At 58.8% G+C, this 68,141-nt stretch overlaps 3 protein-coding genes across 6 annotated transcripts; 1 reads left to right on the forward strand and 2 right to left on the reverse strand.

Moving 5' to 3' along the window:
* The first annotated feature begins 3,461 nt into the window (after nt 1-3,461).
* Nucleotides 3,462-27,319, forward strand: IL11RA (interleukin 11 receptor subunit alpha). Of its 4 annotated transcripts, none has more exons than XM_068423178.1 (13): nt 3,462-3,548; nt 21,831-21,930; nt 22,262-22,322; nt 22,441-22,607; nt 22,788-22,902; nt 23,932-23,964; nt 24,353-24,516; nt 24,657-24,820; nt 24,936-25,077; nt 25,537-25,632; nt 25,843-25,942; nt 26,572-26,654; nt 26,754-27,319. In XM_068423178.1, exons 2-13 carry the CDS (start codon nt 21,831-21,833, stop codon nt 26,771-26,773), a joined length of 1,245 nt encoding a protein of 414 aa, XP_068279279.1. In that variant the 5' UTR covers nt 3,462-3,548; the 3' UTR covers nt 26,774-27,319. The 4 variants fall into 4 exon arrangements, with proteins under 4 accessions (XP_068279279.1, XP_068279277.1, XP_068279278.1 ...); XM_068423176.1 differs by lacking the exon at nt 3,462-3,548 and adding an exon at nt 6,742-6,816; XM_068423177.1 differs by lacking the exon at nt 3,462-3,548 and adding an exon at nt 6,742-6,816 and having other exon boundaries at nt 26,757-27,319.
* Nucleotides 27,320-39,101: 11,782 nt separating this feature from the next.
* CCL19 (C-C motif chemokine ligand 19) lies at nt 39,102-52,105 on the reverse strand. Its single transcript, XM_068422111.1, has 4 exons — nt 52,048-52,105; nt 50,770-50,893; nt 50,315-50,411; nt 39,102-39,209 (listed from the first exon to the last, which is right to left on the reverse strand). The coding sequence occupies exons 1-4, from the start codon at nt 52,103-52,105 to the stop codon at nt 39,102-39,104; spliced, it is 387 nt and encodes a 128-aa protein (XP_068278212.1).
* A 9,773-nt stretch (nt 52,106-61,878) lies between these two features.
* LOC137676878 (C-C motif chemokine 21a-like) lies at nt 61,879-62,927 on the reverse strand. Its single transcript, XM_068423970.1, has 3 exons — nt 62,861-62,927; nt 62,169-62,289; nt 61,879-62,050 (listed from the first exon to the last, which is right to left on the reverse strand). The coding sequence occupies exons 1-3, from the start codon at nt 62,925-62,927 to the stop codon at nt 61,879-61,881; spliced, it is 360 nt and encodes a 119-aa protein (XP_068280071.1).
* Between the last annotated feature and the right edge of the window lie 5,214 nt (nt 62,928-68,141).

Below are 68,141 nucleotides of genomic sequence, written 5' to 3' on the forward strand. Positions count from 1 at the left end.
AGGCACCTGCACCTCTGGAACAGTCACCCATGCCTCTGGGGTGTTAGGGACAGTCACTGGGGCACTGGGGCATGTGCACGCCCTGTAATTACCCCAGCCCCATCCATGCCGAGGCTGCAGGGTCACAGGCCATCCTCAGACAGGCACCGGGGCAGGAGAGGCTCCATGCCACTGGCCAGCCCTGGGCAGTGCCCTCTGCACAGAAACCGGGGGAGGACATGGCAGCCTCCAGCTGTGCTCGTCTCCAGTCCCCGCAAGGCTCCTCTGTCCGTGCGTCTGCTCCACTTGCGCCATCCAGGCAGCGATCCAGCAAGCGTTAATGCATCCAGCAAGGCTGAGGACCGGTGTCCCTGTCTCTTGGCACATCGTCGTGACACGGCACCGGCACATCCGCATGACGCATCTCGCTTCGAGTTTGGTCCCATCCCAGCTCTTGAGCTTCCGATCCCAAACTTCCCGATCTCTTCACCCGGTCCACAAAGGGGGAGCCCAGTTCATGAATGTGGCTGCTTCTGCCCAGCAAAGAGCTCAGGGCTTCTTTGAGCAGATACTGGCAGCGAGTCAGGCAAAGCCGTGGACTGGGAAGGAGAGGAATGTACAGTCCGTATGGCCTTGGTTCAGCAGGTCCTGCGTGGGTTTGTGATAGTGTAATATAAACCCCAGCCATCTGCTCATGTGTCCCGAGTCTTGACCTGCCTGGACAAGAGCCGGCAGCTCCCTCTCTGGCCTGTTCTCTGCTCAGAGGAGAGGGAAGAGTGACCCCACAGTTCCCAAATTCAGTCATTCTGGGGTGCTGAGAGGGGTACCAGCTGCTGGACAGGATGCTGCAGCCAGGCTGGGAGATGTCCTTTCATAAACTCTCATGCCACAGTAGAATGGAGGAGCCAGGAGGTACGTGGAGGTTGTGATCCTCGTCTGAGCCCGAGGATGGAGCAGGGGAAGAACCACAATGTCATAGCTGCAGAGCGTGCCAGTTTCACTCACCCTGTGCTAGGGAGGTATAGAGGAGTCCTGCCCCGAGGACTCCAGAGAGCCTGCAGCCCCACCAAGCACCCTGCTCACCCAGCAGACCCCACATTGCCCCTGCCAAACCTGCCCCTTCTTCACCCAACATTGCAGCTCGCTGGCTCTGCTCAGAGCTGGTGGCCTGGCATGCCCCAGAGACCCACCGTGTCCCTTATGCCAGCGCCCTGGTGGGGTGTCTGTCAGCTCCAACCCTCCGCACAGAGACCCCTCCAAATCAAGCCCTGCTCTCGGCTTCCCAACCTCAAGGGTGGCCCCAGCCCCGCAGAGCTGGGGGATTCCCCAGATCCACGTCTTGGCTCTGCTCTCCAGCCGCTGCAGCGGCGGAGAAAGCAGCGTGTGGCTCCTCGCCAGCGCTGGCGCCAAGCAGCTCGGCTCCCGGCGCCCAGCGAGCACCACGCAGCGCTGGGGAAAGCTCAGGGTCTGCTCCCAGGGGAGGACCCCCGGCCAAACGCTTGCTGCAGCCTGCCCAGCTCTGCTCCGTCCAGAGGGGCTGGTCCTGCACGATGCTCGGCGTCCCTCAGCTCACACGGACTGCAGAGTGCGAAGTGGCGTGGGGAGGCGGGAAAGGGAAAGTGAGAAGCTGCATGGAGAAAACCTCCCTCTGCTCACGACCAGCTCCTCCTACATCCCCAGGCTCCCAAAGTCCACGTGAGACACTAGCTGAGGGCAGATGTGAGCAGGCTGGGGGGACCGGACCCCTCCTGCAAAGCACCTGAGAGGCCACATGAGCTGACTCTGGGAGGGACATCCCCAGCCCTGGCACAGCCCCAGCTCTTGTAGCTCAGGCAGGATGGATCTGGCCACATGCGGCTGGCGAGGCGGCAGCCCAGGCCACGAGCAGATGTGCCGCGCTGGGCTATTTCTCAGGCGATGTGGGCACCAAGCCTCAACCACAGTGGAGCGCAACACCCGCAGTGCAGCCAGGAGCTGGCGTGGGCTCCGGGCCAGACACGCTCACCCCACACACGGCCTCCATCTCTCCCAAAGTCCGTTATTGTAGGGTTGCACAGGAGGGCTGGGACGAAGGGAAACACCAGTGTGTTACTGCAGGGTTATGCGGGAGGTGGAATGACTCAAGGGCGTGTTATTGTGGGGTTGCAGAGATAGCCCGGGACAGCAGCAAGTAGCTGGTTGTTATTGTGGGGTTGCAGAGGTGTGCCAGGGCACGAGCAAGGATCAGTTTGTTATTGCAGGGTTGCAGAGGGGGGCTGCGACCCCTTTTATTCCTGCTGGGGTGCAGAGAGGTGTGCTGTTGCAGGATTGCCAGAGCAGCGCTGCGTGGGTGCTGCACACACCCAGGGCACGTGGCCCTTATCTCCGTACAGGCGCAGTGCCCAGGCAGAAGGAAGCACTGGGTGCGTCCCAGGGCTCTGACGGCATCACCGGGGTCTCCAGCGTGTCACAGGGGGACCCCAGACCACGCTTGGCCCCAGGTGCCAGGGGAGGAGAAAGTTTCCAATGGGTATTCACCAGCTGGCTTGCCATTGCGGAGTTTCAAGGTGCTTTTTTCCTCTTGAAAACCTTCACTGTGATAAAATTGCAAAACAAACCCATTTCCAAGGGAAAGCAGGCCGGGTGATGGAGGGGTGCTGCAAAAGGGTCACGCAAACATTCACTGAAAGCTGTGAGGAGGAATGAGGTTTTTCTTCAGCTTGGGGACACAAGCCTTGGGGCTAGGTTTCACCCTACGCATTCCCCATCAAAAAAAAACCACTATAAAAATACACCCCAAAGCAATGCCCCTCCCAGCGGCAAGGGAAACTGAGTCACGGGCAGGACCTGCCTGCCTCGACTCCTCCGGGATGCTGGCAGAGGGGCAGGCAGGGTCGGCGAGGGCAGGTGCTGGCCCCCGAGGGCACCGGGGAGGGCCGTGCAGCCTGGAGGGGGTGTCCCTGCGCCCTGGGGGGACCCCGGTGCTCCGGGGAGCATCGTGCACCAGTGAATCCCGGGGGAATCCCGAGCCCAGAGCGCCGGGTGGAGAGGGATGGCGAGACCCGGGGGGGATGCCGCATCCCGGGGGAGGAAACCGTGAACCCCGGGGGGGACCACGCATCCCGGGGCGGGACCGCGCATCCCGGGAGGGGGAACTGAGCACCCCGGTGGGGACCTTGCACCCCGGGGGGGACCGTGAACGCCGGGGGAACCGCACATTCTGGAGGAGGAGACCGTGCATCCCGGGGGGGACGGTGAACCCCGGGAGGACCGCGCAGTCCGGGGGAGGAGACTGTGCATCCCGGGGGGGAACCGCGCACCCAGGGGGCCCGTGTGGAGCGGCGGCGGGGCCGGGCCGGGTCCGGGGGGCGGCTCGCAGGCAGGAAGCGTCCCGGGGCGGCGGCGGCAGATTGGCAGCGCCCTGCTCCAATGGAGCGGCGGCGGCGGCCCCGGCGGCTTCGCACCACCCGCGCTACCGGCCCCAGCCAGCCCGGCGCGGGCGCCCCGCCGCCGGCCCCGCTCCCGCTCCCGGTCCCGGCCCCGCTCCGCCCGAGCGCCATGGACACATAGCCACGGCACCACGCAGGAAGGTAGGAAACCCTCCCCGTGCCCCGCCGCCTCCGCTCCCCGCGGGGAGCGGCTCGCCGCCGCCCCGACGCCGCGGTGAGGGGCGCGCAGCTGCGGGCGGGCTGCCGGCGCCGCGCAGGCAGGCGGCTCCCCCGGCTGTTTGCTGCTCGTGGCGGGGGGGGGTGTGTGTGTGTGTCCTCGCAAAGTGACTTTGCACGGACTTGCCCTCCCGCTTCCCCGCTGCCTGCCTGGGGGTACCCGGTGCTGCCCCCCCTTCTCTGCCCGGCGCGTCTCCGCCTTGCCCGGAGATGCTCGGGGAATGGACGGAGTGCCCGGGGTGGGAACCGTGAGCCCCTTCCTCCGCGAATTTTGAGCCTCCCCCCTCTCCCGGCGGGAGTTTTCTGGAGAAAGGCTGGAATAACACCAGGCAAAGCGCCTCCCTGGCAAGGCCCCCTCTTCTCCTGGGGGGTCCGGGGAAGGAAAAGCTGCTCCCAATTATGAGAGGTGCGGAAAGAGGCGCTTTCCCATGCGCCGGCACTGGCAGGGCTCTCTGCCTGTCTTGTCCCTCCTTGCCCCGGGACACCATCCCAATCCCTTCTCTGTCCTCTGCCAGCCCTGCGGGTGCCCAGCCCCGGGCTGTGCCCACTGCCACCCTCGCAGGCTAGCTGTGTCACCCCACAGGTCCCCTCCGAGCTCTGGCTCCCAGCTGGCTCTAGGCATCAAAGGGGAATGCAGGGCTGAGCTTGGCTGGGACATCACTCTCGGCAAACCCAGACCCTGCTGTGACAGGGCCAGGGGATGCCTTGGGAATCTCGTTTTCCTTGTGCCTGGTCTCCATGGGGAGAAACCTGCAGCTGCAGCAACTCGTGAACATGTTGCCATGCCCAAACCGGTGTTGGATCGACCGGCGTTGGTGGCGTAGCCGGTGCCGAGCTGCCCAGGGCTGGCTGAGCGCCTCGAGTGCCGGGAGGTGCCTGCTCCTCGCAGGCTGCAGCCACGTCTGGCCGCCGCGTTTGCAGGAGGAGGTGGGGTGTTTGCGCTCTGCCTCTGTTTGTAGGAGGGCAGATCACGCCGTGGTTACGCACAGGGCTGCACGGAGCCCACAGCATCCCAGCCTGGCGCGGGGCAGAGGAGCCTCACGGGGAGCTGCGAGCTGGTGGAGGTTGAGCCAGTGGGGCTCCTGGGGCATGGATGGGGACAGAACACAGCCACAACGTCCCCCCAGCATCCACGCACCCTCTACTCTACCGACGTGGCCCTTTTTTGGGAGAGTGAAAGGAGCCACATCTCCTCTCTGGAGACCTGCAAACTGACCTTGGCAGCTGAAGTGGGACAGACGTTATGTGCAGGGCTGCATGTCACTGGCGGTGGGTGGACAGGGGATGTGGGGTGCAGTAGGATGGTGGGGAGGGGTCACTGGGCCAAAACCCTGGGGGATGTAGCTGAAGGCAGAGGAAGCTGGGAGAAGAGCAGCTCCAGTTTTGCCCTGCCTCCTGTTCCATGAACTTCAGTCTTTTGGGAACCTCGCAGGGAGGGGAAAACTTGATTATGTCTGATAAGCCACTTTTTCCCCATCCCAGAGAGCTGTCCCCGCAGCGGGGGGAGGAGGATGCTTGGCTGAGTGTGGGCCCTGTTTGTGAAGTATGAATGAATGACTCACGGCACGGCGAGTCTCCTCGCCGTCTTCATCGTGGCAGCAGCAGCAGTTCCCTTTTGCAGCTGCTGGGTTATCAGAAGCCATCCTGCTGGGTGGGGACCCGGGCAGCCCACACCTGCATCCCCTAGCCTGCAGGTACCCTGCCTCCCCTGCCCTTCTCCCCCAGCTCACCTGGACCATCCTGAGTGGGGAAACCCCCATGGATGGTGATGGCGCGCAGCACCCTCACCTGCCATGAACTAGCCGAACACTCGGTTCAAACCCTCTCTTTCTGCTCCGCTCTTGTTCAGAGGCGACTCCAGGCTCTTCCTGCTCACGCAGGGCTCAACCTCCCTTCGGTTTCCTGCCGAATGCGTTCCTGGAGAGCTTATTCCCCTGTGGGTTTGTGCCAACATTGTGCTTTTAGTTCAAGACCTCTTCTCCCTCTCCGGTGTTTACCCTGCTATATTTATAGCTTCCTCGTTAGGTTAAACAAGCTGAAGGATTCTTGCCTCTTCTTCTCCCACGGGTTTGGCTCTGAAGGAAAACCCCTCGTGAGATGCTTCCCACAGGAGGGGGCAGGTGCCGGCTTGTGGCTCTGCTTTTCTCCCTTCGGAGAATTTAGGCACCTCTCCCAGCTTGTTTCCCCTCTTCTTGTTCAGGCGTGGGAGAGGGTGGCTTTGCCCCTGCCAAAGGTGTAGCCAAGGATGAAGTTTAGATCGGACGGGAGCTCTTCCCTACGGGCAGTGCTCTGGGACCTCGCTGGCATTTGGGATGCTGATACAAAGCCAGCATCAGGAATTAGCCCTGGGATATCTGGGGTGACTCGCTGGGATAGTTAGAGAGCTTTTGGTTTTTCTAAGTGTTCCTGTGGTTCCGACAGCATTGCATGTGTGAAAATCACCAAATCTCTCCGCTCAGGGATGTAGTGACCTTGCAGCCTGAATTCTTACCAGCAAACCTCTCTGCACCTCCCGATGATGGTAGTCTCTTCCCTTCCAGGCTGTGAAGGTGGGGAAGGGTGCAGACGCCTTGCAGTTGTGGTTGAGTCGTCTTCTCCAACAGCCAGATTCCCATGGACCATTTCCATGGAAAAAGGAAAATTCCTCTGGAAATTAGAAGCAGGTTTGTGGTGTCAGGGATCAGTGTGTTAATAGGAATTATCTCTCAAGTCTGGCTGCTTCCCAAGTCTCTGAGTCACCCTGGCATGGCGGTGGGACTGGGTGAGCTTCAGGCTCCTTTGGATGGTCACAGCACCCACAGCCCCTGGAGCATGTGCCGGGCTCTCTGGTACAGGCAGAGGGCTGGGCTGAAAGGTGCGATTCTTCCTTCTCTCCAGTGGTATGAGATGTGGAAAGAACACTTGGGAAACATCTCTTCCTCCTCTGGTGTTTGGGGTGGCGGAGGTCCAGGAGAAGAGGGACAAGAAGTCTGTCAAGACCTGATTCACCTCTGTCCTGCTGGGACTGTGCGCTGTGGTCACATCTGACCAGTGACCCTGGGCTCGCTCCGGTGGGAACTGATCCTTGCTGAAAAAGCTTACGAGGGATTTTGGAAGGGTCTGACCACGGGAAGGTCATATCCGCCGTTGCCCTGCTCGTACATGTTTCCTGAAGATGCTTTTAGAGAGGACAAGCAGGCTGGAGGGACCTCAGGTGAGACCTGGCATGGTCAGATGTGGGGCTGGCGGGTGCAGGTAGCAATGGCCAGGGGAGCACAGGTAAGACCGTTCATCGACCAGGGGAGGGGAGGATGCTGAAACCGTTTTGGAAATCAACCCGGGGCTCCCTAGAGGCGGCTCGGCTCTGGTCACCTCCTCTCAATACGGAGATGGCTGAAATAGAAACAGCCTAATAAAAATGGTTACGGACCCGCAGAGATTGCCTTATAGGGAGAGGTGGAAAAGTTTAGGGCTCCTTCATCTAATGAAATCCTGATGGTGGAAAGAAGGTCATTTGGACATCTTCTGGTTTACCCCACCTCCTAAAGTGAAAACGGGATGCCGAGCCTTGTTGAAAAGCTGCCGCAGGAGACGCATCGAGGGGAAGAAGGGATGGGAGAAGCTGCCAGCTTTGGGGGAGCATCATCTCTGCGGCAGCTTGGGGAGGGTCTTCTGACTTCGTGAGAGGGACTGCGCCTGAGTCCTCTTGCACCTTGGGGACCCCCGAAGAGGGCTTGGGGATGCTGCCTACCATCCTGCCGGCAGCCCTAAGGGGTGCGGATGTCCCTGCAGGAGACCACGTGGGAGGCAGTGGGGCTGGCACGACATCCCTGGAGCACGTCCCCGCGGGCTGGTGCGGCAATGCCCGTCCAGCTGTTTCCTTCACCTTCCTGTGCTTTCACTGGCCCCTTCCTTTGGGACCAAAAACCTTGCACGCCTCATCCTGGCCAGACCGATAGCCGCAGCTGGAGCCAGGGACCTTGCCAGCCCCTCTTTGATGAAGGTCAGCATGGGCATCAGTGCCTCTTGAGTTCAATAACACTGTGAAAGGCGTGATTCAGCCCTCGCCTTCCTACAAAAGTAGCTAGGAAAAACCAAAAAGTGCTGTCATGGGGGGTGTCCGTCGCAGGCCGGCCCAGCGCCATACCGGTGTTGCGACAGAGCTCCCAACAGCTGTGCTGCAACAGCCCCGCAAAGGTCCCCAGGGACGGCTGGGCCGCGGTGGCCCAGCTTGGCTTTGCGAAAGCCGCTGTCACGCAGGGTGCCCGGGCCAGCTGGCATCTCCCCAGACTTTCTTGCAAGGCCAGGGCCAGCCCCCAGCCCCTGGGGAGGTCTGCAGGAGCCTTTCCTTTGCTTTCCATGAGTTTTGCCCCAGGCCTCGAGGCTTAGGAGGAGCTGGTGGACCCGACCAGCTATTGCTCCATCCTTCTCTTGCAAGGGCCAACACGCAACCCCAGGGGGTTCCTTGGTGCTTTGGCTGCTTTTGATTTTTTTAGCTCCTGCAAGACTCCCGGGGGGGCTGTTTTGTAGCTCCTCTGAGGCTGGTCCACCCCATCCTGGCTTTGAGTTTTGCAGCTTTATGGCTGGAGGGTGGCTGCACCCGGGGAAGCATCCCCTTTTCCCTCGGCGTCCCTGATCCTGCACCGGGCTCTGTTCCTGCTCTCCAGCCAGGGCTGTGCCCGGGGTCCTTGTACCCCCAGCACCCAAAAAACAGTTCGAAGCCTTGGGCTCTCTGGCGGCCGTGTCTCTGCCTGCTGCACATCCCCATCCTTCCTTCCCAGCTGGAGGCTGCAGGTATGTGCTGGGCTCTCTGGCAGCTCCAACAGTTGAGCAGTTTGCCCCGGAGATGCCTCGGAAAGCTCTGCTCGGCTGGTGAGGTGCTGAGGTTGGGACTTAGAGTGGTCCAGGAGGAGGATGCTGAGATACCTGGTCTCGGATGGAGTGGTGACGGTGCTCATGCTGCGCCTAGGATGGGTTAAAGATGTAAGTGAGGCAGAGTCTGTGTGGAGGGTCGTCTTGGTTTTCAGCCCGGGGGTGCAGCTGGAAGAGCAAGACGAGTGCCAGGGCAGCGTGTCCTGCTGCGTCCCCCGCCGATGTCCCCATGAGAAGTGTTCCCAGCAGGGTGGTTAATGGTGAGGAGGTCCAGCCATGCACGGAGGATTTTCTTCCTCCAGTGCCTGAAAAGCTCCTTGAGGGCTCTTCTTCACTTATTTTCCCCATTTACAAAGGGTGGAGGGAGCGTGCAGCAGCGTCTGACCTTCCTGGGGCACGCAGGGGACCTCAGCAGCACTGCCGGCAACGTGGCCACCGTGTCTCCATCGGCAGCGGCGCTTCGGGGATGGCAGCGAACGCCTCTCCACCAACCCTCACCGCAACCAGAGGAGGGTGGAGCGGAGCCGGAGGCAGCGTTTGCGGCCAGCTCTATGAATTTCCAATTACCAACTCGCCTTGCCACCGCGCGAGAGGTTCTTGCACCTAATTTTTGGTGAAACGATCCATTTTTCTCAGTAATTTAATAGCGTGGGCAGGCTGCTTGCTGACAGAGAGCCAGCAGCCGACACCGAGGAGCCTATGTGCCGGGCTGCCGGCCGTAACCACCTTCCCCGGGCGACTCAGGAATGCTGACCTAATAGAAAAGACATTTAAAGAGGAGTTTTGGAGAGCGGCTCGGCTCGGATTCGGCTCGTATGCACGGCTGCTGGCTACAGTGGGGTCCCTCCGTGCCCCGGCAGGTCCTGGGGACCGGCACGGGCATAGGTGACATCCCCCATGGGAGCCAGGCACCGGGGCACGAGCCCTCCCGGCTGCCCACCGGCACAGCAGCTGCTTTATTTGCTGGGAAAAAGGCTGTTTTGGGGGGGGCCGTCGCAAGTTGGGAGCTGAGGCTGGGTTCAGCGCCCGGCTGCGGCTCTCCCAGGGCTGGAAAAGCCGTGGCGTTTCGCTCTGACATTTTCCAAATGAGTTGTTTTGATTTTTTTTTTTTTTTTAAATTTTATTTTGTTCCCCGCCCCAAGGTAATGTTTGAAAGCCAAATTTAGCTCGATATAACTCAAACCATTTTAAAAAAGTAAAACCACTGAAAACTAAACAAGGCCTATCATTTAGAACAAAATGTTTTGGTTTTCATTTTCCTTTTGGCATGAAAAACACAAACTTTTTTTTTTTTTTTTTCTGTTTTCCTCTTGACCCACAAACAATTTTGTTATATTTTTTTGGTTCCTCCTGGTTGTTTCCCAAGACCGTGTTGTGTGGGTGACAGGCCAGCCCCGGTGCTGTTCCCGGTGGAAACCGGGGTCCCGAGGCGGGTGCTTCCCCGTGGAGGCCGGAGGGATTTTGCGAGGGCGAGCGGGAGCCGGTCTCCCCGCTGCCAGCACTGACTCAGCCGGGAGCTCCTTGCGGAAAAAGGAGGCCCCCGGGCGTGGGATTTGGGATTTGGGTCTGTCCCGGCCCTCCTGGGGCAATGCGAGCCCCAGGGCTGAGCCCTGCTAGCACCCGGGCTGGGCACAGCCATGCCGTGGGTGCTGTGCGCCGCTGCCGGGCATCCCCGACGGGAAGGGCGAGCTCTGGCATCGCCTTCTCTCCTTGTTTATTCAAGTTTAAAATTAATCTGACCTTCTCCCGCTCAGGCTTGTGCAAACACGGCGTGTCCCTGAGCATGGAGCTCCCGCCAGCCCAAGGGGAGCCCTTGTCTGTCCCCGGCTTGTGCCGTCACCGTCCCCTCTGGGTGAGGTCCCCACCAGGACGCTGGTGCTGGGGGTGCCGGGCGATGGTGGGGTGCCCGGTCTCGCTGTCGGTGTGCCAGCCCCCTCCTGGCAAAGGCACCTCTAGCCGTAAATCGAGGCACGGTTAATCCTCCAGTGCACGCTGCCAGGAGGCTGGGTGCCTGGATCCGGCGTCTCTGGGCCGGGCGAGGGGTGGCTGTGGTGCCTCCATCCCGGGCAGGAGCCCACGTGCTGGAGCCAGCGATCGTTCCCCCAGCCTTGACCCCCTCCGTCGCCTGCCGACCCAGCCCTGCGCCCTCCATCCTTTGCCAAATCTCAGCTCTCCGCTCTGCCCAAGCCTCGCTGGGCTGTCGACTGGGCAGGGAGCGAGGAAGGGATGATGGGGAGCAGCGCCGGGGCCAGCCCTGGTGCCGAAGCAAGGGCCCGACTCATCCACCACCTGATTTTATTTTACTCTATTCCCCTCTCAGCGCCTCGCTGCATACCGCAGCCATGCTTTTTATAGCCCCCAGCTGCAGCCTCGGCGTGCTCCCGGCCAGCTCCCCGCTGCGGCCCCGCTTGCTCGGTGCCAGCAGCCCCGGCCGGGGGGGAGGGGGGGACACGGATGCCGTCCCCGGGGTCTCCACGGCGGTTCAGCAAGAGGAGAACGAGGACTGCGGAGGAAGGCGGATAATTAAACCCTAACCCGGAGCCACGCTCCCGTGCCGGCGGAGGCGTTTAAAGAGCCGCATTAGTCACCCCCCGTCGCAGCCGGCGCGTGCCGCGTGCCAGGTCGGAGGCGAGCGGCGGTGGCCTATCCATCCCCGTCCCCTCTGGTGCTGCCCAGGGGTGTTTCCAGGCTTCCAGAGCCACCGGCTCCTTCCACGAGCCGGTTTGCTCTGCCGTGGGGGATGTCCGCGGTGCCCCTGCCACCCCCAGTTCACCCCCCAGGCTCTGGTGGGGTTGCACTGCTATGAGGGAGGTTAGCGGGGGGTTAGAGGTTCCTGCCCGCTCCCCGGGAGCGCTTTTACAAGTGCCTGGGGCTTTCCGCTGCGTTTCCATGCACCTTGGCCGTCTCCACAGCTGGGATGCTGTTATGGGGTCTGGAGTGAGGAGGAAGAGATGGGACCCGCGGCTCTGTTGCAGGGTGCGTGCCTGGAGCATCCTTCTGTCAGGATGCGGGGTCTGCAGAGTGGGGGCGGCCGGCCAGCGGGCAGGGAGTGAGCATCCTCGCTGGGAAGCAGAGGAGCAGGGGGGGAACCCGCCGGCTCCCTCCCCGTGCTTTCTCCAGACGTGATTTCACCACCGCGGGGAGGGAGCAGGGCCAAGGGACGGGCCCTGCTCACCACGGCAGCACCCGGCTCGCTTGCCGGGGCATTAGTCATTTGGGCCATGGCTGGGGACAAGGTGTCCCCGGGGTCCCCGTGAGCCGTGGGGATGAGGGCTCGGTGAGCCTGCGCTTTAGGGGTGCTGCCAGGGAAAGGGGGGAGGGATGGATGGGGGGCTTCTGGGCTTTCAGCCCTCCATCCCCCTCCTCACTGCCCTGGGGAGGGGGCAGAGGGCAGTGGTGAAGCCAGATGTGCGCCGAGCATCTCTGGCTGAGCAGGAGGGGCCGGGACTGGGCCACCTTTGCTGGACTGATGCCTGTGGCTGCTCCCCAACCTCCTGGCCATGGCCATGGCTTCTCGGAGCTGGGCACAGCAGGGAGGCAGCATCCTGCTTCAGGGGTGGATTTGGGGAGATGTCCCACGGAGAGGGCTTCTGTGGAGTCTTGCAGGTCCCTGGGGATGGGGGGAAGACCCCAAGGTGCCAGGGAGCCACATGGGAGCCACGCTGCCCCTTGCTCTGTGTGGGTGCTGGGGGTGTTGGGTGGCCAGGGCTAATTTTAGACCTCGGCCAGAACACCGTTGGGCTTGTCCTGCCTCCAGTGGGAAGGCAGGGAGAGGCCAGGCAGTGACACGCCGGCGGTGCTGCCATGGGGCTGCGGCCAAGCAGCTGGGGCCTGCAGCCGTGCCTGCATGCAGGCCGGGCAGCGGGCAGGGGAAGTCAGGGAGCTGTGGGGGCGTGCAGGGAGGGATATGCAGGGGTGGGTTTTCCAGAAGTGCCAGCTGTAATTTTAACCCGGTGTGTGTGGCTGCAGAGCAGGGTGCAGGGGGGGTGTGTGTCCAAAACCTGCTCCCATCCAAGGTGCTGGGCTTCACCCTGTAAGGGTTGGGGTCTTGCTGGCAGCACCCCAGCCCTTGGGCGAGCCAGGGGGGCTGCGGGAAGGGGAGCTGCTCGGGTTGCCGGCCAGGTGCCGAGCATGCCGGGAGATGGGAAAGCCTCGGAGACTCGTTCTGAAACAAGGCTGCCCTTTTATTCTCCTTTACGACTGCGTTTTAATATCCACAAACACCCCTCCCTCCCCGGGCTGCTGCCAGCAGAGCCTGTATCGCCTGCGCCTGGCCTACCGAGAAACCCCGGCCAAACCCTAGGCCCCAGCGCGGGGGAGAGGATTATTTTTCCCCCCTCATTTTTTTTTTTTTTTAATATATGTTTTCTATAGCTCCAACTAGACGGGCTTGAGCCCCAGCCAAGGCAAATGCACCTGGGGGAGCCTCGCCTTACAGGCCCCATCTGCTGTGTCGGGGGCTCTGCTCCCTGCACAGCCACTGCCTGGCCCCTTTATAGGGGAGGGGGCTGCTGGGGTGGGGGAGGTGGGACCGCTCCCACGCCAAGCCACCGAGCAGCCTCCGTGGAGGAGGAGAGCCGAGCGAGGCGGCGCGAGAAGGAGATGGTGCAGAGGCAGAGGGGTCACCCGGCGGAGCTCCGTCCCACGGCAAGACCCCGTCCGGTGTGGAGCTGAGGTATCCCCCCTCCCCGGCCAGTGCTGCTGTGGTGGCATGGGGCTCTGCACCCACCGGGGCAGGGTGCTACAGGGGGGGGGATGCAGTGGGTACCAGCAAGGTTTGCCCTCCTGAGGTGATACCATGGGTGCATCAAGGGGTCGCGGCCCCCAAAATCTGTGTGTGCCCGGAGAGGGAGGATGTGGGGGCTCCCCAGCGTGTCCAGGTGTGTGTTGGGCTGTGGGACCACCTACCCAGTGACACCCGTTGGGGGACTGTTGGGGCAGCACCGTGCCAGGCCACCACAATAGCTTGCATTGATAGCCAAATCCACGCTGGGCTGAGCTTTGGGTGCTTCTTCCCACAGCTGCTGGCTTTCTTGTGGGGCTTTTCAGCTGGGCTTTTATCCCTCTGGTTGTTTCAGGGGCCACCCTGAAGCCCCCGTTGCTAGCGGGCTGACACCCCCACACCGGGGTCTGGCGGGTCTAACATCACCTCTGTGCCTGGCTGGAGCTGAGGGAGCTCCTGGGAGTCTCTGCTTGCCCACGTTGGAGTCCCACCTCTTCTGGGACTGGGGTGCACACCCTGACTGGGTGATGTGGACCAGGGAGGAGCAGCACCCTTGGGTGGCACCCATCGCCACGGCTCATCCTGGAGGACATTTCTTCCTCCCATCCATGTGCCAGCTCCCGGGGGTGTGCAGAGGACAGCACTCCATCCCCAGGGGACCATCCCCTCCCACTCCATCTGCCCAAGGGGTGAGCAGGCAGCACTGAGCAGGCATCTCTGCTGCAAACTGCCCTCCTCCGAGGAGCTCCAGCAGCCACTTCGCCGTCTACCCTCCCCGGCTGGTGGAGCAGAGATGCCTTTCAGGGGAAATACCAGGTGCCTTGGGATGCACCCTGCTGATGCACCCAAGCCCTTTGCACCAGCATCACCATCTCAGGGCAGTAATAACTGTAGCGGCAGCTTAAAATAGAAAAAGCAGGATCTGGGCTCACCAGGACCTGCTGGCTCCCTTCAGGTGCTGGACTGGGCTGGGAGGGGGGTTGTACAGGCTGGGACTACCTCCGTCCCCCTCCGGCAAGTGTGCCAGGCTGGAGGGTTTCCCTGTGTGTGTGGGGATTTTGGGGCACAGCGGCTGCTGGTCCTTGGTGCCTCTGTCCAGAGCCAGAGCTGCGCAGAGGGCAACTCGAGCGTTTTGTGAAGGGTTTCGTTGCTGCCTTGGCCTCCAGTCAGAGCAGGCTGCAACGGGAACATTTCGAAATTCTTTTGGACGAGGAAAATTCCAGGGGCAGCCCCCCTCCGGAGAAAGTTTGGGATGGCTGAAATGTTTGGAGTGAGAGGCTGCTTGCTTTTGTTTACTCTGAACTATAACTTTTTTTTGGGGGGGGTGTAGGAAACAAAAGGGAAAAAAAGAGACAATGGGAGCCTGTAAACAGAGCTGGCCCTGAGCAGGGCCAGGGCGTCTCTCCAGCATCGTGGAAGGGGATGTGTCAGCACGCTCACCACCGCTTTGCCTTGCTTTCCCCCCCAGCTCGGATACCGTCGCACTTAATCTTTCAGGAGAACTTGGTTGGGTTTTTTTTCCCCAGCAGAAGACGAGCTGGTGGGTGTTTTTCCAGCCTTCTCAACTCAGGCCGGGCACAGCCCCCATCCCCTGACCCTGCACTGCAGCCCACAGCCTCACCGGTGGGCTTCTGCCCCAACTGTTCCTTACTTCTTGCCACTTCTCAGCCTCTCCCTTCGGCTTGGGGGCTGCCGTCTGACCGACCTGGCACGAAGCAGGGGGCACAGATGCTGACACAACGTGGTGTTTCCCCAACCTCCATCCCTGCCATGAGCCTTGCACCCTGTTGCATCCCCTGGGCTGCCTCCCCTTAGCAAAGCAGGCAGGGTCACCTCCAAGCTTGGAGAAGACAAGCCGTGGTTATCCCACTGGGTGCTGGAACCTGGCACCGGCACCCCCACATCACACATTACCGGGGGTCTGCAACTGCCATCCTCCCCCCACGCAGGGACACTGCCGGTGGGGTGCAAGGGGTTAATGGGCCACCCTTTGGTGGTGGCTTTATTTGGCCGCCCAGGTGGCCCTTAATGACACCTGAAATCCCTCTCCGGCCCAAAAGGGGATTTTGTTTTGCAAAAGGAGTGGCAGCAAATTGCTAGCTGGGGAAGCGTTTGTGTAAGGTGAGCTGTTTATTTTGGCCTTGCTGCCCCGCAGAGCGTTTTGGCTGACCCAGGCGCCTTCGTGCCTCAGGGATGGAGCTGAGCCCAGACACCGGCCAGCTTTGGAGCACGGGGAGGGATGAGGGGAGCACTGGGCAGGGGGATGCTGTGGGGCCCCTCTCCTGCTCAGGGTTCCCAGCTCCAGGCCAGAGTTCGTCAGGAGGAGCTGGGCTTGCGTGGGGCATCCACGTGTAGGTACATATATATATGTCTGTCCCCTACGTATATGGATACATATGCTCTTGTATCAGCTCCAGGGCCAGCTTATGGGGGCAGTTTGTTCTGGGGGATGCAGATGCTGCTGGGGGCGTGAAACGCCGGGATGCAGGCTGGTACCCAGCTGCCCCGTCGTGCTGGGAGCTGCGGGTGCACCAAAACCTCTGCCAGGCTGGGCTGAGCCTGGGAGCAGAAAAATATCCCAAATCCTAAAACGTTCCTGGGACAGGAAAAGCCTTTCCCACCCTGCTCTAATCACAGGGTGGCCCAGCTCCCTGCTGCTGGTCCCACCCGTGTCCTCGGATCTGGCACTGTGCCTGTCCTCATCCCGCGACCCTGTGCCGAGGACAGTGGGGACACAGTCCCCCAGCAGCCCCCCATCCTAAAAATAGCCTCCTGGCTGTAAAGAAGCCCACTGGTGCTACAGCTACAGTGCTGGTGGGTTCCTTTACAGCCAGGAGACTATTTTTAGGAATTTCTCTGGCACGTGGCTTTGAGGGGGGGCGGGAGCGTGGAGATGGGGACAAAGGTGGGGGGAACCCTTCTCTCCCCGAATACAACGCTGCCAGCTTGTGTGGCGTCGGGACTGCTGGCTGCTAACAGAGCCCTCCCTGGTTTGGCCCTGGCCAAAGGGAGCCAGAGACTTCTCCCTCCCATGGGATGGAGCGGGGAGGGCGGCAGTCGGGGCGTTGGGGTGGGAGTTTCCCGGCTGGGTTAAGAGAAGAGCCTGACTTCCACAAAGCTACCATCATGCTGAGGTGTGGGGTAGCCCCCCAGCACCAGGTCCCGCTAGCAGCTGCCAGCCCCCCACAGAGGAGAGGGGTGACCCTCGGGATGTGGGGGCGGTTTGGGCTCGGCTTTGGGCATCAGTGGGGCTGTGGTTAGCTGGGCATCACCGGGAGATGTTGAGGGGGGTTTGGTCTGGGTCGAATGGAGCTGTGCATTGTACTTGGCCGTGGAAATGAACTGGTTCCCTGGGCAGCACTGGGGTTAATCCTGTGTTTGGGATGAGCTGGGGTTAACCCCACTTCTGGGCTGCATTGGATTTAGCCCCACATTTGGACTGTGTAACCCAATGGTTGGGCTGTGCTGGGTTTAACCCCACGTTTGGGCTGAGCTGGGGTTAACCCCACCTCTGCGCTGCACTGGGTTTAGCCCCGCGTTTGGACTGTGCTGGGGTTAACCCTGTGTTTGGGCTGAGCTGGAGTTTAACCCCACATTTGGCCTGAACTGGGATTAACCCCACTTCTGGGCTGCATTGGGTTTAGCCCCCTATTTGGACTGTGTAACACCACTCCTGAGCTGTGCTGAGTTTAACCCCACATTTGGACTGCATAATCCCATGTTTAGGCTGTGCTGGGTCTAACACCACATTTTGGCTGAGCTGGGTTTAACCCCACTCCTGATCTGAGCTGGCTGTAACCATGCATTTGAACTGCACTGGTTTTAACCCCAAATTTGGACTGCACTGGATTTAATCCCACGCCAGGGCTAAATTGGGTGTAATCCCACTCCTGGCTGAGTGGGATTTAATCCTGCTCCTGGGCTGCATGGGGTATAATCCTATGGGCTGCCCTGAGTTGAGCCCCACACTGGGACTGCACTGGGTTTAGCCCCTCGTTCAGGCTGTGTGCGGGGCTTATTGGACTGCACTGACCTCACGGGGAAAGGCTGCTACTGGTTTTACTGGGTTAACTGGGTTAATTCCAGTGTGCTGGGGCTGCACTGTCTGCAGCTGTGCATGTGTGTGTGCTGGCTCAGCTCAGCCTGGCATGGTACCCCCCAGCAGGCATGGGGGCCCATGGGTGCTCAGCACCCCACCGAAGGGGTGCAGAGGAAAGCAGCCCTTTTTGAGGTCCCCAAGGCGCCAGAGGGGCTGGGGACAGCGAGCGGGGCTCTCCCCTTGGCCTCGGGGAGCATCACCCCAGCAGTGGCCCAGGGTGGGCAAAGAGTTGCCCCCAGGCACTGTCTGTGGTCCTGGGGGCTGTGCATGGCCCTGGAGGTGGTGCAGGACATGCTTCCCTCCCTGCCAGCAGCATTTAAGGTACAGCAGTGGCTGGTTGCAGGGGACCGTCCCAGCAGTGGGGTCAAGGCTGCATGTTGATGCAATGATGATGGAGGTCACCGATGCTGCAGGGGTGGGATGCTCCCAGGTTTCTGGGCAGATCAGCAGCCACGTGGATGGGCTCAGACCATGCCATGGCTCCTCAGAGCAGGGCATAATGCTTCTGCAGGGCTGCCGGGAGGAGTAGGGGTTGCCAAGTGCTGCCAAGTGCTCTTGGGTAGTTTGCCACACCTCCATTGCAGCGATGCTGCCCTGGACCACCCCAGGGTGAGGTTAGGAGGCACCCCAGTTTGCTGTGCTCATTGGAGAGCATCCCATGTCTCCCCGCTGCCATCTTCAGCCGTGGGGCATGGCATCATCTGCTTGTGTCCCCACCACCACCACCACCCCCAGCTTTGCGTGCGGCTCATTCTCTTTGAAGGGTGACTTCAAATGAAGAAAAGCAAAAAAAAAAGGCAACAAAACCCACTGTCTTTCAAAGCGCCGGGTGCAATGGAAAGTTGGCTTCCCCCAGGAATCCGTGCCGGGCTCTGCCAGGCCACGGCGCAGCATGGCACCGAGCGGCTGTGCTGGGGGGACTGTCACACCCCACGGGGCCATCGGTGCCCGTGCACATGACTGTGGTTTGAGGGGGGGGATGTTTTGGCTCGCAGCATTTCAGTTTGGATGCAGGAAGGGGCTCACGGCACGATTTCTCCCCGCAGCATCCCAAAAACTTCTGGATGAGCTCAAGTGATGCCCAGCAGGACAGCAGGGTCAGCGCAGGATGGAGAGTGGCACCGTGCATTTCTAGCTCACATCCACGGGTGCCAGCCCGGTCACCCTGGCCGTGCCGATGACAAGAGCATCCCATGCTGGGGGAGCAGAGCCCGGCACCACTGCCCACCCTGCCAGGGCCAAACCACAGCCCCAGGCTGGGTCCCTCTGCCCCGGCCATGGCCGCAGGAGGTCACCCAGCCCCGGGCAGGCGGCAGACGCCTCTTGGGCCGGGATTAGCATGCGGGGAGGAAGAAAAGCTCCGATTGTTCCCTCTGTCCCGGCTCGGCTCCAGGACCACTGTGCAGGCACTCCCCGTCCCCGGGATGTGTCACCACCGGTGCCAGCACAGAGGGATGCTTTCTCCGCCTGCGTGCCCGTCCGTGGCCCGTGGGGGTGCAGAGCTGCTACGGAAGGTGGCCTGGCACCACGAGTGCGTGTGCATTCATTTTCACGCCTGTTTTCCCTCAGCGAGGGAGTTTGGTTGCAGAAAGCCAGGGGATGCTGTCTGGGCAGGGTGTTGTGCAGCTCTGCCTGGCCCGGAGCGGCTGGCTCCCTGCCACACCGCCGCACCCGGGGCGGGCGAGGGCTCCGGGTCTTCCCCCGGAGCTCTGCGGCTCCTTCCCCTTCTGTTTGTGGCCTTCGGGTAGGCGAGGAAGGGCTTGCCCTGTTTCTTCTCTCTGCGGTGATGCTCGGCCGTGGCTTGGTTTTGGCAGTGCTCAGGAGGGTCATTTACTAAGCCAATGTGTGTACCGGGGGGGGCGGGTGCCCGGTGCTGCCTTCCCCCACGCTGCGCTGGCAGGGGTGGGCAGCTGCCCAAAAGGCAGGGGAGCTCATGGAGTGGTGGGGTGAGGATGGGGAGTGCTGGGGGGGCCCCGGGACAGAGGGTGGTGGAGGGTAGGAGGATGTGGGGTGGCCCTCAGGATGAGTGGTGGGGGACCGCTGAGAGGTCACCATGGAGATCAGGGGTTGGGATGCGGCTGGGGACGGGGTCTGTGACCCTTTGCCACCACGTAGGGGTCTGGGGTGCCTCTGGGTCTGTTGGGAACACCACCTGCAGCCGGGCTGGCCGGGCAGGGCTTGCGCTGCTCCCTGGGGATGTTAGCAGCGGCTGGCTGCAAGTCATGCTGTGCCCCACCACCTCTTCCCTTGTCCGTGCAGGGAAAGATGCCTTTCAGCATCGTGGCTGTAGGGTCGTTTTTCCAGGCTAGTCTTGAAGCACTCAGGGACCCTGAGACCTGACAAACTCATGTCAGCTGTGAGCCAGCACCCAGAGCGTATCCCCCTGCCACAGAAGGGCACGGTGGGTGATGGCTGCAGCAGCTCTGCCTTCACCCTCTGTAGTGTTTGCACGAAAACCCAGGGCGGTCGGGAGAAGAAATGATTTTATTTTAAAACTATTTCTCTCTCTCCTCACTGACACACTCTCCCTTCTCCCTGACAGCCCCCCCCAGCACCATCCCCTTAACTCTGGCCCACGTGGTGTTTGGAGTTATTTTTGGTTGCTGCTTTTAAGTGTATTTTAGGTCTTTTTTTTTTTTTTCCATCACCAAAATATTTTACTTTCAGGCCAAATGTTCCCAGTTAGTTACCAGCACAGTTTTGGCAGAGACCTTTTAACTGATGTTTCTTGGGAATGTTTGTACGAGTGGTTTGGTAAAAAGCTTATGACAGTCTCATGAAATGATTTATGTTTGGGGCTTGTGTTCGATGCTGCCTGGTGTGTTCAGGACAGGGCTGATGTGGGGTGCCGCACGCCTCCCCCCCTGCACTTGCTGGGTTGCAGCACATCGCCTTGTAGCTCTCATTTCCTTCGCCACGCGGTTTGGTCTGCGGCCATGGGCACCTGCCCGCAGGAGAAGGAAGAGCTGGCAGCTGCTCCAGGGCTGGAGCATCCCTCCCCTGAGCATCTCGAACCCAGGAGACTCGGGGACATGGGTTAGGTGCACGAGCTGCAGCCTGCACGTGGGGCTGGCAGGGAGCTCACTGCCTCCTGTGACCCTCAGCCCCTGCCCATCTGCAGCCCGGAGCAGAGCCCGACAATACGGGTGTAAAAAACAAGCCTGCTCGTTTAGTGAGAGGTGGGCAGGGGGTGGTCTTCCAGGGAGAAATGATTCAGCTGTCTGTGCCTGTGGGGGCAAGCAGGGCTGGTAGGGACAGTGTGATGCTGCTGATGTGGATGGGGTGATGCTGGCCAGGACGGATGCCCTGGGGTGATGCTGGCTGGCATGGACAGGGTGATGCTGGCTGATATATGCAGGATGATGCAAGCTGGAATGGATGCCTTAGGGCAATGCTGGCACAGACAAGGTGATGCCAGCTGGATGGACAGTGTGACAGTGGCTGATACGTGCAGAACAACGTGGGCTGGGATGGACACCGCAGGGCGATGCTGGCTGGGATGGATAGGGTGATGCTGGGTGGCACAGACAAGGTGATGCTGGCTGGGATGGGCATCTCGTGGCAATGCTGGCTGGCACACACACCAGTGCTGGCTGGGATGAACAGGACGATGCTGGCTGGGATGGACAGGACGATGTTGGCTGGGATGGACAGAGCGATGCTGGCTAGGATGGACACGGTGACACTGGCTGATATGTGCAGAACAATACAGGCTGGATTGGACACTTGAGGGTGATGCTGGCTGGCACAGACACGGCAATGCTGGCTGGGATGAACAGGGAGATGCTGGCTGGCACAAACAGGGGTGAGGAGACCTGGGTCTATGGCTGGGATTGGCTCACGGGGAGCTGGGTGCGCGTCCCTTCCTCAGCATCCCCCTCACTGGTGGTCTCTGAGTGGGAGGAAGGGATTTCAGGGCCATTCTCCCTGGGCGCAGAGACCCTAGATGGCCCAGAAGGGCACAGACTTGCACAGACCAGCCCTGCAGCGGGTGCAGGGGTGGGCAGTGATGTGGGACCCCCAGCACCGACTCTCGGTACAGTCTGGAGTCTCACAGACCTACTGCCCTGGCTGTGTGAGCCTGTTCAGATCTAATTGCTGTCTCCTGACACATAAAAACAGGCCAGAATTTCTCCTCAGTCCCTTCCTGCTCCAGCTGTACCGGCGCAGGTCTTTGGACCACCCCGGGGCTGGGAGCCAGCCAGGGCTCCCTGCACAGGGCTGCAATGGCAAAGAGCCCTTCATCCCACCAACCCACGCAGCCCCAGGCTTCTGGTCAGTATTTGCTCTTTGTGTGCCCCCTCCAGACATGGGGACTCCTCAGCAGCCGGGGACTGGCTGTGACAGTGGCACAGACCCTGCCAGCCCTCCCGGCTGGGGTCCCAGTGGTATGGTCCCCATGCTGTCCCCAGCAGGATGGGATGAGACAAAGGGGAGGTTTGGGGTCCTGCAGGGATGGTCTGGGCTGTGGACTGTGCTGACCACCCCACTGCAGGGGATGACACCCTCTCCCTCCCTGCTCTGCCTCCTCCAGATGCGCAGTCCCATCCCAGGCCTGGGCAGGGTGATGGTGTTCCTCGCAGCAGCCCTTGCGTCAGCCTCCCTCGCCGTCCCTGAGGGCTGGGGAGAGGAAGGTGAGCGCCGTCCCTGCGTCCCCTGCTCAGCCCCCACATCCCTGGCATGGGGACCCTGGTGACACCCCATTCTCCCCAGGCAGGCACAGACCTACCAGAGTGTGGGTGTTCTCTGGCCAGAGCCCCCCTGCAGCTGCCCGTTGCCCAGCCCCAACTGGGACCAGTCCTTCCCAGTCCCCCATGGTGGCACCTGCATGAAGCAAGACCCCACAGCCAGCATCCAGCTCCCTGGGGGCTACAGCTGCCCACCTCGACCCCCAGCCCTGGCACAGGTTGGCACAGGGTGGCTCAGGGCGCTAACCCCCATCTGGGGATGTCTGTGTCCCTCCAGGTGTGCAGTACGGACAGGTGGGGACAGATGTGACCCTGTCATGTGCCGGTGCCCATGCCGGGTAGGTGTTTTCCGTGCGCTCCGGGGGATTTTTCCGATGGGATGGTTTACGGGGTGGGTCTGGGGTGACCCCGCCGTCCCCATCCTCTGACGCTGCCTGCCTGGTCTCTCCTCCCCAGCTCGCCGGTGCAGTGGAGGCGGGGGGGTGCCGCGGCGCTGCCGGAGGGCTCAACCATCCGTCAGGGAGCCCTGGTGCTGCCACGTGCCAGCTTGGCCACCGCGGGGACCTACAGCTGCCACGGCGAGGACGGCGGCCTCCTGCACGCCGTGTCCCTGCGGCTGGGGTGTGAGTAGCATGTCCGCAGGCTGGGGGTGTGCAGCCCCGCTGGGATGGGCCAGCGGTGCCCGCACCCCTGGCAGCCGCTTGCCAAGAGGGGACTTGGTGGTGACACAGGGGTGCCTGCGTGCCGGCTGGGCTGCGGGACGGGGGACCCCTCGCTGACCATTGCTTCCCCTTGGGCCCCAGACCTGCCAGGAGTCCCCTTCGTGTCCTGCAGAGCATCCGACTACGAGAATTTCTCCTGTTCCTGGACCTCCAGTGTGGAGACCTTCCTCCCCACCAGATACATCACAACCTACAGGTGATCTGTCCCTACAGGGCACGGGATGGGGAGTTTACACGGTGAGCCCTGGGTCCCGGCCAAGGATGACCACCAAACCCTGCTGGCCATCTGACCCACCCCCTGGGTTCACCTCCTGCCCCAAGGGCCATGCTGCACCCTGGAGCAGCTCGTGTTTTGGGATGAGCAGAGCACTGAGCGTTTGCTTGCTCCAAGGGGAGCACCCAGCAGCACTGGGGGGCCGGCACAGGCAGGCTCCCTCCCTGCCAACGGCTCTGCCAGCACCAGAGGGGCTATAAAAGAGAAGCAGGTCATCTGCAAGCCACCGAGTGCTTCGGCGTGCTTCAGGATGAAAGGAGCCCCAGCAGCATCGCTGCTTCTAATTATCCCAGCAGGCCAAATTAGTGGGCTGCTTTGAAGTCAGCCGGAGCCCATAAAGCACAGCCCTGCTGAAAGCTGCAGGAGCAGGGGGGGCTGGGGCTCAGCGGGGAGGGGGCCACGCGGAGCAATGGGGTCTTGGCAGGGAGGGGGTGGCGGGAAGCAAGGGAATATGGGGTCTGTAGGGTGAGGGTGAAGCCAGCTGCTGGGGAGCTGCTTTTACCAGTGCCCCTGCGCCTTTGCTGCTGCTGCGTGATGAAACCCTGGGTGGGCGAGGGGGGTTCTCTGAGAAGGACCCTACTGGGTACCCTGCCGTCTCGTTCCCCTGGACGCCTGGCTCCCACTGCCAGGGCTTGGCATGGCGTTATCTCCATCCCCCGTGCCGTGCCATGTGCATCAGTGCAGGAGTGGGGGTGCAGCAGAGCAGCCCCCTAGGACTCTGGATGTGTTTAAGAAAAGACTGGACATGGCACTTAGTGCCATGATCTAGTTGACAGGGTGGTGTCAGGGCAACGGTTGGACTCAATGATCCCTGAGGTCTCTTCCAGCCTGGTTGATTCTGTGATTCTGTGACTGGTGCAGAGACCCCCGTCCCTCCTCTGGGTCATAGTGGGGTTGCCTTCATGCTGTCCCCTCATCCTCACTGTCTGCTTTTCCGTCTCTCCATGGCAGGAAGAAATCGCTGACGGGTGAAGAGAAGCGGAGGTAGGACAGGCTCCCACCCCAGTCCCATGCTCTGGGGACTGGCTCCCATCCCAAAGGCTCTGCCACTGTCCTCGGTGGGGTCCCCAAGGCAAGGGCTGGTTGTCCCCATGGGGGAACTGTCTCCCCAAACCTAGGCCAGGGAGGGACCTTCCCAGGAGGACTGTGGGGCTGGGGTGGTGATCACTTAGGTCACACTCAAAGGGACGTGCAGGGCTCTGGAGGTGTGAGGGCAGCTGCCCAGACCCTGTCTGAGCTGTAACGGGGGCTGCCTCCTCCACTGGGCTCTTGGCATGGGGGGGCTCTCCACATGGCACCGCCTTGGTAGCACCGGGGGACTATGCATGGCGGGCAGGGGGGACGTGTCACCACCCTCCCTCCCCGTCTGCAGGAACAAGAACGGTCATGTGGGGCCGTGCCTGCAGGATCCATCCCGCCCCGGCACCTGCACCGTCCACGGGTCGGAGTTCTGGAGCTCCTACCGCCTGAACATCACCGAGGTGAACCCCCTGGGCTCCAGCTTCCGCCTCCTCGACGTCACCATGCAGGCCATCAGTGAGTGTCCGTCCATCCATCTGTCCATCCCCGTGTCCGTCCATCCCCTGGGCATTCAGCCCCGGGTGGCAGCGGGGAGCCCAGCACCCCTCTGCACGGCAATGCGGTGTGACCAGGGCTCCCTGTCCTCTCCCGCGCAGTTAAACCGGACCCTCCAGAGGGCTTGGTGGTGGAGCCCATCCCCCTGGCCCCGCGGCGGCTCTACGTGAGCTGGAAGTACCCCTCCTCCTGGCCCAAGGAGCCCCACTTCCAGCTCAGGTTTCGGCTCCAATACCGGCCCGTCATCCACCGCTTCTGGTCCGTGGTAAGCGGTGGGCGAGGGGAGGCAAAGCCAGTGTGGGAGCAGGGTGGGCGCAGGGCAAGGGAGGGCAGAGAGGGGTGCACCGTTCTGCCCCACAGATCCCCTCTGTTCGGTGCAGGTGGAGACGGTGAACCTCTCCGAGGTGATCACGGATGCCTTTGCTGGGATGGAGCACGTGGTCCAAGTCAGCGCCAAGGATTTCCTGGATGCGGGGAACTGGAGCGAGTGGAGTGCTGAGGCCCGGGCGACGCCGGTCAGAGGTGCGAGGGGGACAGGCTAAAGCCCCCAGCATCCCTGCCAGGTTTCACCATCCCTCCCCAAAGCCCCTCCAGCACCCTGGGCTGCCCCTTTCCAGCCCCTTCCCCATGGCACCCATTCCCCCAAATATCACCCAGAGCAAGCCCCAGCTCCTGAGGTCCCTTAAAGTTGCCCAGAAAGCTGGTCCCATGCACCATACTAAACTGGCCCCACAGTGGGAGGCAGAGCTGCATCTCCCAGCCCCACGGCAGACTGCAGCCATGCTGCTGCCATTTGGGGATTGCCCCCCACAGCCTTGGGGCAGAGCAGGGCTCCCATAGCACCAGTAGCACCCTGGGGACACGCTTGGGCTTGTGAGACCCCTGGGACACAGGGGCACCCTTCTTTGCTCCTCTCTGTGGGTCTCTGGGGTGCTGCCCATGATTTTGGGTGAGTGGTTCCCGTCCCCTGTGTCCTTCCAGACCCGGCCACTGCGGCGAGAGAAGAAACCACTACAGATGCCAGCCTGGAGAGCCTGCCCGAGGAGCCCTCCCAGGCTCCCAACCCTGAGCCCATCAGTGAGTAGAGCTGGAGGCAGTGGCAGGAATGGGGACCGTCTGCAGGCAGCTGCTTGCCTGGGCTCACGCGTAGCTGAGAGTTATAGGAAGGGTCTCTGGCCCCATGCCCATGTGTGTCTGGGGTACTGGGGTGCCCAGGAGCTTGCAATAGGGTCCCCAGGTGCCAGTGGGCTGTAGCATCCCTCAGCCGTGACAGTCTCTCTGTCCCAGACCGCAGCGACCCCCTGGAGAAGATGGCCATCCTGGTGTCCCTTGGAATCTTTGCCTTCTTCGTACTGGCTGCTGTTCTCGTCATCACCATCCTCATCTGGTAGGTTGGGTTTTGAGAGGGAGGGGTCTGCATGATTGCTGTCCCCATCCCACTCTGGCCCCTGAACCCCCAGCATGGGGTGCCCAATGTCCCACCAGCCCTGCTCTGAGGTCCCTGCCCAAACAGACTTGATGCCAGCCCCATAAGGTGGTTCATCCTCCCCTTGCCCCCCTGCCACATCAAAACCTCTTCCCAGCACACCCCACTGGCTGCAGCACTGCCCAGCCTGCCTGGGGTCTTTCTGATGAGCCTATATCCATGGGACCTTTCTCTGTATCCCCCAAAGACACTGCTGCTGCTAACGTCCTTCCAAAGCCTCCTGCCTTCCTGGGGACTCTCCTGCTCCATGGTCAGCATAGAGACCCCTCCATATGCCTTTGCCCCTGGCAGTCCTTCCCCTGGGCGCTGCCCACTGGTCCTGTCCCCAGGTCCCCTCCCTGTGCCCATCCCAGCCCTGCCCAATCTCTCGACCAGCTCCTGCTGTAGCCCTGGTGCTGACCCGCTGGAGCAGCCAGGCACAGCTGGGCACAGCTGGATGGGGATGCAGAGTGGGATCGCCAGAGATGTGGGCAGTCCCAGTGCCCAGGTGGGCTCCTCGGAGTCCTCAGCCACTGCTGCTCTGTCCCCAGGCTCCGGGTGAGGAAACATGGCAAGGACGAGACCAAACCCCACAACTTTTTGGTTGCTGCCACCCACTTGAAGGCGCTGCCGAGTGAGTTAGGGTGCAGGGTGGGTGATGGGGGGATGCAGGGGAGGGGGTGTAGGGAGGGGACAGGTCAGTGCCCCCTCTGACCCCTGCCCTCTCTCTCAGCAGAGGCTCAGATCCTGTAGTGAGCCCTGGCCGATCCCCGCTCCCTGCACCCGCTTGCCCACGCGTGGGACTTGATGCCACTGCTGGCCCCCACGGACCCCACGCCTCCCGGGTCGCCCCATAGCCGTGGACATTGCTGGAGCCCCCAGCACCCTGGGGGTGCAGGATGGACCCTAAGGAGAGAGACTCTGCTCCCAGGAGCTTTGGGCTGCCCGTGCCCACCAGGAGCTGGCTGGTGGCACCTTGAACTCAGGGCGACGGGCCAGCCCCACCGCCAGACGCTGCTGAACACATGGGGATGAGATGCTGAGCCAGCCCCACTTCACTGTCTAGTGTCGAGGGGCACCATGCATGCGGGCTCCGAGGGGTGCCGGGCATCAGTGAGCAGGGGGTGCTGAGCCCTGCCTGTCGTCCTCCACCAGCTGCCAGCAGGCAGACAGACCCCCCTGTCCCTCTGCCCCTCACCCCTGTACCGTGGCTGGACGGAGCACTGATGCCAATAAAGGGGATAGCATTGGCACTGCCCAGGCAAGACCTCCTTGCAGATGGTGCTGGGCCAGGGCAGAGGTGCGTGGCACTGGGTGAGATGCCAGCTTGGGGACCGTCCTTGTGGGAGGTGTACAGGCAGCAGGGCTGGTCCCTAAACAGGTCAGCCCCCTCCCCAGGAGCCTGGAGGGGCTGAGAGAGACCCTCGCCCGGGCCAGCCCTTGCTGAGTGCCAGAAGAGGATGCAGGCAGCTGCCTGGGACACGTCCCCTGCCCTCGCCAGCCCGGCAGCAGGGACAGGACCCTCTGCACAGCCCCCCTTGCTCGGCATGTGGCCCCCTCCCCACACCTCGACCTGGTCCCTCTAACAGCTTCCATGTGTTGGCACCTCCCGACCCCGGCACTCAGCGCCAGCAGCCTGATGAGATCCAGATGGGACTGGGTGAAAATCCAGGCAGCAGCGGCGCAGGGAGCAGGGGGAGCAGAGCCAGCGTGGGGTGGGTCCCTGCGCCCACCCCGATGGCTGTGTCACTCCTGGCTGGGCCCTGGGGCTGCCCTTGAGCCTGAGGTGCAAGGGGGGGGACCTCCCGAAAGGGTCCTCATGGGGACGGGTTTGGAGGGGGCTGGGGTAGGGCTGTGCCTTTTGCAATGTCTCGTGTGCCCACAGACCCCTCTGCCCTCACTGGGTGCCTCTGTGCTCCCACCCCGGGTGTGGGGCCGTGGGGGCTGCCCGTGCCGGTGCTTGGCTTTGCAGGGTCCCAGCCCCTGGCTGCCCCTGGTGAGCATGCTCACCCTGTGTGGGAGAGATGGGGGTCAGCCCTCATCTGCGGTGTGCTACCGCGGTGGCACCATCCTTGGACAGGAGCAGGGCTCTCCAAGGAGCAAGTAAGGCAGGTCACCAAGCTGGGGATGTATAAGGGGCCAGATCCTGCCTGGGCTTCTGGGCGCAACAGCCTCATCCCCACTCCCAGGTGCATCCCAGGACTTGCCAGCTCTAGCTGTGTCACGCTGCCATCCCCTGCTGGACTCTGGTCCCCAGCATCCCACCCAGCCAGCATCCTTTCTGATGTGTCATGGTCACCCTTGTCTCCTCTTGGTCTCCAGCATGGCATGGGCAGCCCCTTCCACCTGGAAACCTCCTCTTACCACCACCAGATCCCACTCCTCTGCCACTGTGGAAGGGATCAGGGCTGTGATTGTCCATAGGATGCTGTGGAACATGGATGATGTCCATCCCATAGCTGTTGCTCCTACGTTTGCAAATTGAGCTCAGTGGTTTCCCAGTACCTGGTACTGGTTTAGAGGCTGATGCCTGCATGCTCCAAATAGAAGGGGGTTGCTGCTGGCCAGAGGGAGCAGAAACCACCAAAGTGTTGCACCTCCACAAGGGAACGTGTGCCTGCATTGTGCATGCAAGGTTAGGTGGGTAGATAAGAGAGGACGCATAGCTGTGCTGTCCCACTGTGTCAAGCCCTGTGTTCCCTTCCTTAGCTGGGGCTAGCCTGGCCAGGTGGTGAGGACACCAAGTTCTGGTGACCAGAGCAGCTTGAGGGCAGAAGATGCACATCTGGTCCTCATCACCGCATCCTGCTGCCCTTGGCCCTGGAAGGTGACCCCTTTCCTCTCTGATGGAAGCTTTAGAGTTGGGACCTGCCACCCATTTGGCAGCTGGAGATACCAAGAGTAGGGGAGAGGTCTGCGTGCCACCATGAAGTCCTGCCTGCCTGCACTGTGGCTGCCTGCTGGGATGCCCTATGGCTCAGCCCCCTGCCCCAGCAGCCTGTAAATGTGACACACGGGCATCGGAGACTCCAAGGAAGCAGCAAGTTCAGTGCTTGGGGGGGCCTAAAGATGCTTGGTGCTGGGTCTTGCACTCCCAGTTCCCCGGGGGGAGGGTGCCCTGGTGCTGGACGTGGAAGAACAGGGGTTTCCACTGGACCAGTGGAGATGCAAGGGGAGGGCTGGGGTGAACAGCAATCTGGGATAAAGGAGAGGGCTCCAGATGCCAAAGTCAACTTTGCCTTCAAGCCGTGGAGAAGAAAAACAGGAAGGGACCATGAGAGCTGTCCCAGCGCCGGCACCTCCCTGTCCCACCGCGGGGCCAGGGCACTTCCTCCAGGGCTCGGGCTCTTTGGTGGCTCACACAGCTGTGGAGCGAGCAGGAGGCTTCCTGCTGCAGGCTGGAGCCCTGCCTGGACGCACCCTGCCCGGACTAGGCAGAGGCACTTCCAAAATTGCCTTGCTGCTGTATCCCACCCTCCCCAGGGCAGATGCTGTGCCAAGATCGCTGGGGGAGCTGGTACAAGCCAGGCCTGGGGATGCTGAGGCTGTGCCAGGTTGAAGCAGCCTGTGGGCTGGATCCATGAGGAGCAGGGATGGGTCCAGCTCCCTGGCATGAGACAGGGACCAGCCCAAGCCCAGCAGGAGAAAAGTGCATGAGAACATGGCCTGGGTCCTGCCGGGAGTACAAAATTTCCAGCAGGCAATGCTACGCGCCAGGGAAGGGCCCCAGCACCGAGGTGCAGAAAGGTCCATATCCGTGTCTCCATCCAGAGCATCTCTCAGGCAGGGGCTGGCGTTCGCCAGCCGCCCAGCTGCGTGCAGGGCTGGTTTGGGAAAGCAATAGCCTGGGCAAAAGCATTTGCAGCAGGGCACTGTTTGTGGATGGTTGCGCAGCAGTGCCTGGGCTGCTTGGCTGCCACCAACCCTGCCAAATATCTGGGCTGGCCCTCAGGGCTAGCCTCCTCCTCTCCCTGCCTCGCTGCCAGAATCAGCCTGCATTTTGCAGGGGAGGAGGCGGGTTGCACAGGACCATGAAGCAAAACAGTCTCAACTTACCTCTCATGGCTGCTCCTGCTTCCTTCTCCGCCACGTCCTGAGCCAAATAAAGAAGTAAAAGCAGCTCCAGCGTATCATGGAAGCTATAGGGGCATGAAACATATATGTCACGAGGCGAGGGGGAAAGGAAAGGGTATGTATGCAGTCAGTGGTTCAGCAGGGAGGGAGGGATTCATGGATTGAGGGAAGGAGCCATGCAAATGTATAGATGGATGTGTGGGTTGTTTGGCAGAGGGAGGAAGGGATGGATATATGGATGGATGCGTGGATGTGTAGATGGATAGGCAGTTTGGACACCCAAATACCATCCTAAGCATCGAAGTTGCTCATTTCGCGGGGGCTGACTTGTGAGGATGGCTGGGAGGCCAAGTGTGTAAGGCCGGCAAAGGGAGGCCCACGGGCAGAGCAGGAATGGTTTTTGGGAACAAGTCCCAGGTGTGACCCATGAGCCCAGTCCCCATGGACGTGTCATCACAGCTGACATGAGGAGACGGAGCCCGAATTGTTACCAGTGCAGGTCCCAAGAGTGTCAGGGGAGAGCGCAGGACATCTCCAGAGGGATTGCATCCCCCTCAGGAGTCGCTTCCATCTCTCACTGTCCGGGCACTGAGGGTGGAGGAGCAGCAGGGACCCTGCCCTGGGGACACAGTGAGTCCGAACACAAATGCTTTAAAAACCCAGTGCTGAGCATTCACCCTGGCCATAGCTTTCAGCTCACTTGCACGTGGGTTACATCCGCCTGCAGTCTTGCTACAGGGTCCAAGCGCCCAGCCCACTGGAGACCCCTGACATCACCCATACTCCCTCTTCTTCATCTACCTCCCTTTATAGCTGCCACAGGACCACAAACTCCTTTCCATCATCTGCTCTTCCCTGAAAGAGAAAAGGGGAGACATCACCTGCCAGGCCAAATGTGCTGGCACGCAAACAGATGTGGAGAGGGGAGAGACCTGAGACATCTCTTCTTGCTGCCCCATTGTAGGCTTCTCCCCGCAGGAATGGATTGTTTCTTTCTTTGCTTGCTGGGGCTGGCCCCTTCCCTGCCTCCAGGATGCTTTTGGTCCTTCACGACCAGGAAACACCAAGCACGTGGCTGCAGAGATGGTGGGAGGCTGAAGCCAGCAGCTTAGCTGTACCCAAGCACTGCTGCTGGTGATGCTCCCAGGAAACAGCTTCTCCCTCCTCAAAGCAGCAGCAGCAGCTCTCTGGATGAGCTCACTGAGCCCGGGACTTCCCTGCCAGCTTTCTTTGCACTGAAAACAGTCCTGTGCTACTGCATACTCCCTGTGAACACATCTCCTCTGCTGTGCGGTGTGAGGACCATATCTCCTCGATGCTGCCCTGTCGCTTGCTCAGAGGAGTTGGTCTCCTTCGTCCCCTGTGGCAGAAACTCCACCTTCTCTTCCAGAGTTGTAGGGACTGAAACAGGGCAGGAGATGCTTTGTGAGCTTCCCTGGAGAAGCTACCTGCTCTCCTCCCACCAGCTGCACCTTGTGGTCCCCTGCATCGACTGCCACACCAACTGCTTCGTCTAAAAGGACAGACCAAGCAAAGAGAGGATATGGACAGCATGGCCCAGCCCTACACAGGGGCTCCTCAACCAGCTGGGGGACTCCAGTGCTCCTCAAGTTCCAAGACTGCACGGAGCAGACGCTGGGCAGACAGACAGCCCTGTACAGCAGGGCCTTTCTCTGCATCCTGAAAATGATGGGCCAGAGTTAAATGTGAGACTCTGGGAGTCTCATGTGGCTTCGCAGCATTACAACACACGGGGCCCTCCCAGCATACAAGCAACAAGCAACCCCCAGCCTTTGCTCCGTACTGGGAGATGCTGAGCTCCACGTACATGCTGGGCACTGGCATAGTCACCTCTGTGCTGATGGATCTGGAGGTGGTAAGGTGCTAAAAGTGCCAGGTCCATGTCCACACCTGGGATCTCCTGGAGGATGCTAACTGATCCCCAGGAAGATCTGCTGGCCTGGAAGGCACTGATCCCCAGGGGAATGCTGACCTGGAAAGCACCAGTCACCAGGAGGATGCTGATCTGGAAGGCACTAATACTCGGGAAGATGCTGACTTGGAAGGCACTGATTGCTGGGGGAATGCTGGGGATGCCAACCTGGAAGGCACTGATCCCCAGCAGGATGCTGACCTGGAAAACAGTGATACGCAGAAGGATGCCAAACTGGAAGGCACGGATCCCCAGGGGAATGGTGACCTGGAAGGCATCATTTATCCAGGATGTGGTGCTTTCTCCCCTACTCCAGGTCACTTCTTTCAGCTCCCCACTTATGCTGGGCACCAGCTCAGCCACGGACCACTCCAAGGGCTTGGGCTGGGGATCCACACTCAGGCAGGCATCCATGGCTGGCTGCAAAGAGCCCGGTGATCTGCCTGCAGGAAGCTGAGCCAGCACCACCTCGCCCAGTTTTCCTGCTCCCCAGAGCTCTCCGCTGGGGCTGGGAGATGCTGCCCAGCTATGGGACAGGGGGAGCGCAGCCCTCAACTCCTGCCAAAACAATACCAAGCCCCATCCTTCTGCAGGCGAGAGGGATGCCCAGACCCTATTTTCCCACTAGATGGCAAACATTGCCTTCAAAACAGCCGCTCGGGGAATTTCGTGCCTTCCCTGGGAGAGTAGGCTGAGAAAACCGTTCCTCAGGGCAAAGCCCTGGGGGTGAAGGGCTTGACGCTGATCGGGAGCGGGGCTGGGGGCGGCAGGGACCCCGATGTGCTCCTCATCTTGTTTTTTCTGTCATTTCTTAAATTGTTTTCCTTTCCCACCTGCCTGGTTTCTCCTTGGTGCTGGAAAACCCATCCCTTGCCCTGTGCTGGTGGGGCTGAGCACCCCAGGCATGCAGGAGAGGCATTTATTCAACCCTGGGTAGCACCTTGAACTTCCACAGCCACAAAGTGAAACCCAGAAGCTTTGCTGGGAATTAATTATGCTGTGGTTTGCAAGCCAAATGTGCGCTCATTCCTCCTTGCAAGCCCCCAGGTCCACAGGCAAGCCATTGTGGTGGGTGTAAATAAAGGAGACAGGGATAAAGGCTGTGCAGGTGAATGTGCATGCTTGTCTAAGATCTTCTGCCAGCTCAGATGTATTTCCAGGCTTGTGTATGTTTGTTTGAATTCAGCCCCAGATTTTCTCATGGCCTCTCTATTAACCTCATGCAGAAGTTTTCTGAGCGTTTGCTGCTGGCTCTGGCACTGCTGCGATATTGCTGTGTGGTTCAACGCGATGTGTCATAGCTAATGAAGGAGATAACTGTGGATGGTGAATGTTTAATACGGACAAACCAAGCCAATTAGACAATGTCGAGAGAGATGTGTGTCATCTCAGCTGTGTCTGTCCTGTGTGGAGGAGAGAGCCTGTGGAAGGGTACAACCCCAGCTGCTATGGAATCAGTAGCTCCCAGCACCAGCCGAGGGTAAAGACCCTGAATGTAGATCTTCCTGCAGACCCTCAGACCACTGTGTAGGTAGCTTCACCTGGGGGAAGAAGACAGTCTCTTAAGAGGAGGACTTTGTTTCTGAAACAAAGACCTCTGGGTGGCTAGAGGGGACAGCAGCCGTCTCCAGCGCAGAGCTGCAGAACGAGAAGAAATAAATCACCCCACTCAAAGCCCTCCTTGGGGTCCCTCAGCGGGATTCTTGGGCATTCGACAGCATGCTGCCTGCTTTAGCGGCAAACCTGGGGCTCCAGAGCTCAGCAGTGCTTGGACAGGAGCACCAGGGAACCCCAGCGCTGGGTTCCCAACAGCAGACCCCCACAGAGTGTTAATGAGCTAACGGCAGCAGCTACATTTCCTCCACAAAGCGCCCGGGAGCCCTGCGCCTGGCAGCATCCTCTGCCCTTGCTGCCTCCAACGTTTCCTGCCTGGGAATGTTGTTTGGTATCATTCACACATGGGTGAGAAGGGTCCTTCAGGCATCCTGGCCACTTCCTTCAGGAAGGGATTATTGCCTCTTCCTCCGTGAGTGCTGGGAAGTCCCTCTCGGGGCTGTTTATAGTCAAAGAGAAAAATGTGGAAAATGAAAGGAAGAGGGTGACTGGGGAATAGAAACTGAGGGAGCTGTCGGGAATGAGTCTGCAGCGTGTGGCTCAGGGCAGCAAGCCACTGACCCATCATGACAACCACTGAACCACGAGCAGAGCAGGTAGAAAGCCCTTCTGTTGGCATGTGCTGGGGACATGGGATCAGGGCAGAAGCTGTGACAACATGGATGGTGTGGGATCTGGTGCATCCCTGTGGCTTGAGGCTTCCCCATCCCTTTGCCAAACTCACAGCCTCCGAAGGCAGCAGAGCAGCAGTTCAGCACAGACGTGGCTACATCACTCTTGAAGGTGGGATTTACAGATCCAGGAGGGTTTGACCCTCACTCCTGATCTGAGGACACGAAGGGATGGATAAGTCCCCTTGCCTGAGGATGTCACATCTTTGCCTTGATGCGTGCCTGATTCCAGCTTTCCAGTCCAGCTCCTGGAAGCAGTTCTGGCCTTTCCCTGTAGGCTCAAGGTTCTGGGTTTTTCATCCTCGTTGGTTTTGACCAAGCAAACACTTCCTGCCTCTGCATGGCATCTCTAAAAGGTCACAGGCTGCGATGGGCGGCAGGCACCCCCTCACCCCCCAGCCTTGCTTTTCCCCCCGTCTCAGATCCCTGAAGGCTGGAGCCTGCTTTCACGTTGGTGCCAAGTGGTCCCAAGCTAACCAGCAAGCCAGGGGCTCTGGAGCAAACTGGGACATGTCCCCTCCCACCTGCAGCAGGGTGACACCATCCATGTCCCTCACCTGGTGCTGCCAGGCAAGAACATCCTCTAAGCATGAAGCAGCCCGTGCTTCAGAAACACTGGTGGAGCTGCACAGAGCTACTCTGGGTAAGGACCTGCACCTCTCTTTCACTCTGTCTTGAACATGTGCATGGTGTGGGGCAGTGGTGACAGAGGCAAAGGGGCTGTGCGGGGGCTGCTGGGGGGCTGTGCGGCTGAGCATCCCCTTTGTGCCAGTTCAAACCCCCCACCAGGTGATGGATGAGAGGCATTAGCAAGCGTGGTAGCTGAGGGGGCTGGGGAAATGCTGTTGTTGTGTGCAGAGCTGAGGGATGAGCCTCTCCAGACCCAGCTGACCTTGCTCTCCAGGGCGGTAAAGGCAATAACGCACCATGACACACTGAGAGCCACAGCAGAAGCATCATGCAGAAACCAACACCCAGCACCGCACAGAGAAGAGCAGGGACCCTCCAGCTGCATCCGCGCTAGGAAAACAGCTCTGCTGTGGACTGCTTTCTGTCCCTGGGCCAACAGGCATGTGACACCCAGCCTCCACCCTGTTACACTCTTCACCCTCCTTGGCTGCACCCAGATTGCCTGTTGGGAACGATACCTGCCCTTGGGGCCAGCTGCCCAGGCTAGTTGACCAGGGTCAAAACCTTCCAGGAGCGATGCTGAGGGTGTTCCAGCACAAGAGGACATTTGCTTCAGTTACTGTCACCCACACAGCCCTGATGCCCTGGAGTGCGCACCGCTATGTCTTCAGGGGGCACTGGGACAGTCGAGAAGTTCAGCCCCCTGCCTGCAGCATGGCTAAAGATAACTGCTGAGCTGAGGGGCCCACTGGGAGGATAAATGGAAGGAAATGCAGTACAATTTGTGTGCCACCATTGCCAGGATGGCAGCGTCCTGCAGCCTGACACGAGTGGAACCCAGCAGAGACCAAAGCCCCAGAGCGGAGGGAAGACAAAGGAGTCGGCGTTGTTGGTGGCTCAGATCCCGCAGTGGGTTAGCGGGCTCTGCCTCCTGTGGGATTTTAGCTGTTTGCTCATTCCTTTTGCACAAACACGTTGGCTCTGCTCCAGGGCCAAGTTCTGCAGTCGATGATAACTTCTTTCTCTAAGCTTTTGCGTCGCGATTCTTTAAACACAGCAGTTCCCAAGCTGTGGCCTGAGGGTGCATGGTGAAGACTTGACAGGTGATTTGCAGACCTGCTTCACCTCTATAGCGCTCCCTGCTCTGCAGGGCTGGAAACCTACAAGAGACTTAAGAGCTGATTGGGATCTGGAGCACAGAGGAAGGGTACCGGTGCCTGAAGGGTCATGCTTTCATTTCCTCCTGAAGGCAGCCACTTCTAAGAGAAAAACTCAGAAAGGATCTGCTGCCTTCATTGGGGCATCAGCTGCAAAGGGAAGTGCAAGTTCCCTTTGCACAGGCTCCAGCACAGCCCACGGCAACCGCTGCTGTGATTCCCCCAGTATAATAATCCCCATACCCTTCCTCAAAGCACAGCTGGAATCCAGAAAGTAAGAAAAGCCAAAAAAAGACAGTTGCACACAAGGAGGCTGTGTATCGGGATGATGGGCAGCAGCAGAAACCCCACGAGGTGCAGGGAGGGGGTGCTACCCAACCGGCCATCTAGTTTCACTCCTGTCGCACCAAGGGACCCCCAGCCTCCTGGTGTCTCTAGGGTCTGGATTTTCGATGTCACGCATCTCTCCTGTGCTCCTCAGCTTTGCTGAGAGCAACGAGGAGACGATGCAACCCGCATTGCCCCTCTGCTCGCTGCTCGTGACGGGAGGCAGGACGCAGAGTGACAAAGTACTTCTCCAGCCACACAATCCATCAGCAGCAGAGGACACATTAGCATCGACAATGCAAGAAGAGAGAGGGCAAGACTGAGACATTGGGGTTGCAAGTGTCCCTTCAAGGATATGAACCTGCTTAGTGTCACTGTGAATATTCACGCAAACGCACCCAGGGCTGGGTAATCTGCAAACCCGAGCAGATTGTAAAAAGGGGGATAAAGCGCTGAGTTCTCCCTTGATCATTTAGATTTACCTTCACTTTTTCTTCCTTGAAGACAGTTACCAGGCTGAGTTTGTGTATCTTGTACCCAATAAAGGTATTAAAAGCCCTTTAATCTACTGCTGCATAATCAGCAGCTTGTTTTGCTGCAGAGGTAAATGCTGCTGGTGAGAGACACAGCTGTGCATGGCTCGGAGCTCACTGGAAAATATCCTTGATAAGCTGGGAAGTATTCACTGGCGTGCACCTGCTACAGGCTGGGCAGGCAGCCTTGCCCCATCCCTGGCTGTAAACCAGGTGGGTTTCTGTGTCCTCACACGGGTACAACGCGACATGCACAACCCAGTGACACCCGGCCAGGCTCAGTAGGAGGGTGAGGTGTATTTTCAGGGTGTCATCAGGGACGAACCCAGGGAATGGCACTAGGGAATGTGTCTGGAGTTCTGATGTGATGTCAGCGCTGAACTGATGCAGGCTTACAGGTACCAGCATGGGAGGATAAAAAAGAGTAGCAGAGACCCATCGGGATGGAGATTGTGGCTTCCTCCCATGCTTGCTGTGTGCTGTGCAAGATCTTTGACCATGAGCAGCAGGGCACATGTGGAGCTCTCCCATGCTCAGCTCCCTCTGCCTCCTTGCAACAGATGCTGGTGCTGACGGAGGTTTGGGAGATGCTTTCTTCTTGCTCTGTGTTTGTGAGAGAAGGGAGCTGAGGGGTGCACAGTTTGTGGACCCATCCCAGCACATCACAGAGTCCTTGAGATAGTGTCTCCAGCAAAGACAAGTGTTACGTGACCAAAGCAGGGCTCCCTTGGCCTGGAGGAGAGTGGCAGTCTTCTCCTGGGATTTTAGGACAGTAGAGAGAGAAAGAGAGCACTGAAGCATGTGCCATGGCCAGTGCCAGCACTCAGCACCATGGCTTGGGTGTTCTGCACACCCCAAGAGCATCAGCACTCAGACCGCAGGGATGTGCCAGCCATGTGCACCTGTCCAAGCCGTGCAGGAACCACGACTCTTATGGGTGGTGTCCAGAGACTCAGACCTACACAGGACCCTGAAGACCTTTTACAATCTCATCTAAACAGACCAGACAGGCAACGAGTGGAAGGCTTGGTCTGTCACTCCATTGCACAGGGAAGGAGGAGAGGCACAGCGAGTGACACACACAGACCATGGCAGGACCACAGCAGAAGGATGAACCCGTTGTCACTGTGGAGCAGAGCTCTGCAGAGTCATTGCCCCACATCCCAGGTGCTCCTGGGGCTCAGAGCTGCAGCTGTGCCTGCCTGATACACTCTCTGACACAGGCAGGTGGCAACCTGCTCTGCTGGGGCTGCTCCTCCACCACGGGACGAGCTGGTGGCAAGGGGTGTCTTTCCACAAGATGATTGCTAACCCTCTTGCCCCTCCAGAAATGGTGTTTGGGATGCAGCAACAGCAGCCGCAAGAGATTTAGATGGAGGGCAGGCATCTCTCAGAGCAGCCCTTTACTTTGTGCCTATCTCTGAGGCTTGCCATGTTCACCTCAAGCATCCCTGTCCCCAGAAATCACTCTCTTTTTAAATTAAAAAAAAAAAATAGAAAACAAACCACAAACAGCAATCAAACGACAAAATACTTTGAATGTGTTGGAGGGACCCATCAGCAGTTTTTCATTCCACAGTCAGCACTAGATGTGGTCCGGGCTGCTCACAAACACTGTACCAGACCTGTCCCCCACCAGCCACCCTAGGCAGCCAGGACCAAACCATTTCTCTGCTGTAAGGGGCTGGAGGGGCCCATCGTGGTGAGCAGAGAATGGCACAGCGTGCTCATAAAGACTGTCCAACATCACGCATCATGTTCGGAACACTGGGCCCCCGTGGATACCCTTAGACAAAGTCCTCTCCACCTTGTTTTCCTCTGCTGCCTGTTCCGGTGGGTCTCTGGGATGTGCTGGCACACACCCACAGCCGGGAACGGCTCCGTGTGACAGCTAGCCTTGGACTTTGCCTGCCCGAACAAAGACAAGAAGAGGCTTGGCGGTGTCTTTCTTCTCCTTCCCGGTGGGTGGCTGCCTTTTTCTGCTGGCCGGGATGTTTTGGGGAGGTAGGGACATTTGGTTAAGCATTTCTAGGGCAGGGCAGGGAGCCAGGAGATCTCTGGTTCCCCCAGGATGGGGGGTCAAAGGACCGGCACACTCCGTCCTGGACAGCGCTCATGGCTCCTCCATCTGCAGCCACCTCCTCAGGATGTGAGAATCGCTCGGTAGGTGAGGACCTCCTGGGAACGAAGGGTGGGGAAGAGCCTCTGCTGGTACCCCTCATCCCAGCCGTGCTGGGGGCTGAGGGGTGGCTGCAGCAAGGGCAGTGTGTCAAAAGGGCAGCGACTACGGGGCTCGGTCCATCGGAGAGCCGCCCCAGGACCCCATGGGGCTGGTCACGGGACACCAGTGTGAAAGGTGGGAGCAGGTTAATGACACTCTCTAATGATTCAGAAGAGCGGCAAGATATCTTACAAGAGTAAGTGGGTGTAATAGATACCAGATGAAATTTAGCAGTGCAAAGGGCAGAGGAGGCAGTCCAAGAACAGCAGTGCTGGGTCAGGACAGAGGCTATACCACTCTGGCTCTCTCTCCAGCTGAGACCGCTGCTAGATAGATAAGAAAAAGCACAAGAAAAGATAAAACCAGAGTGATCCTTCCCTGCCACCCCCTCCCAGCACCCAGGAGCCACCAGCACAGGAGTTTCCCCAGGTGAAGCTTGCATGGGACCCTTGTGCACCCACCCATGGTGGGGTTGTCCAGCCCCTGGCTGAGCCCCTCCAGCACCCTGCGCTGTGGGTTTCCATGACTTATCTACAGAGGGTGTGAAAAGGGCACTACCATTTCCTTTAAACTTGCCACCTGATCGTTTCAGGGACGGACATGGCTCGTGTCAGGCCTGGGGACATTAGCACAGGAACAGTTGGCCTGGGCCCAGCAGCGCTGTAGCAGGCTGCGAGGAGGATGTTTCTAACCTAAGTTGAAGGAGGGTCCTGGGTCAGCCTCCCTGAAGCAGGAGGAGGCTTTAAAAGACCTTCAGGGTTTCCAGGGGGAACAGTGCATTTCTAAGGGGACCATGGTGGCATTAGGAGAGGGGAGCAGAGCTCATGGGCTTAATGTTATACCCCCAGCCTGCAGATGAGAAGAAGTCCTGAACCTGCTGACCAGGACCTCCCAACAGCTTCCCTGAGCAGTTTAGGGGCCCAGCTAACATCGTGGCTGTGCTTGGAGTTGCCTGAAGGAAGGATCTGGCTGCCTTTTCTTTTCCCATCCTCCTGACTGCTATCCTGATGACTCTCCGCTCTGTTTCCTGTAAAAAAGGATCCACAAGCAAGTCCTTCCTTGGCAGGGCAAGGAGCCAGCCTGCCTTATCAGACACAGAAGAGCCAGCCAGGGACTTTCCACTCTTTGCTGCTGTGCCCTGGTAGGAACACCAGCCTGGTACATCACATTTGCTTCAGAGACTTCCCCAGCTCCCCTGCCCTGCGCTAACTTTGCTCTCTTGGCAGCTCTGCCCCCGCAGACTCAGCTTTACTCTCTTTGATGGCTTTTTCCTGGCCGTGATCATCCTCTGCCTGGAAACGCTTGGACAGAAGTATCCCACAGGAAGGCTGGGAAGGAAGATGCTGCCTCTGGGGTAGCACAGACCCCTCTGCTCCGTGGGGAAGCCCCCAAAGACCCAACAACCATGGCCTCCTCCAGCTCCCTTTGCAAGCAGCTGAGAAAAAGGCTCACTTGGGAATTTCTGCTTTCGACACTTTGCCCGTTCTGTTCCCGATGGCCCACACAAGCGTGGCACGGAGCTGCAGACTCTCTTCACATCAGAGCTGTAACCAGCCTCAATCTCCTGGCTTTCAGAGAAAGCCCTTCGTAGCAGATCCATATCAAATCGCTGCAGAACTACCCACCCTCCGTCTTCTCACACACTGTCTTCTGGAAGGGAAGCAGCAGCGCTGAGCAGATTGGGATTGTTCAGACTGGAAAGTACTGACCCAGCAGGCTTATGTAAGTGCAACCAGAAATACCCTGCGAGGGGCGAGATTCGGACCGGGAGGAATTCCTTCCCGGACGGAGCTGAAGGGGTTCTGGGAGCAGAGAGAGCAATGACCCTCCTGAAGCCCAGCCAGAGCTCTTGTAGAAAAGCACCACAGGGTCACATCTGCAGGGGTTAATGCCCTGCTGGAAGAAGTTGTTCTCTCCTTGCATTTGCCCACATGCAGTATGGGAAAGGCTGCAGCCTCAAAACTGATGATACAAACAAGGCAGAGCGCCTGTGGACAGCTGGGAGCTTCTACTCGTCACGGACTTGTCCCAGCTGCCAGCATAGCCCATGATGAATGGTCCCGGCATGTTCTGGCACACCACAGCCCCCCAGCATTTACTTTAGACAGTTGCAGTACGAGGAAGAAAAATGAGATCCAGAGAAACCCAACCTGCTCTTGGCCCCCTCTGTCTCCATTTACATGTCTGTTTTCTTCTCCAAGGCCATGTATCTCCTTTGTTTAGGAGCGTGTCTGGCTTCTGATCTTGTTCCAGATGTTTTCTGCTCAAGCCCTTCCTCGTTCTGTTAAAGCACTGAGCACAGACACTTTAGGGCCCACTTTGGTTAAAACTCCCTTGACTCAGATGCTTCAGACCTTGCACCAGCCCAAAACCACAGCCCCCATTTGGTACTGCCCAGGGGTCCAAGCAGTGCACATCTCCTGCCAGCCAAACTCTCACAGCTGCCTACCACTCAAAAATCCTCAAAACCTCACAAGGGTGAGGATAAACCACCAAGAGGAAAGGTCTCCAGCTCTCTGAGCTCTCCAGAGAGAGAAAGGAGCTCTGGAGGGCTTCCCCCTCCCCATGACACCCTGAGCCTTGCCCTTGCTCCAAGCCTGGGCTGAGCATCAGGATCCTGGCGACAGAACCAGCCACTCCGCCGGAGCGTGCAGCACTGTGGCAGCTCTGTGGGGAACCCAGCCCCACAAGGACAGGTGGTCCGGGAAGCATTTGGCAAGATGGGAACTGTATGTCCTGCCAGCTAGCTCTCCAGCTTCAAACCAGCCTCTATTTATCTCGGAGCAAGGCTCCACAGCTGCTTTCAAAAGGCATTTGATGCTAAACTCTTTGGCTTCACATTTGCCCTGAAGAGCTCTTTTCTTTTCTCTCTTTTGGTTGCTTTCTTTTTTTCTCAAACCCAAACTCAAATTATGCTGGTGAAACAGAGACAAGGCTGCCAAGGCCCTTGCCAGGAGCACACTAACATGTGGCCCAGATGGTGACAGCAAGGACGTTGTTTTCCACCGCTGATGGTTCACACTCTACTATGAGCGTCTGCACAGCCTGCTCTGCTTCAAAGTGGGCTCATGGGTGCCACACAAGATGTGCTTCCTTCCACCCAGCTTGCCGAGCTCTCCCCATGCTCCCAAGGCACCTTCATCTCATGGGCACTAGGTCAATTCCTGGATTTGCACCTGGGGACAAGGGTTTCTTGTGGCCTTGGGCAGCCTCACATCAAGCACCCAACAAATGAGCGGGGCCTTCAGAATGTGACTCCATCCTGCCACCTCCACCTTCTAGAGAGATTCCCAAGTTCGTGGTCCCCGTGACTTCATGCAGCTCTCAGAGGAATAGTATAAGGCAGAGGAGGTCCTCCTCGCCCGCTAGGACCTTGGTAGGCCAGAATAACAAGTGAAAAAAAGGATTAGGAAGGACTGTCCCAGGTCATCTAATCCATCCTGTGCTGAGCCAGGGCCAGCACTGCTTACAGCTTTCTGACAGGCACTGGTCTAACCGTAAAAGTTTCCGGCAGTGGAGTTGTAGCATTTCTTCAGCTGCCTCTTCCTGCTAAACGGAATTTCCCCCTGAAGTCTGACCCCAGGGACCCCTGTGGTTTCTTGATCTGTCAGAAGTAAACTCAGAGAGTACTTTTTTCACTTTCTCTTAATAGTAACCCTCTGTGCACTTTGAGATCATCTTATCCATTCCTGGAAGCAGGGTAAACCCAAGCTCCTTCAGCCTGTGCTTGGAGGTCAGGTCTTCCAGACCTCTGAGCAAACTCACTGCTGTCCTCCACAACCCTCCCAAGTGGGTGCGCGCTGTTCCAGAGCCCAGTTGCCCCATCCACGACCACCTCTCCCACCGAGACTGACTTAAATAACTCCTGCACGACAGGATCACTCACGAGTGATGCCCAAAATCCTCACTGAACAAAGCTCGGGGATAAATTAAAACAGTTGTCCCTGCCAGGAGGCAAGGGGACAGCGCCTGGATGCAGTGGCAGCCAGTTGCAGGATGTGTACCCGCCTTGTCCTCATCCCAACATGCAGCCCCCATTTCTCCCATTGCCACTGCACCAGATGCCAAGCTGTGTTGGAGATCTGAGCACCTATTGATGCGAGGCTGACTCACAAATGGCTCTTTGCGGTGATTTTTTGCTTTAGTCTGCAGCAGCACAGCTTTGAGCAGCGGTTCTACAGCACACGAACGTGCCAGGAGATGCTAATTTCTGCAACAAGCCACCTGCATTGGGTTTGCTAGGAGCAGGTCTGGTGAGCAGTTTAGCTTGAAACAAGACCAAGGCAGAGAGAGCTTCCCTCCTACCACCCCCTCTTATGCTGCAAAATATCTACTGCCTATCTACAGTGTCTGCGCTGAGATATGGGGCAATGCAACACAAATGGGGCAGAGCCTCTCTACCCTAAGTGAGAAGGGCAGCGCTGAGTGCCAGCATCTCCAAGACCTGCTGCCCTGCCTAAGCTACCCAAATCGCACAGGCTCAGCAAAGAGCCATTGCACAGCATGGACACAGCCTTTGGAAACAGCAGGGACCAACCCGGCCGGCATCAGCACAGCTTTCACCCCAGGCAGGCGATGAAACCCACAGCCCTGCAGGCTCTGACACTGGGAATTCCCTGGGGTAGCTGGCCTTGGCAGGGGCAGAGGAAGGTGCTGGAGCATTGCGCAGTAGCTGGGAAATGAAACCAAGCACTGAGAGGAGGGTGAATCTGTAGCTGTAGCATCTCCAGGACACTTCTGGTTTTGTTCTTTGCAATCCAGTGGCTGTCATCCATCACTGTAAATGCTGACTGGTGCCTTCCCAAAAGCCATGTCAGCTAAATAAAAGGTGGGAAACTACAAGTCGCAGGGTCTTTCAAGGAAAGCACTTGATTTCTTCACTAAAGACCACCTCAGCAGCTCACAAGACTCCTGATAATAAATGCTACTTTCCTGGAGCATCGTCCCCCCAAAGGCAGTAGAAAGTCATGGATTCATAATTTAAACAAGATAGGGAATGTGCATGTAAACACAGTTGTGTGCTTGTAGTGTGGGGACAGTCAGTGCACAGCCCAGCAGGGGAGGGGTTTTCCCAGCCAAAACATCTGCAAGAAAGAAAATCTTGCTTTCTGTGGGAAAGTGGAGAAGAGTGAGATGTGTTTATGGAGGAGGCAGGCCGAAGGCTGCAGAGGGGGAACCTCCCAAGCCAAGCAGCCATACCACACCAGGCACAGAGTAGCCACCACTCAGGTAAAGCCTGGGGCAGAAGGGTCCAAGGAAACTGGGCAGAAACTGGGCAGCACAGGGCCAAGCAGGCAGAGGGAAAGGGAGATCCCAGGGTGAGAGGTTTGCGCTTCATAGAGCTAAACAAGGATCGCAGGAAGAGCCTCTGAGTCTGCCTTACTGCTAGCAATCTTCTGGCTCTCCCTTTCCACCCTGGACAAGGAAAGGTTTTTCATGCTTATGGGTTTAACATGTCCCAGCCAGTCTCGGGCTACACGTCAATTTCCCAAATTCATGAGAAGCTCCAAAATTTTCTCTTCTTTGGTGCTGTCCTTCGCTGGCTCTTGCCTTATGATTGTCACTCCCATCTGATCTCCTACAGACCCAGCTCAGTTTTGCCATGCAGCCATGCCATTTTGCTGTGGTTGCAGAGCGGTTGAGAAAAGGAGGGAGAGCAGGTTCCACCCCAGCCTTCTGGCCAAGGGACACACCATAGGAAGCAGAGAAAAGCTAACCTAGAGGCACAGCTAAGCAGGAAGACAGGAGGGAGAGGTGGGGAATGCCACAGAAAAGGCACTAAGCCTCCCATCACTGCCTACTGGTTCATTGGGAGGGATGGGTAATGGGGAAGGTACTTCCCAGAGACTCCTGGCAGCAGGACAAGTCTCCTATTTGCTTGTCCTCCTGGTTTTCTCATTAATCTCCAGTTTTTAATGCTACTGTGCATAAAGAGAAGATGGGTGCACCTGAGGGCAGAGAGCATGGGTCCCCCCTCCCCTTTCGAAAGGGCGCTCTGAGCCCGGGGATCTGGGCAAGGGTGCGTCTGTCTCGTGGCTGAGCCTGCACTGCAATGAGCTGTAGCACCTGCACTTTTTAAAGGCACAGATCTGAGCCCTGCGTGAGCACAAGGGTCCCCATATCAGACAACTTCTGGGCTCAGTTTGACTCCAGGGACCCAGGCCAGGAAAAGCACCCTGGTCCCATGCTCCAGTCCTGGGGATCAGACCCAAGAAACCAGACCATGGAGGTGCAGGCTGGGTGATATCACCAGGGAGAGTTCAGCTGCAGGAGGAGGGAGGTAGATATAGCAACAGCTCCTGCTCAGAGCCCCACAGCCTGGCCAAGGGTGCTGGCATCTTCCCACAGGACAAGCTTCAGCAGAAAATGTCCAGACAAGCAGCACTGGTGATGACATGCTGGGAATGAGAGGGGAGCAAGGAGGGGCCTGAGGAGGAGAGATGCCAGGCCTGGATCCTCTCCATCACCCACACACGTTACTGTTCAGGCAAGAGTGAACAGCGCAATGGGATGAGACTAAAGGGGCTTTTCCTCGCCTGGCTTCCCACCCTTCCCAACCATCCACATGTCCCATCTCCTCACAAAAAGCTGGTCAGGTGCCTGACACCCCACCGGCTGGGTGCCAAGGGAGCTGTGCCCACAGAGAGTAGCCACTTACCTTGGCACCAAGCAGAAGAGACCGCCAGCACAGGGGACAACTGGCCCTTGCACTGTCAAACGTGTCCAGGGCACGTTCACAGCTCCCGTGGACCAGGGAGTGATGTGAAGAGGCTGTGTGAGGGCTGCGGGAGGGGGAACAGCTCTTAGGTCCCGCGGTGCTACTCACCTTGCCTGTGGGTGCATGTGGGGAGGGTGCAGCCGGTTCCCCCTGAGTCACTCAAGGAGCAACATGTGTAACACATGAGGGATGCTGGTGACAGAAAAAGCCCCTGTACAACATCTCTTTGGAGGCAAGGAACAAAACCAGTTTCAGTAAAGCCCCTGTAAGGGGTTATGGCACCAAGTGAGACCAGGGTAGCAATTCCCTTTGGTGCCCACTCTTGCTGCAGAAAAGCAGATGGGTGTTTTTGCTATGGACCTTCAATCCTGCCTCCTGGCTGGGAATGCCCATGCCAGGTCAGACCCTGAGACCGCAGCAGATTGTGCCTGCTGTGTCTTACACCCCTCGAATGCAGCCTGGGAAGCATCCGAGACAGCTTTCACCATACCTGGGTGAGACAGGAGTGCTCTCATGATCCCAGCTATGTGACCTGGCATCCAGAGAACAACCCACAGCATGCTCAACTTGCTTGTGTAGATGCAGCTTTGCCTGTCTTTCCTGGCCTTGTGCACAGTCACCAAGAGAGCGGCTGTTTTGTCAGCTCCCTAGAAAAGCTCTTCAGTTATATTGTCTTATTATTCTACAACATGTGACATACAGGTCCCAGGCATGGATAAATGACTGCAGGTGATTCAACCGATGCTCCAGGACACCGAACCCCAAAGTCATCCCTGCACATAGCCCCAGACCTACTGGGCACGGGTCTGCATCATACTGTGATGGATCCTGCTCCTGCCCCACCAGCCCCTGAGGATGCAGTGAGGGTAGGCAAAGAGCACGAGAAACATGGCTGGGGAGAGAGAAACAGGAAGACTTGGAACATTTTTTACTGAAACTAGCTCTTGGCTGGGACTCAAGGTTTTTTACATGGCAGTGACTAGCTGCTTTCTCTAAGGAAAGTGGCTGCTTCCCTCTAAAGAGATTGTTGACATTTTGTATCAGAAAAACTCACTCCGTAGTTTACAAAGTGCTGAGCCCTGCTGGTTTTTGACAGATTTCCAGGAGTTGGGCTCTGGGGTATGGACAGCTGCTGCGGGGCTGGAGGAGGGACAGCCAGCCAGGACCACGTACCTGCCCCAGCACAGCATCCCCCCTGTCCTTCACTGCGGGGTAAGGGCAACCTGCTGCCAGAGCTGGGACCTGGATCATCACCCCCTTGAGAGCCACAGAAGACAAGGACCTGCTTCCAACATCCAAGAAATCAGTGCAAGCCCCTTCTCCCTCAGCTTCCCATGGAACTGGGCCAAGACACCATGCTCCTTGTCAGGGTAGCCTCCAGCCAAGGATGAACCTGATCCGCCCCAGGCTAAGCCCCTCCTGCAGCCCCTGCCCTGCACAGGGACCCGCACCAGCTGCAGCAGCTCGGCCCTGGTGCGGATCCATGCCGGGCATCCCCCCCCTCCCCAGCCGCAGCCCCTCACGGGTCACCGAGCGAGCGGCAGGAAGGCTTCTGCCCAAGCAAGCACCAATTATCCTCCTTTCCCATTCACGTTTGTCTTGGCCTCTCTTCCCATACCAGCCTTCCTCCTCTTCCTCCTCCTCGGGATTGTATTGCTGGAGCTGTCACTATAGTTAATGAGCCGCAACAGAGCTGGTGCTCTGGGAAAGTCACGTCAAGAGACAGCCGAGCCCAGGGCATTGCGTGTGCACAGGTACCAGGGAGGAGGACCCCGGGGGGCCAACACCTGAAGAAGAAACCCTGGCCGCCAATCAAGGGAGCCAGCAGACCAGGGGAGGAAAAGAGCCAGGGCTAAGCTTGCATTCAACAGGTCTCAGCAAAAGCCATCAGGTGCCTGGACATCCCCTGGCTTGGACAGCCCAGCCATTGCACCACCGTGGATGCCATTCCCTGGAGGGGCTGGTGGCCATATTCCCCCCTGCCTTCAGGAACAGTTCCTGGGCCATCTCACTCCCAGCCTGTGCCCAGGCTTGCTGGCTGGAACCAAAACTGGGCCAGGAACAGTGCAAATAATTTAACAATGTGGACAGTCACGTTTGACACCGAGGTCGTTGAGAGGAGAGCGTGGTGCCTGGCTGTTGGCCATGCACATCCTACTCGTGCACATTCAGCCCATGCTTCAGCTGAACTGAGCAGCTTTGTTCAAACATCACGTGGCCCGGGCAAAAAGGCATTTCCCAAGGGGACATAAGGACACTCTAGGGCATCAAGACTGTAGGCCCAGTGCACAGGGCCAAGAGACACAAGGCGTGGGAGGAAAATGGCCAGGGACTCCCAGGTCATTGGTGATGAGGGGCGGAAGCTGGTGGGCTGCCCTCCATGCCTTATCCATGGATGTGCCCAGGAGCAGGTGTCTTCACCTGCCTCCATTTCCCCCAGAGCTCTTTCTCCTCATCTCACCACAGCTGCTAGCAAGCACCAAACTGCCAGGGCAATCGGCAGACCCGATCAGCCATGCTGTGCCTCAGTTTCCCTTCACTGCAAGGACAAAGCTCCTGTTCCCGCACCTCTTCAGTCAAGTCCCATGCTCCTATGGGATCTGAGAGCTGGGGAGCTCCAGCCCAGCACCTGCGCTGGTGGGACTGAAGTGGTTTGGGATCGATCATGCAACACTGGCATGCTTCTTCCCGCCCCACGTCTGCAGCAGAACCCCCTGGGGACCCGCTCCGGCAGCCTGGCTGAGCAGTACAGAGCAGGGCACCCGCCTCACCATGGTGCTCGGAGATTGCCAGGACAGACTTGCAGCCCAGCTGCTGCAGAGAGTGTCCTCCACCCCTGTGAAAGCCCCTTTCCCCCACCTTGCACCCCAGCACTGCCCCCTTGCCACTGCGACACCGCAGGCAGAGCTGGCTGCACGCCCCATGCTCTGCACTGGCCTTTGGGCTCAAATACGAGACAGAGCAACCACATGCTGGCTTTTCTTTTTATTTAACAAAATCACAGCACGATTAAAAAAAGAGAGAAAAGAAGCAACGTGCACCCGTAACTGTTGCATCGAACAGATCTAGCAGCAAATACCTGAGAGCGGCGCAAACGCTGCTCGTGCATCCCTGCCTGGGCAGGACTGTGGGGCAGGGTTTGAACGCGGTGGCAGGCTGGGGGACCGAGGAGGGGGGCAATGTCCCTGAGGAGAGCAGGGGCCGAGGGCAACATCGCTGCCTGCTCTGCTGCCCCCGCATTACTGGCTCTATTTCTACCCATGCAAGGAAGGGCAGGAGGGGAAACAGTGCAGGGAAGTCAGGGTGTGAGAGAGGAACCACATCGGCCACGCTCTGCCCGAGAGCATCTGTGTTGCGCTCAGCGAGGGAGCAGCACGTCGCATGGCCAGTGAGGAACATCTCCACCCCTCCCCTCCATCCCCACACCGTCCCATCCTGCAGCCCTTCCCCAGGATGCAGAAGGACTCAGGCTTGGGGCTGACGATGGAAACCAAAGGGATCAGGCTAGTGCTGGAGGTCACAGCTGCTGCACTGAAGGGAAGGCTGAGAGCTCACAAACTGGTCTTGCAGAACAGTCCGTCAACCAGCTTTCAGGCTGTGAAGGCGGTGGAGTCTTTGGTCCAGCAGCCCCCAGCTCAGCCTGACACAGGTTGCAGGGTCACACCGGAGACAGAGGGAAGAAGAGAGAGCAGGCAGGGCTCTGCCCAGCCCCGCGCACTGACACGAATCCCAAGGAGGGTCGGCCCTGTGGTTGGAGGTGGAAGCAGATCGACTCCACAAGCTTCAGATTCACAGGTGGGAGTTGGCCCTGCTCCAGGCACTGGTGCCAGCCACGGGCTTCTTCGGAGCCTACTTTCCCTGGGGGTTGTCCTGGAGAAGTGAAAAACCCAGCTGTGATGAGTGTGATCCTCGGGGTAGGAGCCTCCCCAGGGTCCCATCCCCACAGCTGGGGTGGTGATCAAGACGTAACCTCCCTTGGCCGAGCCATGGAAGTGTAGCACCCACCACATTCATTGCAAGCCCTTCCCATGATGATGCACAAGCTGCAGACTCCAAGCTTGCAGGGCAGAAGTGGGGAGGGGGTTGTTCCCAGTGCCATTTACTGTGTCACCCATCAGGCTCAGCCCAAGGTGGCACTGGGTGCAGTGGCCTTTCCAGCCTGGCAGAAGGTGGTGATTGGGTCCAACAGCCCCAGGGCCACATTTATTTGGGGTGGAAGAGGGATTGCAGAGGAGCCCAACTGGTCGCAGTTGGAGGGAGGGAGGATGAAAACCAAGACGAAGGATCCGTGCCTCAACAGAGCATGTCCCAGCTCACCCCAGCATCCCAGTCAGACTGCGAAAAGCCTGTTTGATGGCAGATAAACCCACCCCCAGGCTGCCCCCATTCCTGGCTGAGCACAGGGATGGCTCTTACCTTCCTGGCAGAGCTGGCATCCAGCTTCTCTTGGAGGCGAACCACCCATGGGGCTTGGGGCGGGGCACAGAGGCGCTTGCCCTTCATGGTGATGAATCTGCCAGGCCCGCGGGGAAAAAAACAATAGGTGAGCAGGACACCCCGGGGATGCTCCAGCACAGCCGGAGCTCTCACCCACTGCCTCCCTCACTGCTCTCCTCCAACTCTGCCTTGGGATGACTTTCTTCTCTGACTTTTGTCCCAAGTTTTCCCCTCCCAGCAGGCCTGTCCTGCTCTGATTGAGCCTCTGATCTCCAGCATCTCTCTCATCCCTCCCTATTCCCTCACCCCCAAACACAGCTCAACATCCCCCCTCCACCCTGCTCTGCCTCCCTCCCTCCCCGCAGGGTCCATCCCTTGGCTATCACCACCCTGGGGCTCTTGTCCCTCAGCCATCACCACCCTGGGGCTCTTACACGACAGCCGGGATATCACAGCCATCCTGCACCAGCTGGAGCCGGTAATCCTGCACTATCCGCTGTGGGATGGGCGTCTCTCTCGTCCGCAGGCAGCAGTCGAAGACGTTGTTCCCGCCATGCACTGGAGGAGGAAGACACTGTGCAGGCTGAGGTTGCTCTCCCCAGGTCAGCTGTGCCTTCACCCAGCCTCCCTGGAGGGTGCGGGGGGCTGCGGGGCCGCCCCAGTGGAGCGGGGCAGCATGGTGCCCACCAGCCATGTCCTCGCACACCGCCCCGGCTGCACATGCAGGCAGTTTATTGCCCCCACGCCCTGGCGCTGGGAGCCCTTTGCCTCCTGACAGAAAGCAAAGGAGGTGAGAAGCAGCAGATCGGTGGAGGGCAGCCCTTCTGCACACTGGGGCCCCTCCTGCACGCCCGGGGCCAGCGCCGGCCAGCAAGCATGGCAGGGTGGGGGTCTTCACCCCGCTGCAGGATGCTGCGATGCTGAAGGTGCCCGTTCCTGCGGGGTTAGGAATGGCTTCAGCTGTGTTTGCTGAAGCAAACGTTGGGTTTGCAGCTACCCCATCATCAGCTCACCCCGCACCGATCGATCCCGTGACAGCCAAGGGACACAGCTGTCTGCACTTCACCTCAGGGTAGGGCAGCTCACTCACCCTCCAAGCAAACGCTGTGTTCACTGCCAGTGCCCGTCAAGGCTGGCAGTGCCCGGGGATGCCTGTGACCCCAGGCAATGAGGTGTGGTGCAGCAGCACAAGGTGTCTGTGCTCCCCAGCTCCCTGCAGCAGCGCAGACGGTCTGGTATCGCCCCCCAGGACAGCTACGACCCATGCAAAGCCCGTGTCAGACACTAGCAGCCCCTCACGCATGGGCTCTGCCCTAACACACTCCTTCCCTCCCACTCCCGGCTCTGCCACTTGCCCCCAAGCTGCCTCACACCAATGGGTGCCAGGGATGCTCCTCCGGTGTGCTGAGGAGAATGGGACCGAGGCGATCCCAGTCCAGTGTGCACAAGCTGGGCTAGGGCACTGGGAGGCAGGATTGCTCCACGGCCTGTCCCAAGCACAGCTTTCCAGCCCCAGTGCCCTGCAGGCTCCTGCCTGGACTTGGGGCTGGACACAGTCCCTCTGGGACAGGTTACAAGCGGAGGACGCAGGAGGGCTGCAACAGAGCCCCAGTGATGGGTCCCTCTAAACGTCTGCTGGAAATGCAAAAGGGAGCAAGAGACTGGATCCTCTCCCTTCTGCAAGAAAGACAGCCTGAGAGGTTCCCTCTTACCATCCAGGATGCGTCCCAGGACCAGGAGACTGAGGCAGAGAAGATGCAGCCGCTGCATTTTGCTGTTGAGTCTGGCAGAGGGTGGGCTGGAGGCGACGGTGCTCTGGGCAGGAGAGGTGAGCTCTGCACAGCTTCCCTGTGCTCTGCTGCTGGTGCTCCCCGCTGCCTTTTTATCCTTCCAGCCTGTGGCTTTCACTTTCTTTTGGAGAAGAGGGGTGGGAAGTTGCAACAAGTCTTGCCACAGGCTGGATTTTAATCTTTGAGCACTTCCCGAATATCCCGGCTGCTTTCCCTGCAGCCAGCTGCTCTGCGGTCCCAGAGCCAAACACCCTCCTGCCTGCTCCGCTGCCGGCACCCAGGCCACAGGGGCTGCTGGTTAGGGCCAGAGCAGCTCCAGGGTCTCCTCACCCTGTGAAAGCACCCTGAGGCAAGCACATGGTGGGGGTCTTGCCCCATACACTTCCCAGCCCCTTCTCCAAGACATCTCTAGGCTGTTCCCATTAGATATCGCATAGGCTCAACCCACTGATGCTGGGGCGAGAACGTGCCTCAGCCCCATTTTTTGGGTATATATCGGTACTGGGGTGATGTCTGGCTCCCCCTGAGACGCCCATCTGGTCGCTGGGGCTTGGCTGGCTCCCCCCGCTCTCCCCAGTGCTTGCATGGGGGGCACATCCGAAGCTGGTGGATGGAGGAGAGCCCAGCCAGCACGCTCCGCCCCAGGGCCGCAATCTCACATGCCAAAAGACAACCTGGTTCCCAGGTGTCCCAGCAAACGGGCTCATGGCAAAAGGCAGCTACAGAGCTTCCTGGAAACAGATTTTTCTCGGCACAAGAGCAGAAATCCCCCACGGAGGCTGTGTGCATGATGAGAGGTGCCAGCAGCTCACCGGCTGCATGGGCACTGCAGGGAGCAAAGACCAGTGCTCCCACTGCAAACCTTCACAGGAGCACAGGGACAGGGGCTGTATCTCCTTGGGATGGTGACACCACCGTGCCAGTGCCACAGGCGGTGATGTCCCTTAACCAACCTGCTTCAGCCCTGATACATGCCATGTGGGATGCTGAGAGCAGTGGGGTTATGCAGCCCGGGGAAGGGATGGTGAAGGGGGTCTCATGACAGCCAGCAGCTGCCTTGTAGGGGTTTGGAGAGATGCCAGAGCCAGGCTCTTCTTGGACGGGCCCAGTGACAGGATGAGAGACAATAGCACCAGTTGCACCCAGGGAAATTCCCACTGATAACAGGAAAAATATGTTCCCACACGGGTGAACAAATCCTGGAGCAGGATCTCCATCCTTCCACCCTCTTCCTTTCTCCAGCCTCGACCTGTCCTTGCACCTTGTCAGAGAGTGCTGCACAGCCCTTCTGCAGGGACAAATATGTATCTGGGGACAAGCCACAGGGCTGGAACCTGGGGATCTCAGTAGGTCCCTCTGCTCCCTTCAGCAGTAGGATGTTAGCAAGCTCTGCCCCTTCCCAGCTCCAAGGGAAGAAGCAAGAGGATGCTTCAGCTGTACCACCAGGCGAGGTGCTCCGTCCCAGCACTGGCACTGGCACCAGCCTCATGCATGGGGTGATCTCCCCCATCAGGAGAGCATTGCCTCTGGCTGCTCCTGTGCCCTGGCAAGCCGAAGCCCTGCTCTGCGGAAGGGGTTAGGCATGGGTGTGTGGGCAGGACAAGAGGCATAAACAGGATATATCAGCTTAACTTCAGTCAGCACCTGCTTTCTTCTAGCACTTGCAAGCTATGGAAGAGAAGTCTTGGCTAGTGGAAGGGGAATTTAGGTGGCAGAGGATTAGTGTCAGTCATCAGCCCCAGCCTCCCTGAGGGTCTGGGGATGCAGGCTGGCTCTGGCACCTGGTCTCCACTTGATCTCCCCAGGGGCTGCCAAAGAGGTGCCACAGCAGGGAGGGTGACAGCTCCTGGCTACTGGTGGCCAGATCTCTAGGAGCAACCACCTCTAAACCAGAGACAGCTCCTTCCTGGGGGCTGGACTGCCAGTGCAAAGCCCCCTGCAAGGAGGGGGCCCCAAAAGCAGAGCCCTGACCCACTGGCAATGGATGCTGGGGATGCTGCCCAGTGGCAAACCCTTGCCTCCTTGCATGTTCAGTGGGTTTGGCAGCTATTGGTGTGTGCCCGAGGACTGGCAAGGGGTGCTGGGGGTCCTGTCCTATGGGACACCCCTCCAGGCACTGCTGGGGTCCTGGTCCCCCATGGCAAGCGGGGTGATCCCCTGCCGCTTTTCTGGCACAAGGGGGTCCCAGCTGCTGCTGGCTCCTGGCTGGCCATGCACTGAAAGCAACATGTCCAATGTTGGGAATATATACTTCTCGAGGTCAACCCCTTAACCGCCTCTGGCTGCAGGGGACCCCCTGCCCTCGTGCTGCCTGCACACCCTGCCAGCACACAGGCAGGAAAGAGAGTCTCTGCCTCCTCCCAGCAGCTGTCTGGGTGCCAAGTGGGTGAAAGCATGGCTGCTCCAGTCACCTCTGCTCCCCAGGAGAGGCACCGGAGTGTGAGGAAAGGGGCTTTCCACTCGCGTTGTGAAAGGGGAATGTGATGGGTTTCCCCCTCTCCACTGGGGTCAGTGAGATTTCTAAGAAGAGAGTGGTCATCTCTGAAGTGCATCCCTGTGGCATGCAGGGAGGTCACCCCATCCCCCTCATAGGGCTGAGCCTTGGGGACCAGAAATGACGGCACCGATGGGGAAGAGGAGATGTTTTAGGGTCCAGGCTCTTTAGAGGCACACACAGGCAGGGAACGGGCAGGGGATCCAGTGTGATTTGGGAAGAAGGGAGCGCATCGTGTGCGCTGGCCCATTTAAGCCTCATCCAGAGCAATCTGGAAGCGCTGGAGCTCCAGCCCCGAGGACACGACAGACAGCACGAAGCATCCCTGAGCACTCATCCCTGCAGAAGCCTCGATAATGCAGTTGTTAATTAAAGTGGAAAGTGTGCATGGAGGGGGATCCTCATGGGAAATCCAACCCATCAAAATGTAAATGGGCCATGTAAGCATCACCTCCATCCCTGGGCTCTCCTTGGAGAGTACCAGCCACGCTGCCACCCTCCCGGAGACCTGCCAGCCGTGAGAGCCCCCAGGGCTGCTGCTCCCCGCTGGGCTTGTGGGCTCCGGCATGCTCTCCGGGGTGCCTTGCGGTGCTCTGCTTTCCACCTCCAAGCTATGGAGCTAGAAAGGTTAAATAGGAAATTTCAGAAAATTCCAGGCACAGCCAGTCCCTGGGGCAGGATCTGGCCTGGCTGCATTCAGCTCATTGGGAAATACTGGGCAGGCATTGCAGATTTTTCAATTTCCCTTGCAACTCCCGGCACAGGGAAGCCTCCCACACTGCTCCCATTGCATCCCCAGTCCCGGTGCAGCACAGGGACTGGGGCCACCACCAGCCCACGGGGCTCGGGGCCCTGCTGGATCTCCTCTAGCTGAGGGAACCTGGTCAATCTGATTTAAATGGAGTTAAGGAAAAGAAAAAAGCAAGCCATTACTTTCCCCAGAGGGAGCAAGATTGTCCTGAGGGTCTGGCTAAGAGGGATGCAGAAGGTGCCAATTTCTGCTCTGTTAGAGCCCATCTGTCCCTAACACTCGTTGCCTTCAGTGCCATTGAAGATGATCGTCCCTCTGTACTCAGCACTGGTGAGGCCGCGCCTTGAATACTGTGTCCATTTCTGGGCCCCGCACTTCAAGAAAGATGTTGAGGTGTTGGAACGAGTCCAAAGGAGGGCGACCAAGCTGGTGAAGGGTCTGGAGGGTCTGACCTATGAGGAACGGCTGAGGGAGCTGGGGTTGTTTAGCCTGGAGAAGAGGAGGCTCCGAGGTGACCTTATTGCAGTCTACAACTACCTGCAGGGAGGTTGTAGTGGAGTGGGAGTCGGCCTCTTCTCCCAGGCAACCAGCGATAGGACAAGAGGACACAGCCTCAAGCTTCGCCAGGGGAGGTTCAGGTTGGACATTAGGAAGCATTTCTTCTCAGAAAGGGTCATTAGACATTGGAATGGGCTGCCCAGGAAGGTGGTGCAATCACCATCTCTGGATGTGTTTAAGAAAAGCCTGGACATGGCACTTAGTGCCATGCTCTAGTTGACATGGTGGTGTCAGGGCAATGGTTGGACTCGATGATCCCAGAGGTCTCTTCCAACCTGATTGATTCTGTGATTCTGTGATTCTGTGATTGATGTTGAGCTCACTGGGGCGATGGGCAGCAGGGCCAAGACCCTTCAACTGGGTCCTGCTTGACCCCTCAAGGTGAGCACCCATCTTCTGGGGTCCCTGGAACTCATGTGTCCCTCAGCATCATCTTTGGGCTGTGCAGTCTCCCATCTGGGTGCTTCCTGACATGTTGTGATGGCAGTGAGATGGCAACAACCGGGAGAGATGTCCCCAGCCCTGTCTCCCTGCCATCACGTTGCCTGTCCTCCTCTCTGCAGCCTCTCCAGGGGTTTCAGGAGGGGATGGCTGGGGAACAGCTCAGAGACCTGTGCAAAAAGCACTCTGTCAGCCATTTCCTTGCTATCTCCCATGTGGATTGGCAGGAAGGATGCCCAGTGAGGCTGCACACTGAACTCACCTGTGGACAGACCTAAAAGTACATGGAATGGACCAAAACCCTTGGGGCTGGTCTCTTTCACTGCTCTGTTGGCTCTTAGACTGACACCAGGCAGAGCAGGCTGTGGGGTTCTTGGTCTGGTGCAGGTCTGGGACACGGCTCATGCTGGCCCCGCTGCAGGACATCCTCAAAGGAGGGCAGATGCTCTTTCACTGTGCCTTGGAGAGCTGCAGCCCAGGAGCAGGTCTGCAATCCCCAGCAGGATGGGAGGGAAGCAGAGGGACCTGGGGGTCTGAGGAGTTGGAAGGAGGACCAGCAGCATAAGGACTCCCCAAAGCTGGGGAGCTCCAGCCAGCAAAACGGAGGATGGGGGAAGGAGGGTGCTTGGGAGCTACATGTAGGAGAAGAAAGGGCTGAGAGGAGACTCTGGACTGGGGACAGGATGGGTGCCAAGGGATGGCCAGGACTGGGAAATACCTTGAGGCAGAAAACCACCCACCACCAGCTTCTCCCCCCCCTCTCTGCTCTCAAGACCCTGGCAGACCCCAGGAGAGCCATGTGGGTGGAGAGACCACCAAAAACCACCTTGAAGCTTCAGTTGGAAACCACAGCCCCTCTAGCACCCACGCAGCCCCAGAAGCAGCCCTTGGCACCTGCGGGACTGCTGCAGCGTAACTGATTCCTGCTTCTCGGGAACGACGTGGGATGGCAGGACAGACCCGGTGCGTGCACCTCCAGGTGAGCCTCGCTGGAGCTCAGCCTGGTGTTGCAAGCCCAGCACGCTCCACTGCCAGCAGAAGCCTGGAGCGCCGTCTGCACCGGCTAAAGACTTGAGCTAATCATTTGGCCCGGGTTCAAGACTTCCCTTTTTTGGCTGCACTCTGTGGTTTCTGTCTTGCCTGGCGACTCTCTGCTGTCACTGAAGCCTCTCTGCTCCAGGGTGGCCAAGCTCTCCTAGCTTCTCGCTCTGCTTGGTGCGGGTGCAACGTTCTTGCCTTTCCTGCAGAATGTCTAGGAGGGCATTTACCTCTCTTGCACACCCACTGCCCCGGCACACACTGCATTGACGCTGCCTTGTCTTTGCGCGTGGGTTTGCCCCATTATGGGGCACGACTGTGTGAATCCTCCTCCGCTCCTTCACCGCGGCATCGTAGTAGAGGGTCCTCTTTACATAGCTTCTCTCATCTGGGGTGCATGGGTTCACCTCCTCTGTGGGGCAGGGGTTTTGGCCCCTGCTGAGTGCTCCAGATCCCAGTCCACCGCCTCTCCCTTCTGCCTCTCACAGGGAATCCCCTCGGAGATGCTTCCCTGGTGCCATCTCATGTGGCGGCGCTGCGGCCACCTGCCTCGCCAGCAAGAGGCTCCCACTGTCCCCGACACCTTATTTTCCTTACAAGCGGCGTTCTGCAGTGAAGCTGGAAGTGATGTGCAAATGCAGGCGCAGGCACACGTGGGGCTGCGTTCGTGCATCCGTGTCTGTGCTCACAGGTGCCTTCTTGAGCAGCTGCCTGTGCCTGACCACGGGACGAATGCCGGCGCTCTTCCACAAGCCCTGCTTTAGGGTAAACTTTAGGGTAAACTAGAGCACTCCCATGGCCACGTCTTTTTAACCTGTTTTAGCCTAATGCCCGCTTGGCATTTGAAGGGAAAAAAACACCCACGCGATGTTTACCTCCGCAGCCGCTGAGACACCAGGATACATTTCACGTGCTGGCTAACTCCTGCCATCTGCTTCTGTTTTGCTGTTTGTGGTTGTAGGTGTATTCGGCTGGGCCTCGTTTCTCCAGGTTTTTTGCGATCATTTCACAATCCCCGGACACAGCGACCAGCACAACGAGGAGTCCCGCAGAAGGCAGAGCCAGCCTCACAGCACTGGATGCGGTGCGTCCCCAGTAAACCCAGGGCTTCCAGGGCTCCAGCCCTCCCACGGCAGCCCTGGGTGACTCCCAGTGCGTGGGCATCAGTTCCCAGGCTCCCAGCAAAGCCCAGGCCAGAGCACAGCCTTGTTAATAACTTGGTTTAATGCTGCTTTCCCAAAGAAGCCGGGAGCACAAAGACCCTGCTTTGAGCAAACACTGCTTGTCTGGGAAGGGTCAGAGTGGGAGGGACAGGCTCAATACACTGTGTACAGGATCATTTTGTGTCCCCATGTTTGCTGGCATCTTGGGACCTCTTGGTGGGGATGGCTGAGCAAACAGGGTGGCTTCATCTTACTGGGCAACACAGCTGCAAGGGAGAGGACTCATAGACTCATAGAATCATAGAACTCGTTTTGGTTGGAAAGGACCTTTAAGATCATCGAGTCCAACCATTAACCCAGCACTGCCAACTCCACCACTAAACCATGTCCCTAAGCACCACATCTATATGTCTGTTAAATACCTCCAGGGATGGTGACGCAACCACTTCCCTGGGCAGCCTGTTCCAATGTTTGACAACCCTTTCAGTGAAGAAGTTTTTCCTAATACCCAACCTAAACCTCCCCTGGAGCAACTTGAGGACACTTCCTCTCATCCTAGCATTCGTCACTTGAGAGAAGAGACCAACCCCCATCTCGCTACAGCCTCCTTTCAGGGAGTTGTAGACAGCAATAAGGTCTCCCCTCAGCCTCCTTTTCTCCAGACTAAACACCCCCAGTTCCCTCAGCTGCTCCTCACAAGACTTGTGCTCCAGACCCTTCACCACCTTCATTGCCCTCCTCTGGACTCTCTCCAGCACCTCAATGTCTTTCTTGTAGTGAGGGGCCCAAAACTGAACACAGTATTTGAGATGCGGCCTCACCAGTGCCGAGTACTGGGGGACCATCATTTCCCTAGTCCTGCTGGCCACACTGTTGCTGATACAAGCCAGGATGCTGTTGGCCTTTTTGGCCACCTGGGCACACTGCTGGCTCATATTCAGCCGGCCATCGATCAACACCCCCAGGTCCTTTTCCACCAAGCAGCTTTCCAGCCACTCTTCCCCAAGCCTGTAGCGGTGCATGGGGTTGTTGTGACCCAGGTGCAGGACCCGATACTTGGCCTTGTTGAACCTCATACTGTTGGCCTCAGCCCATCGATCCAGCCTGTCCAGATCCCTCTGCAGAGCCTTCCTACCCTCAAGTGGATCGACACTCACACCCAACTTGGTTCCCCTTCTGTATGCCAGCAGCTCCCAGCTCCTGTACCCCAGGGATGCAACACCATGGGGGGCTGCAAAAGCCAGGACCTGGGGGATGACTGTGTGTGGGGCAGGAGAGCAGCCCCCCCATGCAGCCCTCCCCGCCCCGCCGAAGCCCATCACAACAGCCAGAACGAGTGAGTTTGGTTGTAAAGGATATATTTTATTGCCTCGCATCCTGTCCAAAAGCCAGTCTGGCAGACGGCCGCGTCCTCCCACGTGGAGCCGAGGGCAGCACGGAGCCAGCTCAGCGCCCGTCCCGTACCCAGGGCCGGTGTCTGGGACTTCACAGTTTCTTTACACAGCCTTAAAATAATAGACCTAAACGCACGCCTAATAGAGCAATCAAGCCAGATAAATGTGCCTGATAGAAACACTCAGCTACAAGCTTTACTCCAGCCAACAAAGAGCTTTTGCTGATACTGTTAAGCCCCGCAAATCCTATTATTGCAATTATATGACTTAATAGACCTTTACTGACCAAAGTCCGCGTCTGAAGTCTCTGCTAGCAGATAGCACTGTGGCTGCTGTAGAGCCCTTCAACTTGCTTCTTCTCAGCATGCTGGAGGCAGTTTGCAAGCACAGGGAGGTGGCATTTCCTCACCAACCCTGTCCTGGAGGTCTGTCCCCCCTCTACTTGCAGTCTCACCTGATGGTGTCCTTGGGTTAGTGACCTTTCATTTTACTAAAAGTTTAGGATAGAGCTGTTCTCAAACGGATGTGCATGTCTGCAATGGATGTTGCAAAGTCTTCTATCCCCCCACCTGCACATCCTCATGTGCAGTTTTCACCACACAGGCTTTTTAGACTCGGGAAGAAAGTATATTAGTTTCTTTTTTTTTTTTTCAGAAAACTGAGCTTTTGAATTAATAATATCTAATCTCTGACTACAGCAAATCCAAGGGGTGATAAAGTGGTAAAATTCCACTAAAATCAACAATTTGTTCTGATTTCATTGCAATTTTGTACCTAGAAAAATGGTTTAAAAAATGAAAAGGACAAATCCTGACTATCTTCCTCCAAACCGCAACAGCACGTTTTTAAAGCCAAAGGGAAAAACCTAGAACAGCCCAGACATACAGCCACACTGTCAGCCCAGCTGTCCCCAAGGTCTCCATCTCAGCCGCTACTAATTGCACTGCAAGGAAGCGCCCAGCAAGCAACCCAGGCAGGACCACGGGGACATGGGACCTGCCTGGCACCCCACAGCCCTGCAAGCTGAAAAGGAGCAGACAGGTGAGAGGGAAATGAAACACAGCCATTGTTTATTTGGTAGAAAAATAAGAGCAATCTTCCAGAAAAGCCAGCCTGCAGCATAAAGGGTACTCTGTGAAGCACAAGGAGCCAGCAGTAGAGCCTTCCAGGAAGACTGAATGAAAGCACAGTCTTTAAATATAAATACAAATGTATAAAATCCCCCTCAAAAAAATGTCATAGGAAAAGCTGCCATCTTGCTAGGCTACAGAAATCCCCTCTGGTGGGAAGGCTGCCCACCTCCCCCTTGGAGCCGTGGCTCAGCTCCCACACAGGTCCAGGTCCCCGCTGGTGTGGCCGTGGGGCAAGCGAGGACCTGGGTGACCCTGCCGCCGAGAGCACCCAGCCAGTGCAGGGGGTCCTGGCTGCGGGGATCTCTGCGACAGGCACGGCAGCGCTGAGGGGGCTGCGGAGCAGAGGGCAGCCCCCTTGGGCAGCCCCGTGCTCGCCCCGGGGCTGGCTGGCGGGTGGGTGGTCTGTGGATGTCCATTGCCGGGCGGTGGGTCGGTCATCAGTGGTGAAGGCATCCGTCCTAGGGGAGAGGAAGGCAAGGAGGGGGCGGTGAGGTGGAGGGGGTCTCAGTGAGAGTGCCCACCCTAGACAGGGAGCTGTTGCCTTGCCCGTGCCCAGGCATTGCCTTGCCCCAGCAGCTCCAGAAAGGCAAGCACAGACCAGGAGGGAGCTGTGCCATGAGCACCTCCATGCTCCAGCCACATTCGTGGTAGCCCTCCCAGGCTCGGCCCCAGGAGATAGACACCTGCCCTCCCACGGGGAAGGATCTGGGATGGGGGGCAGCACCCTCATCCCATCATCCTGCTGCCCCCCCTCACCCTCGCCTACCTTTTCAGGCCTGACTTAGACCCGCTGCCGCTTCTGCCGCTTGCGTGTGCCCCTGGGACGCGGGGACTGTCCCTTCTTCTTGTCTTTCTTGTCGTTCTTCACCTTCTTGTCCAGGTTCTTCATCAGCTTCTCGACGGCAGGGTCGGTGGGAGAGGCACAGATTTTCTTGTTCCTCTTGGTGGTGAGCCTGAGGGGGCGGACAGAAAGGTTTGCTGGGGGGTGAGCAGGGAGGAGGACACGGGGACGGGGGGGCTTGGCTGGAGCCAAACCGCTCCGGATAGCCCTGACCACGGTGGGGTACTCACACGACAGCACGCAGCAAACATCCCGACTCAGGTCCCTGGAGTCTGTAGGACTTCACCCAGCTGCTGGGGATGGCTGTCCGGCTGTTCTTCAGGCAGCAGTCAGAGGCCGAGCTGCCAATGCCTGGGGGCAAGGTGGGGACGTGGGATTTCGGACAGTCACCAAGCCAGGGCTCTTTCTCAGCCCCAGGGGAGCACAGCATGGCTGGCACAGGGTTTGCTTGGTGTCATTCATGGGAGAGGTGCTGGGGCGGCACGTGAGGGTGGGAGCTCTCAACCCCAGTACCCAGTTGCAGGTCAGATCCTGCCCCAGGGATATGTGACACCAATTTCACTGCTAGCAGAGGGGAAACTGAGGCAGGGACGTGCTCCTTGCAAAGGGACTGAACCTCATTCTCCTGCCTGTGCTGTCCAAGTCGGAGTTCTGCAGCCCCACCAGCCACGTGCACGCACACGCGCTCCCAAGTCACACAAGCCCTGCAAGCCAACACCGCACACCAGCCAGGCGTGCACACACACACACACACGCTGCACCGCAAACCCCACACCCCCAGCCATGCACGCACCCAAATGCACCTCAAACCCCCGCTGCGCACTACGACCGCACCACCCAGCACCCCGCACCGACCCCGCCGAGCACCCATCCCCTGCCCCATCCCACCCACAGGCAGGCAGGAGGGCTCCGCGCCCCTCACCTTGAGCCTGGGCGATGAGGAGGGTGGCAGCCAGCAGCAGCAGAGGCAGGAGGAGGCGCAGAGCCATGGCGGGCGCTGTGGGTGCTGAGCCGGGCAAGGCTGGGGAGCAGGACGCGCACTGCTGCCTTGTGCCGAGGCGGCTCCTATTTATCTCCGGACGCTTTGCTTTCATTTTCGGCCAGCCTGGCAGGCAGCCCACCGGCCAGCCGAGGGCTGGGTGATGGAGGAGCAGGAGGGTGGGGGATTCCTGTAAGCTGCGAGCCCCCCTTCACGGACGCGTCCTGTCTTGTTCCCAGCTGCCCATCACGGCGCGGGGTGCCGGGTGGGGGGCACGCCGGAGACACAGCCCCCATCACGGCTAGATGAGTTATGGGCTCCTGTTTCCTATCTGGTCCTGCAACCTGCCACTACCTGCTCTTGGTGGGTCGAGTGTCGCTGCTTGCCTGTTTGTTCCCCAGACAGGGACCTTGGAGGGTGGCCAAGCCATTAGAGAAACCATGGAGTCAATCTGTTTTGCTTCCCCACATCGTGCTTTGCTCCTGAGCCAAGCCACCCACCCCACGCAGGTGAGAAGGGGCTCAGGATGACCCCACATCCCAGCCCCCTGAGACCCCATCCCTGTCCGGCTGTCTCGGGGACCTCCCCAAACAGCTGAACACATCTGTAGGGCTGGGATGTGCAGGGGCCAGACTGCAAACAGGGCTGGGGGAGACAGCACAGCCCACCGTGTGTTGGTGCTGATACTATATTGTGGGGAGCTGAGGATGATCAAGGACCTCCACCGGCTGGAGGAATGGGCTGACGGGAACCCCCTGAGGTTCAAGACAGACAAAATGTGAAGTCCCACAGGCGAGGTGGCACGACCCCGTGCAGTCAGACAAGATGGCAAGATGGGGGCTATGCAGAAGTGGACCTGGGGGAGCGGATGAGGAGCCCACAGGGCACCCCTGTAGTAGCAAAGGCCACCCAAAGAGATGGCCACATGGCTCGACCAAACCCTGAGCAACCCAGTGTAACACTGGTCCTGCACTGAGCAGAGGATGGCCAAAGGCCTACATATTTTCATGCAATTATCAGGGCATCGTCTGGAAGAGACCAAGGATGGAGGTTTCACAGCTGCTTTGGGCGACTTGTTCCAGTGCTTGAAATGTTCTCGTGTTGAAAACATTTTCCCCACTATTTAATTGGAATTTCCCTTGATGCATCCAATGCCACTGCCTCTCGCCCTGCCCCAGGGCCCTTCTGAGAAGATGTGGGCCCCAGCATCACTTCAGCCCCCCTGAGCAGCCCTCACCAGCAAGAACCACCCTTCACCATCCCATCCCCAGTTTCACACCCCAATGCTCACAGTACCTCATTGTCCTCCCTGGCCTCCAGTCCCTTGGCCAGCCCCAGTCCCACTGCCATATCAGCTGTGTCTGGGGAGACCCAATGGGATGCAGAGCCCCAGTGGGGTCTCCCTGATGGCAGTGGGGGCCGAGCCCCTTCCCTGGCCCCATTGCCTGCATCCTGGGATGCAGCACCAGGACTGTTCACTGGTTCCTGATAAGGACCCTCATAAAGAGTTATCAAGGGCAAGGAGTAACCCAGGGGGAGAACAAAGTCCCGGCTGCTGTGGAAAGCAGAGCAGTGATAAGGTGCCCAGGCTCTTGCCCCCACAACAGGGAGGGGGCAATGCTGGACTCACGGTGCGGGGGTTCATCAGCAACTGCCCTGCAGCCCTCTCTTGGGCAGACCAGCAAGCTGCAGCAGCTTTCTGCCTTCGGATGCCTGAGGCAGCATGGGGATCCAGGGCTGTGCTGCTGGGGCTTCCTCCATCACCTGTGCAGGAGAGAAAGGGAGCTCCCATGCTGGGGAGTACCCATGGGTCCAGTGCCCAGATGGGGGAAGGCAGCTCCCCACGCACTCATGCGGCACCGGGGTCAATGGGGTCTCAGGCAGCAGCCCCTAGGGCAAGAGGCAGGCACGGACTACGGGCAGCAGCAGGTCGCCTGCGGGTCCATCTCGCCAGGGTGACTGGCAGCATGGGGAACTGGTCCCTGGAGGTGTCCCATGCACCATCACACATCCCTCCAACCCCAAAGTACCAGTGGTATCAGGACAGGGCAGGAAAAGGAAGACCCACGCTGGCTGTTAGTGCCTTTCCAGCCCTTACCTGTGCAAACTCCCCAGGCAGTAGTGCCCAGCTGAGCACCTGGATGAACCCTCACCTGTGGCACATCTGTGACACTGTCCCATTGCAGGTCCATGTGCTGGAAAAGCTGGGGTAGCACTGATCCGTAGCCACCCACACTGGTCAAGTCTCTCAGAGCTTATCTGGTATGAGGACAAGGGATGTGGAGGGAGGGGACACATGTTGCAGGTTGCCCCAAGCATGGACCGGTCCAGCCCATGGCTCCCTTCACTCCCAAAGGAGCCCAGGAGAGCTCTGCAGCCCCACCATGGAGCCCAGATCCCTTCCTTGCCCAGTCTCAGTCCCAGCCACAGCAGCAAGCTCCTGGAAAGTCCCTGGCTCTCCGCGTGTTTTCAAGACACTGCAGCAGCATCCTCTGGCCAGAGGCCAGCCCAAAATGTGGTCTGAGCTGCAGAGGAGGGTCAGGGCACACGTTCCCTTCACAGGCATCAGTCTTTGGCAATTCTCTGGTTGCTGTGACTTGCACCCCAAAGAAAGCAGCAGGCTGAGCAGAGCCTCACTCTAATCCTTCCAGAGGAGGTGGATTGGAGAGGACCCAGGAGGGACCAAATTAAGGGCAAGGGTACTTGGCCATTGTGCTGGCTGAGCAATGCAGGTGCACCTGCATGCCTGATCAGAACGACCCCATGGAGGTTGGCATGGAGGTCTGTGCCCCATATTCCCTCCTGCCTCAGTTACGTCACAGCACCCACATAAACCCATTTCTCACCAGCCTGGGCTCCTGCAGCCACCAGCCTTTTCCCACAGCTCAGAAGTACAGGATGGAGACAGACACAAGGAGGGGGACATAACCAGGCAGGGCACCGCTCTGTGATGTCCCAGCTACAGGAACCCCTTTCTGGCCCCAGGGTCTGTGTCAGACACTACAGAGCAACAGGGCTTTGTGCAATGGTGCCTCCAGCTACCCCCATGCTTGGGCAGCCCAGCTGCAGCCCTCTGTGCATCCACGTGGTGGAGGGACCTCCAGACTGCAGGAAGAGGGGAGGGCATCCTAGGCAGAGACTACGATGTCCCTGCACACCAAATGTGTAAAACCAGTGGGACCACAGCAAAGGTCACCAAACTGCCTTGCTTGTGAGACTTTCCCAGGCAGTGAAATCACTGTGGCAACTTGTAGGGACTCACTCAAGCCTCCAAGCCAAATGCTTCCCATGTTTGCACCCCACACCCCAGCACCAGAGACTGGGGTTCAACTGCAAATTACTGCCCTGGCTTCCAGCATTGCAGTTTTCTGGCATCACACCCCGTAATGACAGGAGATCCTGTCTCCCCACCCTTCATCCCTGCTTCGGGCTGCCCTTCAGCCCTGCAAAAGCCCCCAGCTCTGTCCCGCTTAACCAGACATGGGGTCTGCTCCCTGTGTGGCTCCAGGCTTGGAGCAGAGTCTCGTTGGGTGCATGCATGGACCAAAGGCATCCAGGGGAGCCAAACAGGGGGACTGGGAATTTCCGAATCCTGCTGGATGCTGCCTCCAAGTTAAAGTCACTGCTAACAGGAACAGGGTCGCGCAGCTCCGCTCAACCCGCTGACCAGCAAATTCCTTCCTGCAGAGTCCCAGGACCCGGCGCAGAGGTAGTTTGCAAAGCCCAGTGTGGAAAAACCCCGTAGCTGGGAAGGGCAGCGGGCTGCCTGCCAGGCACACCGTATAGAAATGCCGTATAGCGACATGGTCCTGGGGAAGCGGGAAAGAATTGCTGGAAGCCAGCGGCACACGAGCCGGGCAGGCTCTGTGCTGGCTGCCGCTCGTCCCCCAGCGTTCGGCGAGGCTGATGGGAAGAGCAGCATGAGCACAACATTCTGGGAAGGGCAAGGGAGACGGCTCCCCGGGAGTCCCCTCCCCGCCAACGGGAGCTGGAGCCGGCTGGGCTTGGAGAGGGTCTTGGGCCAGAAGATTGCCCCCTCTGCACGGTGCAAATCTGGTTTCCCAGCTGGATGTGGGTGCAAGGAGTTAACCCTTTGGTTGCTTGCGTGCCTGCAGAGCGGCTCAGTCACTTCGGGGCAGGACAGGCTGGCTGCTGGAAAATGTGCAGGGGGATAGCTAGCAGGCTGAGAGGAACCCAAGCGGGTCCTGCACCATGGAAAGATGCCCTCTTCCTACAGCATCCTCTGCCTGAATGGGGTGCTGCACATAGCGCTCCCTCAGACCCAAAATCAAGGGACCAGCCAGGATCTGTGTTTTGACTCTCTGTGGAAACCACGTGGGCAGAGTTGCTCGGCTCTCATTACCTGACACATAGGATGCTTTGGGCTTGGGCTGTTGTGAGCGTGCACATTTGTCACCATGTCACCAGAAAATATATTAAGTTCTGAAAGTGGTGATGGCTCAAAGCCTGTCCCTCCATAGCATGGCGGAGACCTCCATGGGGTGGACGAGGTTCGTGGTGGAAAGGGGACGTGGCGAGAGGTTCCTGCTCTTGGCAGAGATGCGAGGCCAGGGAGCAGTAGACATTGCAGGGAAGAGGGGGTCAACTGGTGTTTGCAGAACCCTCCAAAAACTGGGCCCCTCTCAGCCCCTCCACCAACCACAGGCCCAGCAGAGAAGGCTCATGAATCCTCCATCCAGAAATCCCATGGTTCCTCATACGGCAAGCATAAAACTCGGTGGAAACAGCTGGCGCCAACCCAGCCTTTGCTGGAAGCGGAGATGTAACAAGTCATAAATCCTCTCGCGGCGAAGCGAGCAGCAGCCCCCAAAGCAAGGCACGGCGTGCGTGCCAGCCGAGCCAGGAGCAATGCGTGGTCTGAAATGGGTGGGTTGACTGGGCTCCGGTCAGGCAGGGATGCACACACGCGTACGTGTTGTGCAAAGGCACAATCCTGGCATGTGGATTCAGAGAGACTCAAGAAGCTGCTGGGAAAAAGAGCTGCCTGAGTGTTGTCAGAGAGGAAACTGCTCCTTCTCCATCTTGGGATATTGGACTTTGTACTTGACACCGGGTAGAGCCGTGCTGCAGGTGCCCGGCATCCACCTGGCAGCCTGCTCTGCCCCGTGCTTCTGGCATGACCACAGCTCCATGGGCCAGAGAGCCCAGATCCAGCCTCTGGAGCAAACAGCAGCTGGCACACATGGCAGGTTCATCAGGAGCG

This window comes from Nyctibius grandis, chromosome Z, assembly GCF_013368605.1.
Source record: "Nyctibius grandis isolate bNycGra1 chromosome Z, bNycGra1.pri, whole genome shotgun sequence".
Classification (NCBI taxonomy): domain Eukaryota; kingdom Metazoa; phylum Chordata; class Aves; order Nyctibiiformes; family Nyctibiidae; genus Nyctibius; species Nyctibius grandis.

What these genes read in the sequence shown, in the direction of transcription:
- IL11RA (XM_068423176.1), top strand. Translation starts at nt 6,778, where the DNA reads ATGCTTTTAGAGAGGACAAGCAGGCTGGAGGGACCTCAG. An exon ending in TGAGGGCTGGGGAGAGGAAG is followed by an intron (nt 21,931 to 22,261) that starts GTGAGCGCCGTC and finishes GTGTCCCTCCAG; the next exon opens with GTGTGCAGTACGGACAGGTG. An exon ending in TGTGCCGGTGCCCATGCCGG is followed by an intron (nt 22,323 to 22,440) that starts GTAGGTGTTTTC and finishes TCTCCTCCCCAG; the next exon opens with CTCGCCGGTGCAGTGGAGGC.
- CCL19 (XM_068422111.1), bottom strand. Translation starts at nt 52,105, where the DNA reads ATGCAGCGGCTGCATCTTCTCTGCCTCAGTCTCCTGGTCCTGGGACGC. An exon ending in CCTGGGACGCATCCTGGATG is followed by an intron (nt 50,894 to 52,047) that starts GTAAGAGGGAAC and finishes TTCCTCCTCCAG; the next exon opens with TGCATGGCGGGAACAACGTC. An exon ending in TGTGATATCCCGGCTGTCGT is followed by an intron (nt 50,412 to 50,769) that starts GTAAGAGCCCCA and finishes CGGGCCTGGCAG; the next exon opens with ATTCATCACCATGAAGGGCA.
- LOC137676878 (XM_068423970.1), bottom strand. Translation starts at nt 62,927, where the DNA reads ATGGCTCTGCGCCTCCTCCTGCCTCTGCTGCTGCTGGCTGCCACCCTC. An exon ending in CCTCATCGCCCAGGCTCAAG is followed by an intron (nt 62,290 to 62,860) that starts GTGAGGGGCGCG and finishes CCTTGCCCCCAG; the next exon opens with GCATTGGCAGCTCGGCCTCT. An exon ending in TGTTTGCTGCGTGCTGTCGT is followed by an intron (nt 62,051 to 62,168) that starts GTGAGTACCCCA and finishes CCGCCCCCTCAG; the next exon opens with GCTCACCACCAAGAGGAACA.